Here is a 72,089-nt window from a genome sequence, read left to right as displayed (position 1 = left end):
AACAAGTGAAGGTGACGGGGACGGGAAGATCAGATCCTTTGTAGTATTTTTATTTATTTTTTTCATGTAGTAGATGAGAGTTGGTTCGGATGGCATACGGTCCAAGCTTCATTATTTTTGGAGATTTCGATTTAGACACCTTATAATTAATGGCCTTAAAGATTAAACGCCGCTCCACATTCTAATTTTGTGCGCAAATATATATTTATTGTGCCAATACTGTTTTTTGTTACTAGTATATCGATTTAGTTAGGTATGCTTGATTGGACAAAAAATTATGGGGAAATTAAAAATTCTTGGAAAATAACAAATTTTTCAGTGTTTGGCACATCAAAAACTCTAAATTTGCGCAAAAAAGATTTGCCAACACCCTGATTTTCCTTTATTAACAACAAATCATTTTCTTATCTCCTCCTCCTTGAAAAATGATTTGCTAGCACATGGCAAATCAAAGAAAATCAATATTTGTTTTATAAATAAAGTTAGACAAAATAAAAAAGCACAAAAAAAAAAATTGAAATCAAACAAAATCATAATTTTATTTATAAAATAATGATTTAAATTGTTAAAAATTAATTATATTTATCAAAAAAATTTAAAATTATCTAAATCAATCCGTTTTTGTTTCCGTAAATTTCTGATTGAATATTTTAATTTTAAATTATATGAATTTTTTTTTTATAAATAAATTTAGAGAGCTGCCATTGGCACCCCAAATTTATTGATTGCATACCAAATTAAAAAAATAAGTAAAAGTTGGGGTGCAAAGGAAACCATCTCATTATTTCCTAGATTTTATATGTTTTTTTGGTTTAGGATTTTATATGTGCCAAATCATAATTGTAAACAACTACTAAAATTGTTTGAACAAGTGTTATAATGTTGAGATAATAATTTGAGCCAAAGCTATGTACTATTTGAAGAATGTGTTTTAATCTTTAGTTGGGGTGGGGTAAATAATTTAAGAAATTGGGGTGAAATAATTAAAACATACGGTGCCAATAGTAACTTTCTAAAAAAAAATTGGGGTGTCAATAGTAGTTACTAATAATTTAAGAAATTGGGGTGTAATAATTCAAATCTTTCCCAAAAATATGGTTTCATTATTATTTTGTATAATTATCACAAAAGTTAAATTAAAATAACGATTTTTTTAATTTCTTTTTTAGGTTAGGGCTTTAACTTTTAGCCTAAAAGGCCCAGCCCAAATCGAACCCAGCCTAGCCCGGTCCATTGATAGCCGTAGGAAAAAATTTGTGGCCTCCGTGTTTGCATCAAATTAGAAGACTACATCGTTTTACACTAAGGGCATGTTTGATTGCTGAGAAATTATTAATTGGCAAATCATTTACAAGGCAAATGATTTGTCATGCAAATCCTTTTCTACTGTTTGGATACAACATGGAAAATTATTTTTGTTTTTTGACCATGTAAATACCAAGCCAGGCTTAAGAAATAAAACCTGAGTCCATGCTCGGTCCACCTAGGTCATTTGTGAATCGGGCCAGGCCAAGCCCAATTTCAACTTTTTTTTTGTCGTACCGAAAACAAACTAAATAACAATAAATTGATAAAAATAATATTTTATTATTAGATTTTTCAAACATATTTTCATCTCTCATTTCAAATTTACAATCTCTTAATTCTCAAAGAAACTACAAAGTTAAGAGGGTTATTATTAATTTATAAGAAAACTATTATATATAGTAATTTAATATAGTATTGTGGGCCGGGCCTTCATGTAAAATCCCAAAATCATCCTTATAATTAAATAGGCTTAAACTTGCTCGATAGTTAAATGGACTTAATAACTGAACCCAAATCTGGTCCATAATGAACCGGATTGATCCAAAATCTGGTCCATTAGCAACCCTAGTTTATCCTCTGTTTCTCATTAGTTCTTTGCAAAGAGTCCAACGAACAGTCGTGGTCTTGGCAATCGAACCAACCCTTATATTGTAGATGATGAAAACTAAGGGAATGAAGCCTAGGTCACTCCCATATCGGTTCTATAAAGGTCACTTGAAACACACTTGCACTGATTGGTCTGTTAGTTGAGGCTAAGAAGCCCATATAGCTATGGGGTTTGATGCCCTCAGAGTCAGGCTACCGCGGGCCTGAATTTGAATTGTATGACTGATAAGGGCCTATTGAATAAGTGTCAAAGGCCAAACTTGGGCCTAGCCCATTGACACCCAATGTTGTATATCTACTCTTTTTTTGGTTTAATTAAGACAGCCTCTATTGGCACGCCGAATTTTACTCATAACACCAATCCTTGTCAATTTTACTTGGTCTGATATTAAAAATTGTGTGTTATAAGTAAAATTTGGTGTGTCAATAGAACTTTCTATTCATGAAAATTTCCGCATTATATTATATTTTATTTTTTTAGACTGAATCATATGTTAAGGTCTTGATAGTACGTAAAATGTCCCAAGTAAGATTTGATTTTGATTCCTCAAAATGTTTTGTTTTTTGTTTGTTATCCGAGTTTTTGCCTGAAATCTAGAGGGCTGTGTGGTGTTGGATTGCCAATGTGGTAATCCATGTGGGCCCAATGATCCTTATGAAGATTATAACTCTTACTGAGTTAGTCTAGCTAACTATTTTTGTCTTTTTTTAACTAGAACTATTCTCTCTCTCTCTCTCTCTCTCTCTCTCTCTCTCTCTCTCTCTCTCTCTAAACACTTCTTACAGTGCTTAAATAGTGTTGCATGCATAAAAGAGGCAAATAAATTTATATAATAAAACACTGAGGCAGAATCAGAACGGTGATGCGACCCAATAGCATAGGAATGGTGTCTACATGGCGTGTTTGGGTAGGTGTTTAAGACACATTGGCTCCTAACCAAGCCATTTTTCAAGATGGCATGCAGTCCAATGGGTTTGTTTTTCCAATAAACACTTTCCATGTAGACATTGTATTTTACTATAGGAATGGGACACCGTTCTGGATCCCAACTCTATGGGGTTCCACTCTATTTTCACAAGAATTATATCATGTATGGAAAGTATCTCGAGGTATATTTTTATCATTTTATACTTTTTCTTTTCTTTTCCTTCCACCCCTAATTTTATTGTCTTCCCTCTTTTACCTCTTTTCAAGAATGTAGGGGTGTCAACGGATAGGTATCCGATCGGATAGTGGTGTATCCGAATCCGAATCCGAAATTTTTTAGTGATATCCGAATTCGAATTCGAATCCGATCGGATATCACTAACTAATATCCGAATTCGTATCCGAATAAATTATCGGATATCCGATTCGAAAACTATCCGAAACTTTTTTTACCATTCGAAAATTATTCGAAAAATATCCCGATGGTTGAGGTCGTAAGGAAGAGGTGAGGCGATGAGGGGCTTCGCCGCTGCCTGAGATCGTGACTGCGAGGGGTTGAGGTTGTGACTTCGCCGTTGCCGCGATGAAGAGGAAGATGAGCCGTTGCCTGAGATCGTTGAAAACGACGACAGATCTGTAGATCTGTGCTTTGCCGCTGCCTGAGATCGTGAAGGCGAGGGTTTGAGGTCTTGAGGCCATGCCGCGATGAAGAGGAAGATGAGCCGCTGCCTGAATCGTTGAAGACGACGACAGTTCGTTGAAGACGACGACGGATCTGTAGATCTGAGCTTCGCCGCTGCCTGAGTTCGTGACTGCGAGGGTTGAGGTCGTGAGGCGACGCCGCGATGAAGAGGAAGAGTTCAGCCGCTGCCTGAGATGGTTGAAGACGACGACGGATGATTGAAGACGACTGGTTCTTCGTTTTAGCCATTAAAATGGTTGAGAGACAGAAGATAAGTTTAAAAAATAAAGTTTTGTTATATAACACGAATACACAATAACATATATAACATAAATAAAAGTTTTGTTATAAAACATAAATACATAATACATATACTATATCGGAGCGGATATTATCGAATCGGATATCGCGATATCCGAATTCGTATCCGAAACTCATTCGAATTTTAAAATGATATCCGAATCCGAATCCGATATCCGAAAATTTCGGATAATATCCGATTTTTCGAATTCGAATTCGAATTCGAATTCGGATTTCGGCTATCCATTGACACCCCTACAAGAATGTCCTTCAAATTTACAGTCTTTTGTTCTCTTACCAACTTTATTGTTTTCTATTTTTCATCTCTTTACTCTTAAATCCTAAAGAGGATACCCTTCAATAAAACCCACCAAATCTTTTATTTTAGTAATATATAAGAAAGAAAAAAATTTTAAAAATGTGACAATTTTTTTTTGTTTTGGGTGTGGGTGGGTGGGTTGTGGGGGGGGGGGGGGGGGGCGAAATTATTCAGGCAAAGAGTCAGCTCAATTTAATTTGAATATATTTTTTTTTTATTTTTTTTTTTGTTCAAAATCAAAATAGCTTTGGAGATTATAGAAATTATGTTTTTGAATTTTTTTTGAAATTTGCGTCAATTTCTTCTTCATTTTTCCCTTGTCATGGGTATCTCCACCCTTCGTGTGAGACTAAATATCCCACGGTCACACCCACCCATCAATTTCAATATCCCTACCATTCCTATAACATTCTTGATATTTGAAGATTGAAGAAGGTAGAATCTCGAGGTTGAAGGGTGGGGCATGATTATTCTACAAATTATTTATTAATTCGTTTATTCTGATTTAATCGACTGATCTCCTATTTAAAGAATTTTGTGATTGTGATCATGAATATAGAGTGATAGACCATGACTGTGAAGTGCTTTAAATTTGGATTTTTTTTTTTCCTTTATTGGGATCACGAAAAAAGCAAGCCAAATTGTAGAACGTAAACCGGACTCTTGTCCTCCTCTTTTGCTTTGCGTTCAAACTGCCGACAACGGTTTAAAGAAGCGTTAACAACTATTGCTGACTGTCGGCCTCCAACACTTCAACGCCCAACCAAGACATCTTTAAAGTCATATAACCCTTATTTCAAGATTTTTCAGAAAAACTGTAAATGGACCACACAATATGATCATAGATAGATTTTTTTTAAAAAAAGCAATTTTAAGAATGAATAGCTCCTAGTGAACAAATGATATTCTTAATATGGCACTACAAGATTCTCCAATTCAATTTCTAACTCTCCAAAAGAATTTAGAATCCGAGAGCCAACTTCAAGAATCAATTATGTAGTAAATCTCACTTTCTATTTTTTTGTTGTATTTTTTGTTAAGCAAGTGAAGGATTAGTGGTTAATGGGAGTGAAGATTTGTTCACCAGGATTTGAACCTAGGTCATGGGATTAATTCTCAAATATCATAAAATCATAAAAAAATGAATTGAATTAGCATATGATCCCTGAAATCTCGTGATTCATAAAAGTAATTAATCATATAAATCTTGGGAACTTTATAAATAAAGAGAGCTAGAGAGATCAAATAAAGCTAGATGTAGGTTTATTCGAAATATATATATAGATATTTCTTTTCGAAATCCGCTTGGTCCCGCTCCAATAAATATTTAGAAATCAAGTTAGATTAAAATTTTGGCAAAATCTAGATTTTGATCAACCAAATTTGATACGTATCTTCTAGATGGCATGTCCTACTTTTAGGTTTTTTTAGGGTTTCTTGAGTGCAGGAGTGGATTTACAATGGTGGCATTGGCCCCACAAGAATTTTCAAAGCCTATGGAATAATAAGTCAATGCAACAGATTTTAGTGGTGGATAAAAAAAAATTGGCACTATTGCCCCTACCAAAAAAACAAAAATTTCCACTCTTAGTTGTCCTCAGAAAAAATTTTCTACTCTTGGTTGCCCCCCTTCATTAGCAAAATCTTGGCTCCGCCCTGCATGAGTGTGTCACTTGGTAATTTGACCATATGATATATCTTATTTACATTACGCAATTTGACAATATGTCTCGAATTTCATTCTTTTGCCACTCACTTTACTTGTCAAACATGGTAAATGATTGTTATATAAGTTGACCACTTCGAATGCAATAGAAAAATTGTACCTATCAGTTTGTTGCATCCTCGTCATGAAAGGCAACCATTAACTATATGAGTCTTGTGTCTTGTCTCTAGGACTTGGATTGTGTATGCTTCGAGGCATTAGTGTGAGTGTGAAGATTACACCACCCAATTCCATCAACTATTCTTAGATTTGTGTCACTTATTACAATTCTAATATTTCAAATGTACAACATGGCCATGGTGCTTGTAATGTACACTAGGCCAAAGTATAATGGGGTAAGAGCAAATCAAATGGTAATATTATATCAGTTTCTCTAAATTTCATATTTTGAAATAATAAAGTGAACAAATATTATATTTGGCACAGTCCTTTCCAATGTTTTACCTCAAAAAGTGTCATTGATATCTTTGGATGGCAATTTGATAAAACAAAACAAAACAAAAATCCCAAAAGACATTTTTGCAAATGTTGAGATATTCAAAATTTATGCCAAATATATTAATGATTTTATCGTACTTCATTTTTTAGAGAGAATTTGGCACATGCTTTGAAGAAGAATTTGGAAACTTGTGCAAAATTTTTAAGTTATCACCCCTTTTTGAGACATTATTGGAGATGCTATAAGGGGATGGTTTGGGGAAGATGGGGGGCAACATGGGAGCATACCAATTGCAATTCTCTAATTTCACTTTTACCTTGAAATCGATCGTAATGTTATCACACTCCAACTCACTATAACAAATGACATGATCATTAAAAGATCTAAAGTGCTTAAAAACATCGTATAAATAGGTAAACCAAGGCCTGATGCAACATATAATGGTACCAAAATCTTTGAAACATAAAAATCTTGATTTGAAACAAGTGCCAATTAGCTTAATTGGTGAAGTCTTTGGGTGATGATGTCGGATAGTTGGATTCAAATCTTGCCAACATTGAGTTACTAAACTCTTTAAAAAAGTCTTATTGATTTTTTTTTCTTTCTAAAATCTTGAATTAAAAGATAAAATAATGATATTATTTTTTATTACCTTCACTATTGGAGTAAATTCTACAAGAATCCTCTTATTAAGAAAATAAATATATGATATAGCTCAAGATATTGAAAGTCAATTTCCCTCACATGGCATGTTTTTAAGTGGGGCCCTTTGAATTAGAACATCAAAGTAGACCGCAATGTTAATGATTTAAAAATTACAAGTACCCCCCAAGATTATTTTAATCTCTAATGATCCTCACCGATTTGTCGTGTATCATTAGCCCGTAACTTGTGCCTTAATAATCTAAAGAAACACATTTTCTTTATTAAGTTTGTCAGGAAAGCTTCCTAATCGCACCACCACGTGGCATCCAATAACATGATCGGATGCAACATATGGATGTAGATCACGAAATAAATTTGTTTTTTTTTAATCATGAAATCTAGGATGCTGTGGAATTGGGTTGGCGATGTGGTAATCCAAGTGGGCCCAAGGATCCTTAATAAGATTTGAAATTTTACTATCTTAGTCATGGTAGCCTGATTTCTTTTAAAAGTGTAATTAGGTGCAAACGCAGACAGCAAAGTGGAGCTGTCACTCTAAACTTCAATATTTTCGTAAATAAAATAAAAACAAGGGGTTTCCTTGTCATCCAAATCATCCTCTATATAAACCCCCTTATATTCCTCAAAGCTCTCACACATCTCCAGATCTCCTCCAATCCTCCAACCAAACCTAACCTATGGCACGTGCCACTATTTCCTTCCTACTTCTCCTCTCTGTCCTCATCATGGCGAACACGGCCATGTCCGCACGTACCGGTTCACCAAACTTCATCAAAGCCTCATGTACTGCCACTCGCTATCCTGCGCTATGTGTCCAATCTCTCTCGATTTTCGCTAGCTCCATTCAACAGAGTCCGCGTCAATTGGCTCACACCGCTTTGGCAGTGAGTCTATCAAGGGCCCGATCCGTTACAGCTTTTGTTTCCAAGATGGCCAAAGTAAAGGGAATCAAGAGTCGAGAATACCAAGCCGTTAAGGATTGTGTGGACAACATGAGTGATACCGTGGACCGGTTGAGCCGGTCGGCTCGGGAGTTAGGGAACATGGGTCGGACCGGTGGGCAGGGTTTTATGTGGCACATGAGTAACGTGCAGACATGGGTGAGTGCTGCACTTACGGATGAGAACACTTGTGTGGATGGATTTGCTGGACACGCCATGGATGGAAACGTGAAGAATGCCATCAGGGGTAGAGTTATAAATGTTGCTCAGGTCACGAGCAACGCACTTGCGTTAGTTAATCGGTTCGCCGCGAAGCATTAAGCCTAGGTTTAAAGAATTAGAGTTCGTGGATCTAACTATCTAAGCTTGTTCTTGTTTGGCTTTTTAATTTTGAACTTAATGTTTAAAGGTTTAAGCTTATGTGTAAATGTTATTAAAGTTTTTTTTTTTTTTTTTTTTTTTGGGGAATATAGTTTGTGTAATAAATACTAAAGCATAAAGCAATTTTGTTGTTTGTTTATTGAGGCTTATATTTATTTTTATTTTATTTGTTGTTTTGTTAGAAAAAAAAATGGGGCAAGTACCTCTTTAGATCTAGGATTTTGTTAGGCCACACGTTAAAGTGCAAATAAATACACTTTTTAAAAGGAAAATGCTGAAATGAAAAAAAAACAAAACAAAAAATTACTGCAATTCTCACAAATCTGACGTGCGATGTGCACATAAGCATAAATGTGTTTTCCCGAAATACGAGTAAAAATCATATACGGTCACAAATCTCATGTATGCATGTGAACGTTAGAATTGTGAGAATCACAGTAAATTCTGTGTCACCCCAGTACGACTCTTTTTAAAAATTGAAATTGAAGGGAATTTTGATAAAATGAAATTTTTTTATGGGTATTTTTGATATAAAATTTAATTTTCAAAATGTATTTATTGCACTTTAACATGTGCCCATAACCAATAGGGCACGTGTTAACGAGACTCTTAAATCTAAATCATTGGATGATTCTCAGAAATTATCCAATTAGAATCCCAAGGCCCCTCAACAAAATGTTCTTAATTCAAATTGGATTGGCTCCACTGGCCAAAAAGATTGTAGTGCATCAAACTATTGTATGTCGGTGCAAGAGTGAAAAATGAAAAATTGTAGGATTGCTATGAAGAAGGAATGGTCTTTGCAAAAAGTCATATAATCGTTTTGGAATCAATATTTTATTGGGTTTATAAGGGTGTTTGGGAGTAAAGTAGTGTTAAAGTGACCTCAAGATTAACCTCAATTCACACTTTGTTGATGTGGAAGTGTTTTTTCACTTGTACTTAAATGAAAAGCATCAATGCATTTGTACACACTTCCTTCACATCAGCAAAGTGTGAATTAAAGTCATTGCACCGTTATTTTTGCAGAGTTGTAGTTTAAGGAAGGTAATTAGTTTTTTTTCCCCCCGAATTTGTGGATGTCATTTCAACCCCTTTCATTTTTAACCAATCTTTTTCTCAATTATTAAAAGTAACAATGTTTTAAAAGGTCAGCTCCAAGAATCACAAAACAACTTATCCTCCCAAAGTTGTGCATTTGGGAGAAGTGATAGGGCTTGGGACTATGATCATCTAGAGTTGAAAAATATCATTTTAATTACCAAAATGTAAACAATAACGAATTCAAAGTGATTATTCCATTGGTTTAAAGTGACTACTTTAAAATCACCGAATTCGTTATGGTTCTAATTTTTTTTTACTAAAACTGTGATTATTCATGTTTTGATAATTAAAATGAACAATTAAGTGGAATCGAAAATAACTCATTTTCAACTCACAGGAAGGTATTTCACCATAAAATTAATTCTAACTACTTTTAAAGATCCAAAGAGACATGTTTAATGGAATTCGGGATCCATGTTAAAATGTGGAGATGACAAGTTTTATATCAACTAACTTAATATAATCATGATCTTTTATCTAGATCTGGATCCAATAATTTATTGTAAAGTAAAGAAACACTACACAAATGAAGTTGTTTATGAGTCTACACTACAGTGGTGAAATAATTAAACTATTATAATTTTCTTAATATTATGTGAAACCCTAGAATTGTTTGAAAGAGCAACTATTAAAATCTAGGATGATTTTGATGTTTTATATGATAATGCTCTCATAATGGATCTCTAAATACGATTTGTCACATTGGACTAAAAACCAAATCCGTCATCATTCAACATTCATTAAATTATTAATCTGAGGGGGTCGTTCAATGGTAATTTTGAATTCAATAACTGGTGAGAATCCATTGGCTGTGTTTACGATACACAGTACGAGTACTATTTCCTTGAAGACACCTACGAGGGTGTTCCTTGACTTATTTAGCGCGTGTGATATGCAGGCATTACACGTGTCTGTGGGAGGGTCCCATATGCCTTGGTTCTACTCGGGCTCATCTAATCCCCCTAGTCGGCCGTAAGTCTAGACCACCCGTTATTTGAAAAAAAAAAATATAACAAAACAAAACAAAACATTCTTTAAATTATTGAAGTTGGTTGAATTTACTAATACAAACAAAAAATATAATAAAAATTAAATCTACATCTTTATTTTTTATGAAGTTACAAAATTACCTTTATGATGCTTATAAAACATATGTATACTTAGAAAAAATAAAGTTCTACTCAAGCTTTTGTGGCGTCCGGCAATTCTGGCGCAATTTACGTGACACTTTGTAGTTGTAAGAAAAGTCAAAAACAAGTTTGATGTCAAGCTGCTTCAGAAAAAAAATTATACAAAGCATCAAGAGATGAACATATAATTAAAGAAATAAAAATGTATTTTTATTAAAACTTATTAATACAAATTTTAATTTTCATGTATTAGAAAGAAAAAAATATATTTTACAATAACATAGGATTTCCTAACACTCCTTTGAAATGAGATTAATCCTTAAACTCAAACATTCTAATATCCTGACACAAGATGTTTCCCAACTTACAACAAGGCAAGTGATGATGTTAGTCAATTTTCAAATAAGTAAGGTCCTGTCCATTTAAGCTGCATGAGTTTGTTAGTTTTTTTTTTTTTTTTTTTTTTTTTTTTTTTTTTTTTTTTTAAGTAAAAAAAAAATCAGATAAATAATATTCATTTGGTTTTTTTTTTCACTCACATGAATTTCAATTGAAGTCCAAAAGTATCTCATAAAAAAAGTCACTTAAAAGGAACTTCTTCAAATGATATTTGCGGGAAGTCAAAAATGTAAAACAGTTCAAGTATAATTATCAAAATATCATTTATCTTTAACCAAATTTTCAATCAAACTTAATCTTAAAAATGAAATAAGATTATCAAAGTACCCTTCATCTTTATCAAAATATTCTTTATTTTTCAAAATACCTTTCATTTTTACCAAAATAATCTTCATCTTTAATCAAAATTTTCAACCAAACTTAACTTTAAAAAGTAAAAGGGAATTATCAAAATTCCCTTTATCTTTACGAAAATACCCTTCATCTTCAATCAAATTTTCACCAAAACTTAACTTTAAAAAATAAAATAGAATTATCAAAATATCATTCATCTTTATTACCAAGATAAAAAATAATTCATCATCACTATTTTATTACAAAAACACATTTCATCTTTATGTGGATGTTGGATTGTTTATTATGCATGTATCTTCTTTATCATATATTCATTTTTAAGAGGAGATGTTGTTAAAATTTCGATAGAATTATAAAATTTATAAATATATTTAAATTAAATTTAAAAAATATATATATAGGGAAATGTTCGACACCAAACATTTTTCAAACACATGGGTTAGAAGTTTTGGAATGACTGGTTTTTGGTGAGGATGATCTCTACGGTGAGAAGATCATCATTACCAAAAATCAACCCATTCCAAAACTTCTAATCCCATAAAAAATGATTTACAAAAAATGGACGATCCACGATTTTTCAACTTGTAAACATGGGGCTATAAGTTTTGGAATGGGTTGAATTTTTGTGAGGATGATCTCCTCATCGTAGAGATCATCCTCACCAAAAATCAGTCCATTCCAAAACTTCTAACCCATGTAGGCCAAAAATGGTTGGCCAAAATGTTTGGTACTGAACGGGACCCATATATATGTATATAAAGGTATTCTACTCATTTTTAGTATATTTTAGGTGCATTATCAACATTAAGAGTATTCTAATGATTTTATCAAAATTAAGCAGTAAAATCTGTCAAACGAACATTAATTTTTAGTTTATGTACTTTTGTAACGAACAAGCTTATGTTGAATGTGATTTTTCAGGTTCTGAACTTCTATTTCATCTAAAAATCATCTTTTGGAGTTGGAACTAGAGCTAGAGTTGATTTTTGTAAAGAACATGTCCTAACTGTAAGGAATAAATATATTTTGCAAATTTTGTCGATTGCATTAAGGGTTAAAATAATCATAAAATTTATGATTAATAAATTTTTCATTTTAAATTTATATACACTAAAGAGATCAAAGGTAGATTTAGTAGGTCAAATTTAGTTCCGTATGGCTTTTTCAACGAAGGACATAAAAAGTCGTTATTCTAATAAGACAACAAAGAAAATTTCTTTTTTAATAATAAAATAAAGTATTTCTTATTAAATTTATTTTCTTGACTCCGTTGGAATTTGGATCCTCTCTTACCGACCACGCTCTTCCTCACATCTCAGCCTAATATTTTCTAAATCCCTGTATAATTAATCCTGGCCTTTGACTTAATGAGTTGTAAATCTCGATGATTTGTGATTGATAGAAAAGAAAAAGAAAAAGTAAAACTAAAAAAGTAGTGAGAACTGAGAAGATTGATAGACACAACACGATAAAAGCCGTGTGACGAGTGACGACCACGTCGACCACGTGAACGTACTTTAGAATATTAAAATTAAAATCTATCTACCTATCTATCTATCTAATCTAATAGTAAAAGAGGAAAAAAAGTAAATGGTAGGGCCCATGCTATGTCAGATGTCACGTGGAGACAGAAGACTCTTCTAATGGGCGAAGAGTGGAGACACACCAGAATAGGGACCACAAACAACATCATCCCAAATCTAAACCACATCCATGGTATATATTTTTTTTTCTTTCTTTTATTTTATTAAAGTGTCTTTAGCCTGCAACTCGTAGTCATCTCTCATTGTGGGCCATAAGGGCTATTAAGAAGGTTGATTGATCTGACTAGGGTCAATTCGGACTGACTTGGACAAGTATGGGGTCCGAATCAGATCTCCATTAGACTAGAATTCATCTGATTAGATATGCCTGCTTAGTACTTTCGAATACGACAAAATTTTGATAAGTGAAAATTTTTAATTCTATTCAATTTTTTATCTAAAATTGGATAAATGAAAATTATGACATATGCCTCATATGTGTATTATCTAAACTCATTTCAAAATTTTAAAAATCGAAAATTCAGTAATATTGTCATTATTTTTTCAAAGATAAAGGAGATATTTATCATCTAAAAAGGTGGATTCCTCTAAAATTTTGAAGTATGACTGTTTTAACTTGTATTACACATCACAATTTACAAGTTTTCACTTTGTAACATACAATAACCTATTATAGAATTATTTTTTTTCGCCTAAGTTTTAAAAAAATTTGTAAAAAAAAATGTGTATTATTCTTTTTTAACTTAAAATTTGTGAATTATTTAAAATAATTCAATTATCTGGAGAATAATACTTTCATGGAAAAAAATAAAAAATTAGTGAATTTTTAAACTGGATTAGGTATGATCTTGATGAAATCCAAATCTTACATTTAAAAATTCTGGAGAGCAAAAATAGTTTACAGTCATTCGACCTAATTTGAGCAACTCCAAATGTAAAGAACTATTTTAGGATAGACAACATGATGCTTATTGTAAAGAGTAATGCTGAAGTGACCTTAAGATTAGACCTCACATCGCACACCCTGACGTGAAAGTATATGGGAGCCATAGATGCTTTTTCTTGAGATACGTGTGGAAAAGCATCTATAGTTCTAATCCTCTTTCATGTCAAGATGTGCGATTTGAGGTCCAATCTTGAGGTCACTCCAACACGATTCTATTAATTGTAAATGAGATGACTGTAGTATGTAAGTCACAACAGTAGTGCCAGTGGCGTGCATAAACCATCAATCATGTAACCATTCATTAAGACATGCATGTGCCTTGAAGAGTTAGGACTTAGGAGATGAGCTATATGTAGTAACTTGCAGATGCCATAATATGCGTAAGAGCAATGAGCACGAGAAATGACACTAAGCAGACATAATGCAATGATATAAGGAGATATGATAAGGTAATTAACAAAGCAATGTAATATAGGTGCAAACTAGCTTAATTAATTGGTAAAGTCTTTGGAAGATAATATCATGACCTGTGTTCTCGATTCAAGTCCTATCAACATTGAATTATCGATCTCATTAAAAACAAGTTTATCGAAAGAAAGAAAGAAAAAAAAGACAAAACAACTAGGCTGACAAAAAATTTATAATTATAGCATGAACAATAGAAGAAAGTGCACAATTTTCCATTAAAAAAAAACGTAAAAGTCTACCAGATTGATGACTAAAGTATTGAACTACATGCAAAGAAGGAATCCAGGTCAAGTAGCAAGATTGATCGTCCAAGGATTTTAAATTCCCACGTAGACTAAGTTAACTGGTCTGTTTTAGTTGATCCGATCAATTGACCACCCTAGCCTATGTGTAAGTTGGGATAAGGAAATTAGTATTGAGGCACCTTCCTGATTAAATAGTAGAGCAGACGATAGCGAAGCAAGCCTTTGTTTTAGTCTGCATGAACCCTTTTGAGGTCAAAATTTGGGTTTTATGGTCCAATGACAATAGAAAGACATTGAAAACCCAAAAAACCTTTTCAAAGTACCACATTGATTTGAATACTCTCCCATACATTTAGAAGTTGGGTTATATTATATTGAATTTGTTGTGTATGAGATGTTTTGTATTCTGTTACACTATGAGATGTTTTGTTCAATCTGGTTTTTCTTTTTGGGTGGGGGTGGGGTGTTTCTATTTTGAGGAGATAAATGTGTTTTAGTAACTCCCGATTTCAGAAATAGATATCTCTAGAACTGTAAAACTTGAGAAAAAAATATGTTATGTTCCGTGGACGTAGTTGGCACACTATCTAATCACATAAATCCTTATGTTTATTTGTTTTTTTTTTTTTTCGTCTTTAGGGTTTCAATTTTTCACACAATCAAGATCCATGACAATGTCCCATCCCTATAGAATAGGAACAGTGTGTACATGACAAGCATTTGTAGGTGTTTAAAATACATTGGGCTCCTAAACAAGTTGTGCATGTAACTCTATGTGTTTTAAATCCAACCAAAATGTGCATGTAAGCACCAGTGGTTGCTATAGAAACCAAACACCATTCTAGATCATGACTTTATTACATTTAGGTTGTTTAGATAAGAAGTGCCCTTAGTTAAGTTGGTAAAGGTTTTTCTCGTTAGAATTTTTTCACGCTTGACCGATACGTGCATTGTATTAAATGATGAACAACATTCCTTATTGACCAGTACCATCGACCCCAAATCGTAGCAGTTTGGTTGAATGTGCTATTGAATTATGTGGGCATTGTGACTACTAAGACAATAATGCGAAGAAAGCAAGTGGGGGCACAGATACACCAACATGACCTTTTGGGTAAATTTTAAAAAACTCCCTAGAGCAAAAATCAACCCATTTTCATAATCTTAAACACCCAATATACACTCATCATATCAAATTGATTTTGGTTAAGGAGACTTTCATGAGACCCATTGTTTGGAAGGTCTAGAATGTCCATATCTTGTACTTCAAAGGCAGGGGCGGAGCCAAGAAGGGAACAGGAGTATTGCCCCCCTCAAATTTTTTTGTAATTAAAATACCCCCAATACTTGGTGATCGTCTTTTAAGAATCCCCTGTGTTTTCGAACTTAAGACACCCCCCTCCTTTAAACTTTTTTCCCCCTACCCTCAAGTTTTTTGGTAATTTAGAAATTCCTCCAAAATTTTGTGAATATTTGAAATACCTTACCCATGGTTGTAACTTGATGACATGCCCATTTTGACCTTGTCCCTATTTATTTTTTGATTAAATACCCCTCTATTCCGATTGGTAAATATTTAAGAAATGAGTAATGATAAAATGACTCTCCCACGTAGCATACTCAATTGACTCATTTAATCATTACTCTTAAGATATTCTTGTCTTTTCAAACTGATAGCATGCACACTATGACCTTTTTTTTAACCTTAACAAGAAAAAGATCTAAATACCCTAAGGGTATGTTTGATTGCATGGAAAGTTACTTTCCATGGAATTTGAAATCCATGGAAAATTAGTTGTGGAAAATAGGTAGGGTTGGAAAATCAAATTCCATTGTTTGATTTCGCATGGATAAAATCATGGCAAAATATAAGAAAAAAGAAAAAGAGGAGAAGGAGGAAGAAGATGATAGGAGGGGGAGAGGAAGAAGAAGATGACGAGGAAGAGGGAGGGGGGAGGATGTGGCGACGAAGGTGGCGGCCATGACGACGGCGACGGTGGCGGCCACGACGGCGACGAGTACGGTGGTGGCACCGTCGCCGGCGGCCACGACGGCGACAGCGGCGGTGGCGGCCACGACGGCGATGGTGGCGGCGACGACGGCAACGACGGTGGCGGCGGTGACGATGGCGACGAAGGTAAGTGAGGAAGATGGGAGGGAGAACGTGGTGGTAGTGGTGGCGGATGAGGTGAGGGATGGAGAAGAATGAGAAGAAGAAAGATAGTAGGTGGTCGGAGACGGAGCCGATGGCGACGGCGATAGTGATGACGGCGATGACGACGATGACGAGGTTAGTATAATGGTGATGGTGATGGTGGTGGTGGTGGTGGTAGTGGTGGTGATTGTGGTGGTGGTGGTAGTGGTGGTGGTGGTGGTGGTAGGGAAGAATTGGTGATGGAAAATATGTGTGGATTTCATTTTCCCACCCATATGGGTGGGAAAGTGAAATCCATGATTTAGTGGACTTTTTGAATGGGGTGGAAAATGAATTCCATTTCCATGTGCAATCAAACACTTGAAAAATATCATTTTCCATGGAAATTGATTTTCCACCCTATTTTCCATGTGCAATCAAACATACCCTAAATTTCAATGTGTAACAAAAAAAAAAAAAAAAAAAAAAAAAAATTCTATTCAAAATCTCATAATCCTCTAATTCAAATATCCAATCTTATGCTTTAGATTTAAAAGTTAAAGTAGATTAATTGTAAGGTAAAAGTTTGTATCTAAGAGGTTCAATATGACTTATTTGAGAAGAGAAATCGAATATTTTTTGACTTTAAATAAAGTCGGAGGGTAATAAAGTCATTTTTGCATTATTTTATAGGAGAAGGCCCTCTTCAAGTGATCATCTAGGTATTTTGGTGAATACTAGAGTTATCTTATGTTTTGAACCTAAAGACATCATCTCTTGACTTGGGTCTTTTTTCATAGATTAATCAAAAATACCTTAAATGCCCTTTTCTTCAATATCTAACCAAAAATCTTTGTTTTTCTTAAAACCAGGCATCTTTTAAGCTCTTCAACTTTACTATTAACTAAAGAGTCATGATTAATGCAAACGGTTGACGTCGAAAGGGCACAGAACTATAGATCATTTTCATTGGGATGCACAGGAAAAAGATGTGTGATTATGTGCCCTTGCCACATCAGCTGAATATCAAGATGGCATGCATACATCATTATTCCTAATTAAATCCATTTTTGGTTTATAGCTTTTTGATGCAACAAAAGAAATAGAAATAAAAAAAAAAAAAAACTCAATTTATTATATTTTTTTATTAAATAAAATGTTCTTCTCTATTTTACTTTTCATATAACTTTTTAAAAGACATTATAGACAATAAAACACAATCTAGCATGAATATACTGTTTTTCACCAAATAATACCGCACAGACTTCGAACCCAAATTTAGATTTCGATAGTGGTACAATCACAATTCTTATAGAAGTGATTCCATGGAATAGAAGCACTTCAGTTGAAAGCAGAGTTTCCAAGGACGAGTCCTAAAGTGAGTTGACTCGGGTGGCATTGAGGCTATTAACAAGAACTAAAGCATTGCTTGTGAGCTGAGCAACACTCACAACATTCTTCCTGATCACATTCCTGACCTCCACATTCACAGATTCTTCATCTAACCCATCCATACACGTGTCATCATCGGTTAAGGCGGCACTAACCCATGTCTTTATGTTGCTCATTTTGTAATCTAAATCAGTTCCATTGAGATTCTTCACTTCCCTTAGAGACTGTCTAAGCTCATCAATTGAGTCACTAATGATCTCCACACAGTCCTTCACTGCAGCTGTCTCAGAAGGCTTCATGCCATGTTTTCGAGACAACTTTGATACGATCGATGTAATGGATTGGGCACGTTTGAGGCTTACAGAGAGGGCGGTGTAAGCGAGCTTTTTGTAGCTGGTTTTGATTTTGGTGGAGTAGGAGGAGAGTGAGTTGAGACAGACGTTTGGGTAGGTAGTTGTATTGCAGCAAGTCTTGATGAATTGGGTGTTGGTGGTGTTGTAGTTAATTGTTGTGAGAGCCGAAGAGTAGGTCTTCATGTTTGTGCTCAAGAGGATAAAACCCATAAGGGTAACAAGAATACTAATTCTCAAACCTTCCATATCTCTCTCTCTCTCTCTCAAACGGGTTCAGATTATGTTGTTGTGATGGTTCTACATAGAGAATTCTTCTTTTATAGGTAAAATCAGGTTATAATTTGTAGCTATAAAATCATTGTTTTAAAAACCGGACAAAATCGGTGGTCCAACCGGATGTAATTAATAAAAAAATAGTTGTGATACTACCGCACGTGGGATACTCATCGACAACTTGACGTGATAAGTTTAAGAATCATAGATCTGTGCCTGCTTGGATACACGGTTCCCTCGATATGCACTTTTTATGGGGAAGTGAGGCCATGTATCCCGAGAAGTGCAGATCTATGATTCCTGAACTTGTCACGTTAAGATAGTCGATTGAGCTTGTCACGTGGGATGGTTAAATTAAAGTGATTCATTTAAAAAAAAAAAAAAAAACAATGTCTTAAGATTTGAACCAATGATTAGACCGAATACTTATCAAATTGGTTGGAGCTTAGTTCAATTTGATTGGAACAATATATGTTTATTAGAAACTTGAAAGTGCGTATATATTTTCTTTGAAGTATGTTTTTTTTTATATTTATAAAAGGATAATATGCGCACAAAAAAATCAGTTCAATATTAGTTGAATTAACAAGGTCCATCAAACCCAACCCAATCATAGGTTTTGGTATAGAATTTACCCCTTTTACACATTGTGTATGAAAATAAACTCTTCTATAATTAAAAAATCCTGATCCTAAAATCAAGATGTCCAATTTTCAAGACAAAACATGAATCCGTAAGATTAGTCAAATGTTTATAAGACAATTTTGATAGTTGAATCACAATGTGTAAAAAATCCTTTGATGGCTTTGGGCTGTTAAATTTCATAAGATTTGATGAACCAAGAGGTCAAATTGGTGTCGAATTATTTATTATCAAAAATTTTCTTTCGACAAGTCGACACTGTCAAATTAATGAACGATGAGAGAAATTCAACAGCTTTAAACTGTCAAATTTGGGAACATGAAGAATTTCGACAGTCCTAGACCGTCAAAATTCAATTTATAAATTTGTGGGTGTTGGCCAGTCAATTTTTTATGCCGAATTTTCCAATTTTCACATAGTGAATTTTGGGTTTTAATGGTCAAGATTGCGTATTTACAAATGAGTTTTTTTTCGTGAGTCTATGGATCTCAATCCTTTAAAAAAGTATAAAGGGTCGATTAAATGACCCTTCAAAACGTGTTCGTTTCTAATTTAATTTAATTTTTCACTCTTCCATCTTTACATCATCATTTCAATATAATATATTCATATAAAAAAATTGATGTTCTAAAAATAGAATACTAAAAAGATAAATTAAATTAGTAATGAATGCATTTTAAAAAATCTTAAAACACTCCAATAGATGATAAAATATGAGAAAGTAGATTCAAAAGATTTGATTTTATTCAACGAAGGTCGATTACAGTCCTTATTAAAAAAGATATTCAAGTTTAAGATTGTAAAAGTCTGAGAGGAAGTACCAAGTGAACTCGAATAGAGACCATTAAAGCAAATATAAACTCCCCTCGTTTTGGACAAAGTTAAAAAGATAAAAATAATTTATTTAAATTTTCAATAAATATAAAAAAAATCAGGATCTCCTGACTCAAAAATTTTGTACTCAACTCACATGATATGGGCACATAATCATAAATCTTTTTCTTCATGATATACAGGGAAAAGATCAATAGTTTTGTGCCCCTTCCACAGAAATCGAGTAGAGAGCGAAAATGTTTGAGTCAAAAAATCATTAGCAATATGTATAGGTCCAACCAAACATTCCAGTTCTTTAAAATATTTCAATAGGGTGACAGGCCATATGTAAGCATGATGATGTGCTTGCATCATCTTTGAAAAACACTTGAAGTACAACTTATAAATCTTCACATTTCTACGCAAGATCACACCTTTTATGGTTCCATGAATGATGGGGAGGTTAGGAAACTAGACATACACATGGGATACATAGGTGGGCCATGTGCACGTTAAGAGTCAAAAATCAAGAATAAAAATATAAATTTAGATGGGACACGTGTTATACTGTGATGAACTACATATTTTAAGAGGTTTGATTTCTTGATATTGGTTCTAATGAATTGATGGCATGTTCTTTGCGTATTTCATTTAAAAAAACAAAGTTGCTTAAAATGTTTAATATGTGGCACGAAAAACGCAAGAGTTTGTGCTAATTAAGGACTAAGGACACCATAACGTGATTTATTCAGCTCTTGTGATAGGATCCTCATGGAGATATGGTGTACCTCACATGGACAACCTTTGACCTTGCACTCATCAAACAATCTAAATCGTCTGATCAAAGTCGAAGATTTGATTATTATTTAGGGAATTCAAATAAGGGTACGTAGGAAAATGGCCAGTCAGAATCTGAGAACGAAAACTTAGTAATTGACTAGTTCACAAAGAAGATCATATCCATCGTTTCAAAGTTGAAAATGTGAATTCTCAAGTCTTTCTACCGGATAATCTTTGGGATTATCAGATAAAAGGAATGTCATAATCTAAAGAACGTGCATTCTGATAATTAGATAAAGCATAAAAATCACTATCAAATACCGACATCTTCCCACTACGTGCCTAAGAGCCTATGTGCTAAGATTTTAAAATTGAAGTGGCGTATGTAGATCGAAACATGATTTAATTATAAATATTTTAAAAAAAAACTATTAATTTATTACGAAGATAAATATACACAATTTTATTCTTATATGCCTTTTTAATTCATCAAAATTTTGATTGGCTCAATCGATGAAATGCAATTGAAAAGAGTAAAGAGCAAGGTCTTGTTAGGGCACACGTTAAAATGCAAGAAATACATTTTGAAAATTGAATTTTCTATCAAAACACCCTCAAATTCCTATTTCAAACATGTATTTAATGCAACTTAACATGTGCTTTTTGGGCAAATGTTGAAAAAACCCAAGAACAATAATTGAAACACCTCATTGAAGAGGGACTAATGTGCTTAATTGGAGTTGAAAGAAAATTTGTATTCACATGCCATGTTGGTTTCGGCCCATAGAAATTGAGCAACTTTTAATGTTTTGGGCACACAAACAAATAATTTGCATTTTGTGCTAATTCCTTGACTATAGAGTAAATCGAAATCATTGATTATGCCTTGTTATTAAATAATTCATATATTTGAATTGTAGAAGCGGAATTAGTTCTCTAATTTACCTGTCCCCGGACAAGGACATGTAAGGATGTGATGTAGCTTTTATGTCTTCCACCGTTTAATAACAACCATCGCAAGTTACGGCATATGTTTTGCACCTCACTTTAACTACCATAATGACTTTTGACTTAAAGTGAAGTTTGACTTGTTTCTCATTTGTAATAACAAACTGATCATTTTCAAATCATGGTTTTAAAATTCGTCTGAGACCGAGATGACTCATCCAATTCATCTCGGTATTATCCACCAACAAGACGGATTGACAAGTCTTTTTCAAATTTGACGTGTCTCTTGAAAAACAGTCTATTGTGCTATTTTTTAGCAAAATAATTCGAATAAATCAAAAAATTCGCCTGAAACGTCTCAGTCTTGTTCATGGGATAGACAAGATGTCAAAACGAATTTTAAAATCATGGCTATGATTGATAGATGCTAAATTCTAAATATAAAATGAAAATCGATTGACGTGATCGAGATTTTCAAAAATATCTAATGGATCATCTTGGATATCGAACAAGTCAATGTGATGAGGAGATACATTGATTATCTCATTCACTAGTGAGTCATGTCAATCTTAGATAAGTTTCAAATTAAAGATTTCTATTCATCCATTTTCTTTTAGAATTATTCTCTCAAGTCTCTCCCTCTCTTCCATATATCCATAGCCTATCTTTTTCTAAGATCCAAGTACTTTAGTCCCATAACTTTCTTTTCTCATTATGACTTAATCTTGATCATCAAAGCCATATCTTAAGATTTTGGGTTTAATCTTCCTTTTTAATTTAATGTTGTCTAACATTGTTTTGTTAATATTCATTCTTATTATCTCAAATTCTCAATTCAACTTTTCTTTTCTTCTTTTACTTGATTAAAATCTTTAATTTATATCATAATTTTAAAAATTATCCCAGACTGAAATGATTTGGTATTACTCATGAATGAGATGAGACACTATGCTTTAAAAAAATAAAAATAAAAAACTCAATTCAAGTGAACAAGACAAGTTGGGAAATCCAAAATTTACACACTCTACGTTTGCCACCATAGAAGGAATTACTTAGAGATAACGTTATCTATATTGTGATGTTTGGCCAATAGATTGGAGTTTTTTTTTTTTCTCCTCCTCTTGAAGTGTACGTTTGGATGTCTAGAAATCACCATTGAAGCTCATTTTCCCATGTGAATCTACCATGTGAGCCAAATGTCGATTCTGTCATTGGGCCCTATGAGTGTGCAGTTAGCCACACGGCATCTTCTAGATCTCCTCCTTATCACTTTTTTTTTTTTCTGAACTGGACAGTAATGTAATCTTTGTTTCTCCTCAATGACCACACATTTGATTAGAACATGCTTGGTACATAGTTTTAAAACTGGACTCAATCGACAACGAATTGAGCCAAGTCAACAATTCATGATTCAAATTGGATGAGTCAAATTAAGTATTAAATTTATTTGAGTGCTGATTTTCTAACTCAATCTGACAGAATAACTCAAAAACTCACTGACGTGGCATGTATAAGAACCATAAATTTTTCCCTCGAGATACACAATTGCACATCCCCATAAATATGTGCAATTGTGTATCCTGAGGGACAAAAATATATGATTTTGCACATGCCACATCAATGAATTTTTGAGTTATTCTGTCAGAGAGTCGAGTAAGAAAATCATTACACAATTTATAAATACTTAAAGAGTTGGGATAAGTAGACACATGGAAAGGGAGTCCATATGTTCACTCACAATCCTGACCGTGTGTATATGAAATCCAAGGGTTAGGAATAAAAAATATGTATCCTGAGGACATAACATCATTATGTGAAAATTGAAAAAAATTAACGGGCAAAGGCCCAAAGATTTAGAAACTGAATTTCAACAGTCTAGGACCATCAAAATTCTTGATGTTCCCATATTGATGGCTTAGAGTTATCGAATTTCTCCTATCCTTTATTAATTTGACAGTTTCGGCCAATGAAAAACAAAAATTTGATAATGAAAAATTTGATGTCAATTCAAACTCTTAGTCCAATGAATTTTATGAAATTTGTCAGCCCAGGACTGTCAAATTTGGGCTGTTTCACTTTGTGCATGAATCTCGAGAATAAATCTCGACAATTAAATTTAATATTTACATGATTGAGATTGTGTGTAAACGTATGAATTCACTTTCATAAGACTACATATGACAATATTGTATTTAGTATTTCAAACTAAATAATAATATTTTTTTGTAACACACAAAAGTTGGTGAGATGGCCAAGACCGTATACCCTTCAGATCAAGGGGATTATACGTGCCTCGAGGATATAATTTTTATTGTCAAGAATAATAATAATTTTTATTTTTTGCTTTGTACAAAATATTAAACACGATTGCACGGGTGAGTTAGTTGTGTTGAGTTTGGAGGGCGAGTCACCTCGAAAGCCAACCGATTTGCTTAGTAAGAAAAAGGCCTAATTTAGTTGACCAGTTAATAATAGGGAGAAAACAATCTAGACAACTTGCAAAATCACACATTAAAGTTTAAAACAACCAAATAATATAAAAATATATACAATAAGAGATCATTTAATAACAATACAGTGAGAAATCAAACCGTACTAAATAAATATATCTACAGTAGAGATGGATATAAGAACAATCAGGGTAATCTGGTTTGGGTGGCAAGACTGTTAATTAAAGCCAAAGCATTGCTAGTTAACTGAGCAACAAACACAATATTACTTCTAATTATGTTCTTGATGTTCCCATTTATCCCATTTTCTTCAAATCCTTCCATGCACGTATCCTCATTAGTAAGCGCGGCGCTCACCCATGTTTTAATATTGCTTATTTGTAGCTCATATTCGGCCCCTCCTACTCTTCCGAGATGTGCCATCTCACCCAAAGATTCTTGAAGCTCATCCACAGAGTCAGCCATTGTCTCAATACAATCCGATACAGCCGAAGCTTCTCTTGGTTTCAATTGATTACTTTTCGACAACACCGATATAATGGATGAAGTGGCCTTAGCACGCGAAAGGGTCACAGAGAGTGAGGCATTAACTAGAAGTTTTGGGCTATTTTTTATGATGGTTGCATAGGTAGAGAGAGATACAATGCATAGTTTTGGATATAGAGTCACCACACATGAAGATTTAATGAAGTTTGTGTTGGTTTCTTGTAGGGGATTGAGCCTTGTTGTTTGAATGCCTGAGATGAAGAAGAAGAGGATGAGAAGGGGTATGAACTTATAGCAAGAAGATGGATTACTACAGCTAAAAAGTTCCATCTCTCTAAGAAGAGTTTGGAGAAATGAATGGTGAGGGAAGGGAGACCTTACCCTTTTATAAGGTAAAGTGTCCTACCATTTTGGAATTTGAATGATTTAGACATACCCCTCTAGGTATTGGTGAATATTTGAGATACCCTTTTGTTTTCAAGCTGATGGCATAACCCTTGACCTTGTTCTACATTGAAAGACTAATAAAAAATATGGCTCAAATTAACACTCTCACCTTCAACTTTTAAGATATATTAACATTCAAACATCAATAAAAAGACAGGATTTTTGGGAAGCAATAGATAATGAATTTTGGATAGAAAATCAAGGGTTTCTATATGAGCTTGAATATGTTAAAATTAATGAAAAACACTTTGGTGACTAACTTAGCAATTGGTCACCAAACATGATTGGTGAGCATGCCCCATGGATGTAGAATGTAAGTAAAATTTGTAGAATTCTAAAATGAATTTCTTCTTCTTACTTTTTTTTAATTAAAAAATCACCATTGAATTAAATTTAAGAGTTCAATTCCCATCCATTCAAAGTCTATCATCAAACCCAACAAAAAATAATGAATTTCTTTTTTAAATCAAACTTAGGCCAATAAATCTACATATCTAAGGTGTTATTTAGGCAAACATATATGACAGCACATGTAAAATGTAATGTAAGAGTAGGGCACGACTATATATATGTTAGTCATACCAATCAAACCAGCCTACTACACAAAACTAATAAATCCCAAGAGCTTGAATATAACAGAATTTTGGGATGATATTTGTGAAGATTGAAGATGTCGACGCTTAAATAATTTCCTACTTATCCTCCAGTGTAGACTGAGGTCAAGGGGGCATCTATCATCGGTTTGAAAACACGAGGGTATCTAAGTCAAATTTTTTTTTCAAGTGTGGGTCAGTTCACTCTTATTTTTGAAAAATGAGAAAAAAGAAAGTTTAGTATTAAAGAAAAAGTGTTCTATGTCCCTTCTATACAAGTGATAAAAAAAATATTCCTTCCTCATTGCACTTTGATACCAAAAGCCGTATCAAAAATTTGATACATACCTTACCAAATTACACAACGTGGCAAATTCTTATTTGGCTCACTAATCCTTAGCCACGTATCAACCCCTTGACGAAAAACACTATGATCAAAGGCTAAAAATCACTAATCAGACTGATTTCGGACAGCAAATTTCTAGCAAAGTGGTGAGAACATTTACATTTTTGATGATGGACGTAAATCCAATGAGATAAGATAGAACCTCTTCTCACTTTTTCTTTTTCTAGTTTCATTCAAGGTATCAGGTTTTTCTTTTTTTCTTATATATTATTAAGGATCAAATTCCATGTTTTGAGGATCCACTGGACCCTAATTTTATGGAAGATTATATTTTATATGGAAAATTTATCATTTGCCTTCTAAGATAAGGCCTCGCTTGTTTGGAGAATGTTTTTAAAAACACTTTCGTGACTAAGTTAGTCAAGCAAGTTTCCTGACCACACCTAATTGATTGGATGCCACGGTGATATAGACCACAAAATTTAAATAAATAAATAAAATTATTTTTCATTGTTGAATATTAATTTTCAATTTGGGAGTTGAATGATGTCCATTCTCAAATTATATATTAGATTATGCAAAAAATTAAATAAATAAAATTTTTTTTTTTTTTTTTTGTTCTGTTAAACTTGAATCTAAGTTCTACCATGAAATCTAGAAAGGAATCCATGTCGTCCCAACAACCCTTAGTAAGAGATAGTCAGGCTAACTTTATTGTTTTCCAAGATTAGGTAAGTGTAACTTAAGTTTTACATTAGAGTCGTGCCAAGGTACTTCGTTTTTCACAGCGTTTCACACTAGGGACACACATTAACATAGATGATTTTCACTTGTATCTCGAGGAAACACATCCATGGCCACCACCAATGCAGTGTGAAATACAGTGAAAAACAAAGTCGCTCTAGGATTTTTCTTTACATTATTATGATTATAAACTTTAGAGATGTCCCTCATTCCAAGTATACAAATTCTTGGCATGGGGAATTTGACTCTTTTATTACTATTATGGATGAATAATGATGAAGGCACACGGTTTTGGTACATGGTTGGATATGCGGCTGACATAGCAAGGGCTTACCGCACTTCTCTTTTCTATGTATCCTAATGAAAAAGATCTATGGTTTTGTGCCCTTACCACGTCAGCCATGTACCAAAATCGCATGCATTCCTCACGACTTTCATAATTTTGATACGTCCCTTATTCCAAGTGCGGATTACATAGGCAAGGAGAATTTGAGTTTTACATCCCAATTATGGACTCCAAAGTGTCTCCACCCCAAGTACGGGTTCTATAGCGGATTGCTGCCCTTGTTCTAAGTGAGGACTTGCGGTTATTGTGGGTGTCACTTTAAACACAAACTTCGAAATGTCAAACTATCTTAACAATCTCTAGAGTTTGTGCCCTACTTTCAAATTCTTATTTCTCGAGTATTTTCAAAGACATTTTATGGGATCCAATCTCTTGGAGCTCACTTGAGTGCTCCACAAATAAATCTTCGCATCAAACCTTGCTCGGCCATCTTCACCTGCAAACGGGATAAAGGATCATTTCTCTCAATTGCTTAATTCCAACCACATAATATTTATGTGGTATGTTGGATCGATACCTCAAACTACACAACATCTTACACCCCATAAAAGGAAACTAAATCCAAACTCGGCCCTAGCTCATCTGGTTTGGATTCAGGTTTTGCTAATGCACGTCCAATAGGGACTAAGGATTAAATTAGTTCGAGTTCTTTAGGGAGTGAGCCGATCCCCTGTAGAATTTTTTTTTTTTCCGTGCAGCACTAATTATTTCTCATTTCACAGTTGAAGGAGTACCACATTGGAAATAAAAATAATACTTCAGGCCTTTAAAATTCATGATCGATATCATATTGAAACCTTAAAAAAAGAAATTGACTTGAAAATTGATGATCACTAAAGGGTTAATAGTGTATTGTTGACAAAATGCTCTCAAAACCATGTCAAAACTCAAAAATACTATGTAAGGGATTACAGGACAAAAGTGCTACAAAGGAATTCATGTGGAGTTGAGGATGCCATGACCCACTATTCACGTGGAGTTTAGGATGCCATGATTGTGTGCGGTACCCATAAGGCATCTGACACGTTTGTTTTTTTTTGGACATACTAACCCTTTATCGTGTCGGCTAAATCTCAAGGGGTCTACACAGCTGTATCTTTCCTTTTTTTTCTCTCTTCATATTTCCTATGTTTTGAAGTCTTATCCAGATAAACTATCATTGATTGAATATTAAGTTGACTGGGTACCTAATCGTTCAAGCAAATCTCATAGTATTCCTCCATTTTACGTTATTGAAAATGAGTTTATATTTACATGCTCATAGATCTTCCTTGTTTTGTAAGATCATTCAACTTAAATATTTCATTTAATTGAGATTGTAATCAATTTTTGTTGAACATGTCCAAATCATCTCAAGGCGATATTAGTTCTTGAGTTGAGTTGATGAAATACTCATGAATTACTTGTTAAATTTAATGTGTACTTTTGCTAAATAATAAATATAATTTTAAATCTTTAAAAAAAATATATTTTTTAATGTATTTAATTAATTTATTATATATTTATTTGATTCACTTGAATTGACTCACTTGTCATTAAGTTGAATATATAGATCTTAATTTCTTTGAACATGTGGTAGGGCTTACGGAAATTGTCTTTACCTATGGTGCAATGGATTAGTCAAGATTTTAGCCACTCTGTATCAATAAGATTCCAATCTTTCGCTTTCTATACCCCATACAAGCCTCCATCTCTCTCGTGTTATTTTCAGTTTTTAATATAATTTGGATCTACTCCAACCATTTGAGACATGAAATAATTTAGATTGATGTGTTGTAATTTTAGTAATAATTTGGATCGACTATAATGCAATGCGATAAACATCTTGTAAGCTGGTTTACACATGCCTATCGAAGTAACAAATGTATGACGTAGGTGAAGTATAAATATTTTCGTACACGGCAATGATTTTCTAAAACCAATTAAGGATTAGCAGATGGCGATCTAACAATCTCTAGACCCCTATAACAATATCAAACTACACCATGAGGTACACAACAATATCAACCCTTGTGAAGTTTACCATTTTCGAACAATAGTGTTGTATCTATCAAAGAAATTTCGATGTCAAAGTTACATTCATAGTCGAATAAACTTACCCCCATTTTCTAGTTACGTCTCACCTTTTAAGGGTAATTGACCCGTTATTATCATTTTTTGGATAAATAATATTAATCACCATAATCAACATTTTCATGAATTACGTGTTCAATTACAGGTATATTCTAGTTTTTTTTGTTTATGAATCTTGTTCACATATTGTTGTATATTATGGTTTTGTGTTCTGGTTATATGTTCTTGAAACAAGTAATAGAAAAACAGATTGTAGAAGATGAAGATTGGAAAGAATTTATTGATTTTTATGTAACTTGGGCATGGAGGAGCCGTTGTCCTTAAAACTAATTCCTCACCCTTTTGAATTGAATCTACACAGTAATTAATCTCAAGCGTTTGGTTTCCAAGATTCAATAGTCATTATTTTTGTTAACCGTGCACTCGAAAGTGGCAAATCTACAACGAACTTGATCAGAGCAGTTTTCTTGTACAAATAACATGAACAAATAAAAGAAGACAATAACACAGTTCAAAGAAAGCAATATGATTATAGAATAGGGATAGAGAAAGATATCAGAACTCATTTTTTGTGTATTTTAACACTAGAGTACAATCCCATTTTATAGACAGTATATCCAACGGTTTTAAAAATAATAATGGAGGTAGACGTTTGGGTCCTAATTGGCTAGTTTCTAAATAACCACATGCTCTAAATACATTAATGCTTCTCAATGAAACTTTGAATAAATGGATCCTCAAATAAGACCCAAACTCGAGCTTAACCCGGCACACATGTGTGTGTTATTGTGTGCGTGACATGCGCACGTCTGTGCATTAAGCTTTTTTGATGGATTTGCCCCAAACACGATAGACTGCAGTCCCACAGTGCCTTGAGTCCCCCATGTGGTCATGAGACCTACTATTCTATTTATTTGATGTGGGACTAAAATTTTGAAGAATTATCTCAACAACTCTCTGATTGATGCTATGTAGATTGAACAAATATTAGAATAAAACTTGAGTAAGTAGGATTCGTTTCACAGGGACAATTGTGATTCAAATGTTCATTCGTATTGAAATCAAAATAGATTTTTAAAACAGATTAGAAAATTGCTGCTAAGAAATAAAATAAAATTGAAATGAGAGCAAGAATAGAAATTGAAAACAATGTAAAAGGGGTTTAAAAAGATCAAATTAACCTTTGCAAGTCATCCTATTACTAAATAATTCACATTTTTAACTCAATCCACGTAACAAATCATTGTTCGTGGATTGAAAGATAAATTGATTAATCACTTAAATATAATTAGAAAAATAACAATTATTAATCATAAACTTAGAGGAAATTATCCAACTTATATTTCAAATTCATCACAAAGCATGATTAAGCTTGAACTCATTTAAGCAATAATCATTAAAATTAGAATTAGAGATACAAAGTGGATGATCACACCTTAAGAGCCTTCACAAGAATACATTTAAAGTAGAAATGATGGAATTAAAACAATAATATAAAGATGAAACTCGCTATGACGTCATTGACATCTTTAAGGAGAGTCTAGTCGATCATCACGAGGAACAAATTACAACAATAGTAAAACAAGAAAAACATGGTAAAGAAGAGAATGAGAAACGTCTATATTACAATTTGATTCCTTCTTAATGATCTTTCAATGGAGTTATAAGAAAATTTAAAGAACAAATATGAAAAAAAACACTCTTGAAATCTCACTTCTACAAGAATTCTTTTTTTCAAAAGAAAAATTACAAAAAAATTAGGAAGAAGAATAAGAACAAAAGACCCCTTTCTCTAGAGATTGAGGCTCTATTTATAGAGAAAAAAAGTGTGTAGAAGAGTCCAAAAGTAGCTTCCACTTTTCTTTGTATAAGAGGACAAAAGAGCAGAATATGAGTTAAGGATTAGAACATTCCAAAGTGGACTCAAATACTTTTGCTTTGAGATTTAGACTCCAAAATGCTGATTTTCTGCACAAGAAACACAAATAATCAAATTTATGAAATTATTTATGTATAATTAAGCCTAATTATCATCTAATAACATGCAATACGATATTTCGAGATTTATCATGATTATTACCTTAATATGGAGAAATATGGATAAAAATTAAGATAAATGTCCGAGAAACATGCATATAATTCAGTGTTTCGAGACACTCATCACTCTCAAAATAACAAAGCAAAAAAAATCTTTAATTTTCAATTTATACCCAAAAGAAAAAATCTATTTAACTTTAGATTTCACTAAATAATGAAATCTTTACACAACTATTACTCAAGAGATCTAGAGTTCAATTCTTACCCCCAACAAACACAATAATTAAAACTATGAATCCTACAAGACATGATCCTTGTCATCCTTTTTTGGAAGGATCTATCCCTTCCACTAATTAAAAGCACATGTCCTATAATTAATAATAATCTCACTTAGTAGGTTGGGCCATTTTGTACTCCACTTGTTAACCATTCCATTAACAATCTCTACACACTTGATCCGACAACACTAGTGCAATCCTGCTTCTTACATAATATATATCTTAAATACTTACTTTTTATTTCTTACCCATAGTTTGTTCTCGCACTCGTGGGGTCTAATAGATAATATTTTGGACCATTCGAGTACATTGAGATATTCTCAACATGAGGATCATCCTCATCGAAGAAGGATCAATACATTCTAACATTGCTACCTCTATTTTAAGAACTGTGATAATATGATGCTCCCTTTTGACTTAACGCCCCCATCACAGAACCGTAGATCATTTGCCTTGGGATACACAAGAAAAAGATTTATGATTTTGTATATCCCAAGGCAAATGATCTATGGTTCTGTGATGTGGGCATAAGCGGCGTCATATTATCAAGACTCATATGTTAATAATCTTAAATTCATGATTTAAATGAAAATTCTAAGTTCTTTAAATTTAAGTAAAATTTTAGTGAAATATGTGAGAATAAATTGAAATTTATGAAGATGGTCCTCAAAACATGAATGATTTATTGTACGGATTCTTTAAATTACCGTGCATGTGACCCCACAAAAATAACTCTAACAATATATTAACTTCAGTTATAACTTTGGATTAAAATGTGCTTTGTAGTTTAGGATGAACTCCATCAAAAATAACTGTAAGAGATGTTCTTTGAATCTTCACAAATATCTGTCATACACATCCACATTTAATTCCTAAAAGACAAATTAGTATCTGCCAGAGGCGTGTTGCTCTTTACTTGGTGCCTCAACTTATTCCCCTCTTAATATGATGGCTAAGATACTAACAAGTTCGATGTCTCCAGCAGTCACTCTTTTCTTTCAATTTGTTATAGAAGGAGAAATTACTTAAAAGGGACTCTGACGGAGAGATTCTTTTCTGAATAGTTCATATGTTTTGGGCGGTTTCTTAATAATCTATTTGGTAAATTTTTCTTTTCTTAATAACCCATTGACCTCATCTTATGTTTATAATATCTTTGAAATGCCTAAATTACTCTTTGTTATTTTCTTCACTTAATTAGATTTTTCAATGGTGATTTTGATCATTTCTAACAATCTGTGATCATGAATGATGACCGGAGATGATATTCTTTTAATTTTGAACATTTAAATATATTTTTTATTAATTTATTTCGATGTTTCATTAAAAAAAAAAATGAATAACAAAGTTAAGATTCTAAATTTCTTATGATTACATCGTAATTTTTTATTTGCAATTATGGTATATGCATTTTGGATATTTCGAGAAGATTTACCAAGTGTCGATGTCAAAAAACGAAGAATAAGAATAATAATAATAATAATAATGAAAAATTATGATTCACATTACAATGTCAAGTTTATCACTTTTTATTGTCTAGTTCAACTTTTTTATTGTTGAACTCACTACTTAATGTCAAGTTCACCCCTTTTTATTGTCTAGTTCAACATTTTAAAAGAAAAAATTCGTCGAACTTGATAATAATTAAAGTTTGAACTAGACAATAAAAAGTGATGAACTCAACATTGTACATGTGATTGGGATTTTTATTTTCTTTAATTTTTTTTCCTATTTGATACTGGGTAAATCTCCTAGAAATACTAAAAATACACAAATCCTAGTTGCAAATCAAAAATTACAATATAATTATAAATAAAAAAATTATAATCCCATTCTTCATTTTTTTTAATATAAATTATTGAAATAAATTAAAAAAAAATACGTCTAAATATTCAAAATTAATAGAATATCATTCTCCATTTATCATTTATGATCAAAGATCGTAAAAAAAAATGATCGCAATTGCGTTGAAAAATCTAACTAAGTGAAGAAGATGAGAAAATGATAGTTTGGATATTTCAAAGGCATTATACACATGAGATGAGGTCTAGGGACTGTGAAGAAAAGAAAATTTTACTAAATGAATTATGAAGAGACTGGCCAACACTTAGGGACTATTTAAAAAATATTCCTCTGCCAAGGTTCTTTAAGTAAATTTCCTCTTATAAAATCCGGGATTCATGCACGAGTCATGCCGGAGTGACCTCAATATTGTACCTCAGATCGCACATCTTAACATGAAAGTGTGTAGGAACCATACATGCTTAACGAGTCAAAAAGCATCTATAGTTCCACACACTTTCATGTCAAGATATGTGATGTGAGGTACGATAAACATCACTTCATCATTAGTCTTAATGTATATATATGTTCAAGTGATACAGGTTAAACAATAGGTCCACACACAATAAAGATGAGTTAATCCATAATTGACGTCATGGGCCCATTAAAACAATTGATCAAGAAATACTCGAAAAAGATAGCTCAATCCATAACTGCTGTCATGAGCCGATTAAAACAATTGATCAAGAAATACTCGATAGAGATAGCTCAATCCATAACTGCTGTCATGAGCCCATTAAAACAATGATCAAGAAATACATCCATAAACATTTTTCTTCTCTGGAAGTTCAGCTAGAACTTACAAAAATCTTTGGAGAGCAAGTGTTATACAGTTGGGATCATGTGGTTTTCGTATGAGTCATTCCATCATTATATACAACTTTAGGGAATTCAAAATGTTATTACAAATTGCCTTCCCAAATGAGTCGTGATTTTCTGATGCCCCCTCTGACATATGCCCCCTAACGTTGGCATGAGTTAGAATTATAGATTTTTTCCCTTGAGATACAAAACTGTACATCTCCATAAATATGTGCAGTTGTGTATCCCAAGAAAAAGAATTTATGATTTTAGCACATGTCACGTAGGGAGTGTATGAAGGCGTGTGTCAAAATGGGGCATCAGAAAATCATTATTCTAGAATTATCTTTGATTTTTTTTTAAAGTAGCCAAAATGATAAATGTCCCATGGAACTCCATTTATGTTACAAAAATACAAGCTTCATGATCTGTGAAGTAAAGAACATCAAATGTAAGGGTGAGATGAGAAGATATTCCTAGGGATTCACTAGGAAATAATCCCCAGGAAGTCAACATCAATCTATAATGCTCTAACCAGTAATTTTCCTCTCATCTCAGCCGTCCATTTTGATGCTCAAGTTGGACCCTCTTTAAAGGTTAGAACAGTCCTTTTTATTATACATAGTAGATACACTGGATCAACTCGTTTACATTTTAGACCAACTAACATGAGATATTTACATACTTTTGGATAAATGCTCCTATTCACCTTCCTTGCTAATTAATGTGGCGCACCACAAATCATGGAACTCTTGTCTATAAATGGGTCCCTTTTCTTCCCTCATTCATCACCCTTTACACAAGACGCATAGTGAGACAGACATGGAAGGTTCATCTTTTCCCTCAACTCTTACAGCTCTCTTCATTCTACTTCTCTTCACTTCAGACATTCACCTATGTTCAGCTACAACACCCATCATCCCTAGAAAAAAAAACACTGAGTTCATTAGGGCTTCATGTGGCACAACGTTGTACCCGCGATTGTGCCTTAAATCCCTCTCAAGCTATGCAAGCTCAATTCAAAAAAGCCCAAGACTACTAGCCCAAACCGCCCTCTCCGTGACCCTTTCACATTCTCGCTCCATTTCGATCATGATGTCGAAGCTCTTAAGAAGCCGAGGAATGAAGCCTAGGGAAATAGGGGCGATGCGTGATTGCATTGAGAACATTAGTGACTCTATCGACGAGCTCAGGAATTCTATACAAGAGATGGATCATCTTAGAAAGCCCATTTTGGGGCTACAAATGAATGATATACAAACATGGGTGAGTGCAGCCTTGACAGATGAGGATACTTGTATGGATGGGTTCGCGTCGAAAGCCATGAATGGGAAGGTCAAGACCATGGTCCGAAGGCGTGTAGTGAAGGTTGCGCGGTTAACAAGTAATGCTTTGTCCTTGATCAATACCTTTGCTTCCATCGAGAACACCTTTCCCTGAATCCATCTTTGTTTCTATTGCTAGTTAAGATTGTACTAGTGAAGTTGCATCTTCTCTTTTTTTTTTTTTTTAGATGTAAGGATTTCATCATATATGTATACTATACTGGAGTTTTAAATCAATGTTTTAAGGGCCGATCAGATCTGATGATTAAATCGAAAACTTGTCCGATTGGTATAATTAAGGTCCACCCAATTATGCCAAGGCGTTCCTCGGATTCTCAATTATAAAAAACTTTAACTTTGGATATAGTAAAATGGAGGAACATAATTTATTTAGCCAACACCAAATATTTGAGATAAGGCATTATAGTTGTTGTACCAAAAAAAGGGTTGATTGTGATGTATCATATTATATTACATCATAGATCTAGTATGATTGCGATTCAATTTTGCTAATCAATTTGTATTTATTAAAGAATTTTAAATTATATTTATTACTTTAAAAAACAGTCACCTCTTTTATTATATAGTATCTTTATTACTTTAAAAATAATTGTTTTTTTTATTTTAAAAAAGTAATATTGTGCTATTATATTAAGATCTGATTGTTAAAGAATCTTCTCTATGGACCTAATATTGTTTTATATCCCAGAATATTATCTTCGAATTTTTTTTTTCCAAAAATTTTAATTTAAAATCTGTCTATAAAAACCTATGGTTCATATGGTTCCACTATCCACCTACCCCATTAAAATCTATGGCTCTTTCAAATGACCCCAATTTATTTTAACCGAACTGATTTTTTTTTTTTTTTTTATCAAGGATTTGTAAATCTGCCGAAGAAAGTTTGATTTGATTCAAATAGATGGGTTAATCGAATGAACCATCAGTTTTATGGGATTAATGGTTATACTGTTGAACCCAAGTAACAGATCTAAAAAACGAAGTTCGGAAAACTTTCAAGATAGAGAAGTTTTAAAAATTAAATGTGATTTTAATTAGAACGAAATTCTAATAGTTCAAAATTTAATGTTAATTTTTTATGAAGATAGGGCCAAAAGGGAAAGGAAATTTTGTACAAAAGGATTATCTAACTAGATGACTTAATTGGAAGCCTATTGAAAAGATTATGAAAAATCTATTTACTCTTTTGTAATTAAATAGAAAAATAAGAGAATTATCAAATGTTTCGCTTAAATATTTAAAATTCTTTTAGACATACGAACCAATTCAAGAAAATTGATTCCATTGTTTGATTGCACCTTTGAAAATTGGGGTCGGGTTTGGAAAACATCTCTACTCCCAAGATGAAAAATCACTTTGGGCGGGAAATGAATTTCAAGAAAAAGCATATTGTACATCTTACAATTGCACTTTTAGAGAAAATCATTTTTTCCACTTATTTCCATGAGCACGCGCAATAGCAGACCTACGCAGACATAATTTTGAGAGAGAAAGGCCATCGTTCTCACTCTTATCTCCATGGATGGTGGTCCCAAGAGGGGTCACAATACCCCCCCATGTTACAGGAGTTGGGGCACAATGACATTAGCGGTTTTATTAGGTGTCGGGACGGCCTTATCTTTCTCTCAATATTAGATGGTCATCTCTATTTGCACCAAAGTGATCCATCATTCCTTCTTGATTTTGTAATTAATTAGTTTTGTCGTTTGGATTATATTAGTCTTTATGAGAAGTCTGACTTTAAATAAGACATGGATATGCTTTGAAATGTCAATTTTGAGGGCCAAAACCAGATTTAATCCAAATCAAGGTTAATTGTTGACTGGTTTGGTCCAAGATTGAATTAAATTAATTATGTGTTTTGTTGTTTATCGAAAAAAGAAAAGTTTCCACCAATCTTTTTGTTTTCTCCTTAATTGGTTTTATTTAAAATTGTTTCTGAAAATCAAGAGTTCAGATCACTATGGACCTTGAATGGCTTGATTTTTGGATTATTTATTTATTTTTGTTATATGAAACATTTGATAGGATTAGCCTAAAATATTTACCAAGGTAATTTAAGGTATAACTCATCATAAATATCTCATAAAGAAAATTATCTACTTATCGAACTCTTTTAGACAATATTTTTGTTCTAAGTACTTCTAGCTCCTGCATCCAAACAGGTCCTAAGTGTCCATCGTCATTAAACGCTTCACAGATATGCCATCATTAAAAATATTTATAAAAAATTAATAATAAGGTTGTTGTTCTGTTGAAAATTAAAGAAAGATGTATATGTTCTTCGTTCTACTCCATCCATCAGTGAGAAGAAGAAGATAGAGATGAAAACATTTAGAATTAACTTCATCAAAAGACAGAATAGAGGAATAAGAAAGAAAGTGAGAAGAAGAAGATAGAGACGAAAACATTTAGAATGAAGAAGATAAGAAAGAAAGTGAGAAGAAGAAGATAGAGACGAAAACATTTAGAATTAACTTCATCAAAAGACAGAATAGAGGAATAAGAAAGAAAAATGTTTAGGGACTGTTGACGTCAAACGCCCTAAATCAAGTAAGAGACGAACAGGGTATTTGTTGTGTGAAAGCGTAACAAGAGTAAAGATAAAGACAAAACGAACACACAAGATATACGTAGTTCAACAAATTGTCTACGGCCACATAAAAGAGGTATAAAAATCCCTCTATCAGCGATAATGATTACAAATTCTTTGTCCACACCCGCAAGGAGCTTCAAAGAGCAAAAACATTAAGAAAATCCTACTCAAAAATACAATATATATACCCAAAAATTCGTCCAACACTTGTGTTGGCTCAGTTGAGTAGCCTGACGGGCCAAGGCCCAGAGCAAGAGGAAAAGGTCTCTTTTGAAACTGCCTTTGCCTCTTGAAGTCCAAGCCCAATAAAATACTAGGCATCTCACAATGGTATTTCCATGATTTACTCCATTCTTGCATAAGGAGCCATTCTTTTTAATTTATAAATTGTAAATAGGGGTATTTTGATCATTTAAGAATAAATAGTATTGTGGATCTAAGTCCAATAAAAGAGCATATCTGAGCAAATAATATTTTGAGAAATTGAACTAAATTTTATGCTAGAAAATGCAAATGCAAGGCATATTTGGGCTCTGTCCAATAAAAGAGCATATAGTGAAGGTGTACGTTATATATCCAAGCTTGAGATATAATGTTATTTATATATATATATATTATCATAATTGATCTAAACTAATCCAATAATTATCAAACGGATTCTAAGCAGATCTGGCTCATATAGAACCCAAATCCTAAGTTCTCTGATTGAAAAAGATCGGATTCTGGGTCTGATTCGATCCATTAACAGGGCTTTTTTGGATGTCATAGCCCAATCCAGAGAAAATGAGTGGTGGATGTTGCTGATATGAAATTCGCATGTGTTCACACGAGTGACTTAGGCCCATGTCTCTATTTAATTTGGACAGCCCAGTAAGTACATTGGACAGAATATTGGGCCCACCTTTCCCTCTTATATGAGGATGTAAAAGAACCATGGATGTTTCAGTATGTACAATTTGCATGTCTTTTCACGTATGAGGTAGGCCCACATCCGTATTCAATTTGGATACATTTGGGAGAAGATTGGGCCCACCTTCCCCTCTTATGTGAGGATGTAAAAGAACCATACGTGGTAGCTTTACAGCCGATGCACTACTAACGACCCAAAACTCAAGGTGGATTGTATTGACACTCTGACCAAGAAAAAGACCACAATTACAGAACTACCACTGACATTTTGGGGTTTGAAGAATATCTGAGTTTGAGAACTGTTTTTCCCTAAATTGGGACCTTATCCCTTGTTATTTTGTCAAACATTTGACACTGTGATGAACTTCCTACCTTAACAAACATGAGGTCCACCACTAGCCAAAAATCAACTCATGGATATTTTTAATTTCCTTGTTTTCCAGTTCAATGATTTAGTGGTTAAAACTTACCCATCAAGTTGATTTATGGGTATTATTTTTTATAACTTTATTCGCTCAGGAGTATCCCCGCCTGTGGTGAGACTAATCTACCTAGAGGTGCACGCACCATCCCATCCTATCATGTGTTATGATGGGTAAGTAACCCCATTTTGTCGAGGGGCAAATAGAGATTCAAAGTTACAATCTGGAGAGCACACTCAATCGCTTCTTACCATCTCAACTGACCCTCAATGGGTTATGGGTATTATTAGTCTAGGAGTATCCCCACCTTTTGGTGAGACTAATCTACATGGGGCCGCACACACCATCCCATCCTGTCATGTGTTTCGACGGGTAAGTAGCCACATTTTTGTGGAGGGGTAAATAGAGATTCGAAATCATGACCTAAGGTGCACACCCAATGGCTTCTAACCATCTCAGTTTACCTCGAGTGGGTTATGGGCATTATTAGTCCACTAAGAAGTTAAAAAATGTTTATGGTTTGGCCCAAAAGTTTGCCAAATGACAATTACGTTATGATAATTATGATAATTATTCTCAATCCTATCTAAAGTCATTCTTCTAGTAATTCAAGTTTCTTCAAATCCAGTTCTATAATCTCAATTCATATGTTTTTTTAGGTCTAAGTAATAGACTAGAGTTTTTTCTTTTAATCGTCATCTCGCTCTTAGCATGAACAACAATCTCAATTGACATTTTCTTAGTTCCTCTTAGTAAATGCCCTTATACGTCAATCACGGTCTGTACGCGATTGACGTGGCAAATGCACGGAATCATAGGTCTTTTTCATCGAGATACACAGGATAAGATCTACAGTTCTATGCGCTTGCCACATCAACCACACATAGTCTGTGCATGTGTTAGCGCGTCATTTTATACCATCAGTCTTCCACATATTCATGTATTTTTAAGATTCTTGAACTAGATGGACCCCAAATTCAAGTATTTTCTCTTAAAGTTGCAATAACTCTCCCCAAATCATAGTTTTCCAAGATTGTTACAAATTCTTTCTTCACAGATTATTTATTTTATGATAATCAGTTAACCCTTCTTTGCAACGATTGACTGCAAATAAAAAAAAAACAAATAATTATTGTTCAATTACGTTGGATATAAAATATTTAATACCATTAAAATATTTCTTTAACTAAATGATTAAAAAACCCTTCATTTCCAATTTGATCATGAAGATTTTTATTTGTATATTATACCCATAAAAATCATGATACTCCTTGCTTCTTTCTTTTACTAGTTATTTTATTTTTTCACCACCATGCTATAAAATAATGTAAAAGAGACCAACAAGATTACTTATCATCGGGTATCATGTAGCTTAGTTGGTAAAGTTTTAGAGTAATGATACCACATACTTGTGTTCAAATCCCGTTAGAATCAAATTACGGAACTCATTAAAAAACAAGTTTACCAATTAAAAAAAATGCTTATCAAATGTAGGTGAATGATAGTATATAGGGGGTTGAATTCCCACCAACACCAAGTTACTACATCCATTAAAAATATACTAATTAAAAATAAATATTATTATTATTATTCAAGCCCCCTCAAACCATTCACAAGAATTAATCCCTACTTACCTGGTATGTGTGGTTTGTGGGGGTATTGCACGTGTTTTGGGTGAGATATGATGCTCTAAGGGATCAGTTGTCTCATCCCTGCCAGTCAGGCTTATAATACAAAACCCTTATCATAAAAAATTAAAATCAAAAAATTATTATTATTATATTTTATAAGAAAAGGAGGAATAAAAAAATAAAAAAAGAACGAAGTTACTTGTAAGTTTGAAAACATAGGGGAATCTCAAATATTCTCCAAAACATGGGGGTAATTTCTAAATCACCCATCTCTTTGGGGGCCAAGATGGATGTATTTTATCTTCATTTTCCAAATGAGCGAAAGCTAGGAGTGAGCAAAGCGAAGCCCCTCGTAGTTTCCATTATCCCTAAACACCAAACCACAAACACACAGCAAAAATGGCGACAGAGTCGATGAGAATATCGGCTTCAGGTTCATATTTCTGCAACTTTCATGGCTCTTCGTCACCAAGACCTCGTTCTCTCCCACCTAATCGTTTCCTTGGTCTTAATAACCTACGTCGCTCCTCTTCTATATCTGAATTGTTTGGTAATGTTCGCATCAGCTCGAAATCTTCGAAGGTCTCTGTTTTTCAGGAACAGAGGAGACGTATCTCAGTTGTTTGCATGGCTGGGGAAGGTTTGTTTTTTTTTTGCTTTCTTATTACTTGTTTCATTTCTTGGGCTTTTGAGTAATTTTGGAGGATACCCATTAATGAATTTTTTGTTGAATTTGAGCTTTATAATGGGTTTTAGAGTAATTTGGGAGGTGTCCATTAATGAATTTTAAGTTGAATTTGAGATTTCTAATGGATTTAGTATAGAGATTTTCGTTGGTTTATGTGAAAGCTTTATCTTCTTCTAATGTTTGAAGCCATTTGGAATCTTTTTGTAGATTATTTCTTTTACTTTCTCAAATAGTTCTTTTATATTGTACTTTATGGAATGATGCTTTGGATAAAATTATAGACAATTTGATTAATTTCTCAGATTGTGGTGCTTTATAGAATATGGTCAACAAATTCGTGCAAAACACAGACACACGCACACACACAGTAACTTACACTGCGTTTGGATAGAGCTTCTTGACGACTTCTGCTCTTGCGGGGAGCTAGCAAACGTTTGGATAGATTTTTGCTTTGACGTGGAGAGATTTTTTGCTCTTGCGGGAAGAGGTTTTTTGCTCTTTGTGGAGAAGCTTCAAAGACCTGCTCTTCCGCGGAGAGGTTTTTTGCTCTTGCGGGGAGTGATTGAGCTTTTGCTCTTGCACGGAGAGGTGTATCCACACAGGCCCTTAGTGATTTAATTTTCTTTGATAAGTATAAATGCATTAGAAAATTAAATTGGTCGAGGTGACCAACGAGAAATTCAAAGGTACATATCCACAAACCCAACACAAAGCACAACTACTAATACGAAAGACAATTAACCCACTCCCACCTAACTGAGCAATCTTCAAAAATCACACCTTTAAACTCATAAAAGAGTTTATAGCAATAAAGCAAACAGGCAAGATATAATAGTATCTTGCACCGAATGCTCCTTGCCCTCAAACACTGCAAATAAAGCAAAACCCAAAACTATCCAACACTCTAAAAAAGACCTTGAGGTATTGAGAAAGCACCCAAAACCCACAAACAAAGCCAAAAAGAGAGCCGAAATCCCCCATTCAACCCTACAATGTAGAAGAAACCCCATCCTCCTTAAAGAGAAAGAAAACATTAGGCAAGCAAAAACCCCTTAAAATCACACCTTTAAACTCATAAAAGAGTTTATACCAATAGAACAAAATACCCAGGCAAGATATAATTGTACCTTGCACCTAATGCTCCTTACCCTCAAACATCGCAAAGGGGTTAAGCTCCCCAAAATCCACTTTGAAGAGGAATAAAGCAAACCTCAAAACTATCCAACATTCAAACAAGGACCTCAAGGTATTGGGAAAGCACCCAAAACCCACGAACAAAGCCAAAAAAATTAGCCGAAATCTCCCATGCAACCCTACAATATAGAAGAATATGTTTCCCCGGCCTCCTTATAGAGAAAGAAAATATTAGGCAAGCAAAACCCCTTTAAAATCACACCTTTAAACTCATAAAAGAGTTTATACCAATAAAACAAAATACCCAGGCAAGATATAATAGTCTCTTGCACTGAACGATCCTTACCTTCAAACACCGCAAAGGGGTTAAGCTCCACGAAATCCACTTCGAAGAGGGATAAAGAAAAACCCAAAACTATCCAACACTCAAACAAGGACCTCGAGGTATTGGGAAAGCACCCAAAACCCCTGAACAAAACCAAAAAAAATGAGTTCAAATCTCTCATACAACCCTACAATGAAGAAGAATATGGTTCCCAACCTCAAGGTATTGGGAAAGCACCGAAAAACCCACGAACAAAGCCAAAAAAATGAGCCGAAATCTCCCATGCAACCCTACAATGTAGAAGAATATGGTTCCCCATCCTCCTTAAAGAGAAAGAAAACATAAGGCAAGCAAAAAACCCTTCTGATGATTTTGGGAGAATTGAGAACCATGTGTCTCGAACCAATTAGTGAACCAGGTAATTATGGTTTAAAACATAGGATGGATGCTTAGGAGCATATACTTTCAGTGTAATTGGCATTGCAACTGGTTACCCAACAGATCTGAAACGTTTTTGTCTGGGATTAGGTCCATCCTTCTGGTCTCCAATTGGGTCTGAGGGTCATGATATGCGAGTTTTCTACTCATCGTCCAGACCCTGAGTTTTAAAGGCCCCAATAGACCTAATTGACTTGGCCAGGCTATGTTGGTCCATCTTTCAGAATTGACTAATAATCAAGTTGGTTCTGGATGTATTGGCACACAACCCGAACCAGTCCTCTACTTATACGTAGTCGTTACTAATATTCACTTTAACCTTTTGTACCCTGAGAAATTGGAGAGTTTACTATTTAACCCATTGGAGAGTAGTGGGGGCACATGACTAGAATCTCCCTAGTAGTTTCTCTAGTCACTTTGCTGAAAGAAGGAGGGCGGTTACAGGACCCCCCAAGTTGGACTTTCTTCTATCTTACTTTGAAACTGATGTTTGAGGTTGTGGTTTCCAGTCCTGCTTTCCCTTACTAAGAATAAAGCTATATATAGAGGGTTGGGATCCATAGACTCGTGAACGTGAACTCATATGTTTGCACACAATCCCAACTGTGTAAATACTAAATCCAACTGTTGGCATTTATTTTTGAGATTCGCGTCATTTTCCTGGGATATTTTTTTTTATCCTGGCCCTTGGATTTCACATCTACACGGTCAGGATTGTGAGTGAACATATGAGTTCCCTTTCTATGTGTCTACCGATTCCAGCCCATATATATATTGCGAATAATGTAAAATTAAAGAGTCATGCTGGAGTGACCTCAAGCTGGAACCTCACATGAAACTCCTTGATATGAAAGTGGATATGAACCATAGATGCTTTTTCACTTGTATCTCGATGAAAATCATCTATGGTTCCCATACACTTTCACATCAAGAAGTGTGATATGAGGTTCCAGCCTGAGGTCACTTCAGCATTATTCAAAATTAAAATAGATTTTGAACTATGTAGATGATCATGTAGTACATGGTGTAATGTCCTGTGTTGCACCACATAATATGGGATATTGATTTCTGTATATCCTATACATATAAGAATATAGGATGTGCATATCACTAGTTTATATTTTCAATTACAAACTCTACTACAAAAGTGCTCATTGTATCTATAAGTTTGTATAAAATTATTTAAATATTGAAGGGATGTTATACTGAGTGCAGTGAAACATGCTTAGTGAGATCAATAACCATGGAATATATGCCTTTTTATGGCAACCAAATTCATTTTGGCCTAGAATGTAAAAGTTTAAGGTCAGAAATGTGCATATTTTAAAAGAAGTTGGATATGCATGCTAACCTTAGTTAGTGTCTATGTAAAATTGAAGACTTAAACTGCACACTGTTTATTATTGAAGAATGAAGACTTATATCAATTATTACAAAACATTTGACACAATTGAGATGTATTTATCCTTTGTTTCTTTACAGAGGGAAAGCGTGTGGTACCTTTAAAGGATTATCGTAATATTGGAATTATGGCTCACATAGATGCAGGAAAGACTACTACAACTGAACGAATTCTCTACTATACTGGAAGAAACTATAAGATAGGTGAAGTACATGAGGGAACGGCTACAATGGACTGGATGGAGCAGGAACAAGAACGGGGGATCACTATAACATCCGCTGCAACTACAACTTTTTGGGACAACCATCGGATTAACATCATCGATACTCCTGGCCATGTTGACTTCACACTTGAGGTGGAGCGTGCTCTCAGGGTCTTGGATGGTGCTATATGCTTGTTTGACAGTGTTGCCGGTGTCGAACCACAGTCCGAAACAGTATGGAGACAAGCCGATCGATATGGTGTCCCTAGAATTTGCTTTGTTAATAAAATGGATCGACTTGGTGCAAACTTCTTCCGAACAAGAGACATGATTGTCACAAACTTAGGAGCTAAACCCCTTGTGCTTCAAATACCAGTTGGAGCAGAAGATACTTTTCAAGGAGTTATCGATCTTGTGAAAATGAAAGCCATTCTCTGGTCAGGAGAGGAATTAGGTGCAAAATTTGTATACGATGATATTCCAGATGATCTTAAGGAGTTGGCTCAAGAGTACAGAACTCAAATGATAGAAACGATAATCGACTTAGATGACGTGGCTATGGAAAGTTACTTAGAAGGAGTTGAACCCGACGAGCAAACTATTAAGAAATTGGTTAGAAAGGGAACCATTTCGATCAGTTTTGTGCCAGTTTTGTGTGGCTCGGCATTTAAGAACAAGGGTGTTCAACCACTACTTGATGCAGTTGTAGATTATTTGCCTTCACCGCTTGAAGTTCCTCCAATGAGCGGGACTGACCCCGAGAATCCCGAAGTGACAATGGAAAGAGCCCCAAGTGATGATGAACCGTTTGCAGGACTTGCTTTCAAGATCATGAGTGACTCATTTGTGGGTTCCCTTACATTTGTTAGAGTATATGCAGGGAAACTTAGTGCCGGGTCTTACGTGCTCAATGCAAACAAAGGGAAGAAAGAGAGAATTGGGAGACTTTTAGAAATGCATGCTAATAGTAGAGAGGACGTTAAGGTAGCTTTAACGGGTGATATTGTTGCTCTAGCGGGTCTGAAAGATACAATCACGGGTGAAACACTATGTGACCCTGAGAAGCCTATTGTGCTTGAGCGGATGGACTTTCCTGATCCTGTTATTAAGGTTGCAATTGAACCCAAGACTAAAGCTGATGTCGATAAGATGGCGATTGGACTGATCAAGCTTGCTCAAGAAGACCCATCTTTCCACTTCTCTAGGGATGAAGAAGTCAACCAGACTGTTATTGAAGGAATGGGAGAGTTGCATCTTGAGATCATCGTCGATCGACTTAAGAGGGAATTCAAGGTTCTGTTTTTCCTAATAATTTTTCAATTTTTTACCTTGTTCAGTAATTGGGATTTAATACAAGAGCTTCTATTGCCACACCAAATTTTACCAACAGCGCCTCAAGATGTGTGCTAATTCTTGGTGATTTACATATGAATTGGGGTGGCGTTAGCAAAAGTTGATGTATCAATAGAATCCCCCCTTTTATACTTGCCTGTCTTATATACCTGTGACATTTTATCTTCCAAGATTTCTGAAACGTTTGTATATATGATGATTTCTTGTGGAAAACTAGACATTCTACAAAATGAGTTCTTTCTAATTTAATGTTTTCCTAAAAAAAGTCTCCTGAGATTTTTTGCAAGGTTTCAGTTAGTATAATTTAATGAATACAAGTTCAATTTTGGGAACTTCTATTTCCACACTAACTTTTACTAAGAGCACCCCAAGATGTGTGCTTATTCTTTGATTGTATCATATGAATTGGTGTGCTATTAGTAAAAGTTGGTGTGGCAATAGTATCTCTCTAAAAAATTTCTTTGTTGTACTATACTTTCCTCTACAAATTTTATCATTATTTTGTAGATGTCCCTCAAGAAAATTCCCAAGAACAAGTTCTATGACTGAAAGAGCCACTTTGATTTTCAGAGTATTCTTTCTTGTCTGATCCAGATAAGATGTCAAAAATAACCACTAATCCAAAATTGTATTACAACTTGGCTTTTTCTTGACACAGGTCGAAGCTAATGTGGGAGCACCCCAAGTGAACTACCGTGAAAGCATATCTAAAATCTCAGAAGTGAAGTATATCCACAAGAAACAGTCTGGTGGACAAGGGCAGTTTGCGGACATCACAGTAAGATTCGAGCCCATGGATCCGGGGAGTGGGTATGAATTCAAGAGTGCAATAAAAGGAGGTGCAGTGCCGAGAGAATATATCCCGGGAGTGATGAAAGGTTTGGAAGAATGCATGAGCAATGGTGTCCTAGCCGGCTATCCTGTTGTTGATGTTCGAGCTGTATTGGTTGATGGATCTTACCATGATGTTGACTCAAGCGTGTTGGCATTCCAGTTGGCTGCACGTGGAGCTTTCCGTGAAGGAATGAGGAAAGCTGGTCCGAGGATGCTTGAACCCATTATGAAAGTTGAAGTTGTCACGCCTGAAGAGCACTTGGGCGATGTCATTGGTGACCTCAACTCAAGGAGAGGTCAGATCAACAGCTTTGGCGACAAGCCCGGTGGCCTCAAGGTATGTAAATGTAAAAAAAGAAAAACTAGTTAGTTATAGGAGGATGACATCAATCAACCCAAACTTCATGATGGTGTAGATGGTTTTAATTCAGGAAACCACCGCATTTATCTTTTATGACCATAGATGTTGATTGTACCATCAATCTTAAGATAGGGTTGGCAATCTTAACACAACCTGCGAACACAACTCGAAAACAACACAAAATTAGTAGGTTAGGGTCAAATCTAATTGGGTTTGGGTCATAATAATGCCGACCCTTCTAACAAAATTAATTTAACAGGTTGTGTCTAAGTCAGGGATGTCAACCCACTCAACATCTTTTGACACATTTAATTATTGTGTCATTAATGTTTCGTTTTTAAATCATGAAATATAGGAGGTATCTTAAAGATCAATAATTATTTAAGGGTTCTGTAAATTACCCATTCTTATTAGAATTTCGTACAATTTTTTCATAATATTTTTTTTCCTTCAGATTTTATAAAATATGGAGGGTGTTTTAAGATATTTGTCAAATAATTAATAGTTAAGCATTTTGTTTGGGAAAAAGAAAACACTTTCCTTACTTAGTAAGGAAGTTTCCTGACTGCATTATCTTGTGGCATCCAAAAACATGATCCAATTCCACAGGGATGTAAAGGACAAAATTCAAAGAACTTAGGAAACTTTTTTGTGGTGGAAATATAACTTATTTTTTCCACTTAAGATTAGAATTTAACTGAACAAGTTACGTGGGTTAGGTTACTTATTGGTTAGGTTATTTAATAAATGTCTTGGGTTCAGATTTAAGTGTTCAACACAATTATTAAATGTGGTGGGTTTGAGTTGGGTAAAATTTCAAACTACCCTTACCTCAACACGACAACGACCAGACCCATTGTCAGCCCTAATCGTAGAGCTCCAACTTTCTATTTATGTAATTTCTTTGTGGGTAATGCAGGTTGTCGATTCCCTGGTACCTTTGGCAGAGATGTTTCAATACGTGAGCACACTCCGAGGGATGACTAAAGGGCGTGCATCCTACACAATGCAATTGGCGCAATTCGACGTCGTACCTCAACACATTCAGAACCAGCTCTCTACAAAAGACCAACCAGTTGCTGCTTAAGTTACTTAAATTCACAGTTGGGCTGCATCATCTGTATAGGGTAACATCAATTTTTGTTGCCATCTTGGCATTAAAGATCCAATGTACACTTGCTTTGTTTGTACCCCCCATTTCATATATTGGAAATGCAAACTACAATTTTAAGTGACAGATGAACTTATCATTCTTATTATTGCGAGATGAATCAATTTTTTTACTTAACCCATTTGATTCAGGTCAGTTTCCTAAATGAAAGATGTACAATATTGTTTGCCGTCTTGGACGAATCCTAGTTAGATTCTACTCTCTCCATGGACTTGTGATTTCATCAACAGTGGGCCTAGCTTGGTTAAATGCACAACTGGGGCTACACATCATTAATGAATTTGTAAACAATCTTTTAGGTTTTGTTACAATAATATCAATGTAGAATAATAAAAAAGCCATCCCTGCTGTTGCCATTACATGACCCCCCCCCCCCCCCCCCCCCCCCAAAAAAAAAAAAATTTAATAATAATAATAAAATAAAATAAACAAAAGGGTATTTTAGAAATACGCCATGTTAAATTGGTGATATTAGGCTTACCCCCTTGCAATATGATTAGGTTTACTATCCTTGACTGTAAGTCAATGTTGCATTTTCGTGATGATTTAATTGTGAAATTTTGAAATTTTTTTTTTTTTTTTCAAAATGCTCTTCAAATACTTAAATTACTAAATCAAAATTTGGATAAAAAAATTCACTATTAAATCATCAAGAAAAAACAACATTGACTTATATTGACTTGGGTCATGTAAATGTAAATAATACCCTCTAGTAAAATATTCCAAACCAGAGCACATTAGATTAAAGCAAGATTAGATCTTCGCCTAGATCAAAAGTTAGCACGATCAATTGGTGGTAAACTAAAGATGAATTTAATTTTTTGTCAAGATGATTTTTACTAGTGAAATTTCAAACTATTATTTTATAACTTTTTTTCGTTAAAAAAATATATATATAGTGAAAGCATTTATTACAATGTGAAAAAGCCCAAATTTGATGGCCCTAGGCCGTCAAATTTCATAAAATTCAACGGACAAAAAGGTCAAATTTTTCATTGTCAAACTTTATCTTTCTGATGGGTAAAAACTGTCAAATTAATGAAGGATAGGAGAAATTCGATAACTCTAAGCAGTCAAATCTGGGAATATCTAGAATTTCGATAGTACTAGACCATCAAAATTCAGTTTCCAAAATTCTTAGGCCTTGGCCCGTCAATTTTTTCTGTCAAATTTTCCTATTTTCACGTTGTGTATATTGTTCTATCAAACATCAAATGGTGTAGGCTTTGTCAAAGTCTTCAAAATTTCTTTCAAATTCATTGTTTGATCACATTTTTACATTTTATATATTCTTCATCTCTAGAAAGATTTATCTCATCTCTTTCATCTTTGTCTTTCTATTTCTTTCCTCTTCTACTTTTCCTCCATTAACAATCTTCAAAATTATATCTTCTAGGAACCATTTAAAATAGAGTTTAAAATATTTTGTTCCGTATAACGAATGAAAGCAAAAGCTCTAAGATGAGTTCTTCATTTCGATTTCAATTTCTACTTCCTTGTCCAAAAACCAAGAGAAGAACTATGGTTTTCCCATTTTTTAGCAATGCAAATCATTTTCATGGTGTAACCATAAATTTGATTTTAGATTTTTTTTTTTTTTTTTTCAAATGATTTGCACTGTGCCAAACAAGGCCTATAAATAAAGAAAATTGTAGGCTGGCCCATAAATAGGCCCGATTAAGACCAGGCCAGTTATGGACCTGCCCCATTGACAGCCCTGCTTGCTAGAAACCTCACCAAGTATCAACCTTAAATCCTTATCAATCTCGTAAATCCATACCAAAAATATAAAATGAAAAGATGATTATGGATTTTATTTATTTATCAAAAAGGATAGAACAAAGTCTGATAGAAATTAATCCTATTGATTAGATATGAAGAAAGCCAACACACCTACAAGAGGCGCATTTATGTATGTTGTAGGCTCGGATAGTCTAAATAGTCCTCGAGAATCAGGATATGTATCATTGATAAAAGGTCCTCCGACTAAAGCCCCGATCAACAAGTTAGGATTGGGTTTGTCGCTTTCGAAGTATGGGGTTCCACCTTTGCACTCGATGTGTTGAGGGTGTTGATCAATCGATGGTAGAGAAGAGCCTCGATGATGTATCTTCTGTGGAAATTTCTTACCATATCCCACCATGTATGACATTTGCAATGGATTGGTTCCTAAGATATAGTCCACCTAAATCAATTACAATGAATGTAAGTTAATTAATTATTGTAAAAAAAAATACATAAGAAGTAATGTAATAAGGTATGAATTAGTTTATTTTACTTGGCCTTTGACAAGGCTTTGAAGCCTACTTGAATTGGCTACTTTATTACCACATCTAACTACTTGATTGATGCTATTCAAATAACGAGCGTAAACAAGGAGGAGAAATGAAATTGCCGTCGGATGTTGCATATTGCTTCCTCCTGGTTTGAATAGAAGCCCACCTGACATCCAATCAAACAGATACCATCGTAAAAATTGTAAATAAGATGGCATTGTAACAACATGACATTACTAGTTTTCGATTAGAAATAACCTGGCGAGTATTCGACAAGTCTATTTGGAGATTCGGGGAGTACAGTACAAACAAATTTATCAGCGTTCAAACGGAATAAACTTGTACCCGAAGCCTCATCCAACGGTAGAAATTTCTAGTTATAAAAATTTTAAAATTTTAAAATTAGTGAAGAAAATATCAACATCTGTTCATGGTGAAGAACATGATTGTTTCTTAGAATATCGAAAGCTTACATCGGAAAGAAGAACATTGATACCAGCATGCTTGTTGTCCCAACCAAATTCACCAACAGTACCACCTATAAAAGGATCTCTCGAATCCAGTTTGTTTATGTTAAACTTGATATAAGTCCAGTAGTTTTTAAGGTTGGAAGCCTTGTATAACCATGCAGCAGCCCAGATCAATTCATCCTACAACCCATACCGACATTTAAGCATAATTAGACATAAAATTAGAGATTTTATTTTTAAGCATTGAAACCATCTATTTAATTTGATGACATATATCATATCAAAGTACCAATATATGCATCTTTGCATAATTGAAGTAATACAACTAGTAAAGATTAAATCTCTAAATTCTAACTAATGATAAAGTATAATAAGATATAGAGCGACGTTAATTCACACATACAGACAGATGGATATTGTTTGTTCGATACCTCATAACCGCTCCAGTCACAATAGAAAGGGCAAACCCAACTCCCAAGGCTATCGTTATAAGATCCCCTGTAAGTAATTGCAAAATGAAAAACCTGATCCACAAATGCGTTAGCAACTTTTAATACCATGTATTTTCTATTAAAATCTTTAAGAAATATTTTTTGTTTTTTCTTCTAGTGAAAAGAAAAAATAAAGGATTCTATTATCATTGTATTGTATGATAATATTTTTGTAAATAACTTTTGAGACTTTATAATATTTTAAAAAATGTCATCACATAATAATGGTAATGGAACCTTTTTTTTTTTCTATCATAAGATAATAGAGTTACTTTAAAAGGTTTTTATAAAAGGATCTTTCAAATCATAAATAATTATAAAAATGTAAGTTATTTATGAAATAATATCACGTGATCAAAATAAAATTATTGTTTTTTTTTTTTTTTCTACTAAAAAATAAAAAGAGAACTACTTTTAAAGGATTTTATAAAAAGACTGTTCTAATCTCTAATAGATGAGGTGGGGAATATAGATTTCTAGAGAATCCCTCAGAATTAGGGTTGTCAATGGATCGAATCAGACTCAAAATTCGACTTGTTCTGATCTGATAACTTTGAGCCTGGATCAATAATTTAGATTCCAATAAGGTTCCAATCAAATATCTTATTGGATCAGATCCAGATTGACCATGTCCCAATCCGATAAAATATTAGAAATCATATAAATTATATTATATATTTAATTAAATATATAAAATTCATTTAGATTTTGTACATTAAATTGAGTTTAGCCTCATCTGGATCTCATCCAATTGTTATTGGATTGGATTTGGATCTTAATATTGAGATCTGATAAGAACCCGATCCGATACTTCTAGGATCAATTTTGAACCGGATCCATTCCTTATTAGATCAATACCAATTCAACCCTGATCTAATCCAAACCCGATCCATTGACAGCTCTACTAGGGATATCCTCCCATTTCAATCATACTTTTCCTGCTTTACTCCAAACATTGTTTGAGGCTAGCATTTTTAAATTACGTATTAAAGGTTGTTTACAATTACATTCAATGCTTGCATTAGACATTAGCATCCCCAATCCTAGATAATTACAATAAGAAGAAAAAAGAAGAATGTTTTTGTGTTTTGTTTTTTAATAACGGGTCAATATCCCTATAGACAAGGGATAGGGCCCGTATTTGGGCTTTGCTCAATCCATAGACTATGTTCTTGTCCTAGGACTAGTCTTGGATACGGGCAAAACCCGCACATCACATAAATTAGGTAAGTGAGGATCACCCTCGTGGATGGCCCTTAAGGAATTAATTATTTTTTTGAAAGATATTTTGAAAATGAGTTTACCTTCATAGCTCTGTGGAGAAGGTCATGCGAGTAAACTGGGTCGGAGGCTTTAAAAATAATAGAAGATGCAGCAAGTGCGGCAGCTATCTCGGCAGCGACCTCAGATCCAGGTTTGTGTATGTTAATAGAGTAGGCAGTTCGATCGGTATCCATGTCTTCAGGCCTCTCCCAACAATTATGGTCAAGGTAAGGGTTCCCCACTTGAACGTAAATCACGTTTGGTATTGACGTCGATTTCATGAAGAAGTCCGCCCCCCATCGAACAGCTTCCTTAGCATGTTCTAGTTCATATCCCATGAACTCGCCGAACTCCAACACACTCCATGCCAGCATTGTCGTTGAGAATGCCATCGGAAAATTATATTTCACGTTATCGCCCGCATCGTAGTACCCTCCTACTAGATCCACCTGATCAAGAATTGAAAATTAAATCCATAATCATAGTTTTTATAATAAAAATGCGACAGTGATGATAAACTTATCAATTTCATAGACCATATGAGTAGAATTGACTCGACAATCACGAGTCAGTCTATCTGAGTCTGAGTCATTAATATATTTTGTAAAATAAAAGGAAAATTTCATTATATGATGAAGAAAAGAAGTGAGAGTGAGAATAAATTACTCCAACGTCATGACCATCTTGAAGTCCAGAATCTTTCCTCCATTTCATTCTCTGTGTAGAGGGTAACTTTCCTGATCGTTGACCTTCGAAGAATAAAATGCTTTTTGTAAATGCGTCCGCATAATCATGCTTTCTTTCTTCTCCTCCAACCTCACTCACCACATACAACAACACTACTACTACTACTGACCAACTCCAACACCAACCCATCTCTCTCTCTCTCTCTCTCTCTCTCTCTCTCTCTCTCTCTCTTACATATATATAGAGTATAACAGATAGAATCTTTCTTACTTGGATATGATTATCATCAAGTGTATTTAATTATTTAAATTGGAAAATAGTACCATCAAACCATGTTTGAGGCTGAGTGTCAAACATGCGGCTGAGATGGGAAGATATTCTTAGGGATTCTCTACTAAATGAATCCCAATAAACTAGTATTAATGGTCTAGGGAACTTTTGTATTTCTTTCCATCTTGGTAGTGAGTTTGACTGTCGGCGTCAAACTTGTGTTGAGGTTAGAGAAGTTAAATAAAAGATTTGCTGTGTCCAAATGAGGATGTTATGATGTAAAATCAATAAAATGTTTCGTATACAAGGGAGTAAAATTGGGAAAACCTTGGTGAAGCCGTTAATTACTTGGGTTTTACATTTTTAGGTAACACGTGGCATATTTCTGTTGATCTAACAGCTTAAACACAATCACTTGGCTACAGCAAATCCCTAAGAAGAGGGCTGTTTCTGTACTCCACTTTGTTTGCTTCCACGTGGCATAATCTTTTCTGTCTATCGTCATTGATGTGAGGGCCTCTTGGCTAGCCTATGAGACACTGAAAATATTACTGATTAGTGGTTTCTAGTCGTTGGATTTAATAATTTTACCTGTATCATGGCCCAATTGTAGAAGCCCATAATGATATTAACTGATTAAGTCCACAATCAAGGTTATTTTATTGTGGATTATCAGAGTTGGATTACAATCCAACTCCCGGGAGTACACATTCATAACCCACTGGAGGGAATTGTGGTCTGCAGGCTTTTTAGTTTTAGTGTACACCTCACTAAAAGTTTCTACTTTGGAATCCTTTAACCGTCTTCAATTGGATTAAGGAAAGCTAATTAATGACTTAAACAGACTTAATTAATACATTAAATAATTTTGGAATTTTCTAAACATTTGAGGTAAGGAAAGTTAATTAATGCCTTAAATAGACTTTAATTAACACATTGAATAATTTTGGAATTTTCTAAACATTTGAGGTCCTCTATCAGACGTCGGATTGAGATGAGGAAAAAATTACAAATTACTTCTTAGGGATCAGATAGATATCCATTTCGTTCGAATCCCGAAGAGTACTCTCCAATGTCAACCGTTTATCCATTGCAAACTCTCAAAAAGAATAAGAATTAATAATGCTGAAGTGACCTCAAGATTGTACCTCATATCGCAACATCTTGAAGTGAAAGTGTGTAGGAACCATAGATGCTTTCATTGAGATACGAGTCAAAAAGTATCTATGGCTCCTACACACTTTAACGTCATGATGTGAGACATGAGGTACAAACTTGAGGTCACTCCAGCACGACTCCTCTAAAAAATGGGTTGATGCCGATGTTCAATGATTGATTATACAATGTATCGAAAATTGAATCGAATTTTTTTTGTCAATTTTGGATAATATTTTAGGGACCCAATAGTGGATTTGTTTTACTTGTAATTTTTTTAATGACAATATGTAGTCTAATTAAAAATAAGTCGATAAGATAATTAAAATTAAATGTATCGATTATAAACAAAGACTCCAAATCCTAATGTTCTAAGGTTTTCTTTTCCAAAGTTTGATTTGATTCTAGAATTCATTAATTGTTGGTATCAATTCTATCAAGTGAGGAATTCTATGTTATTTGTTGTTTCCATTAAAAAAAAGAGTCGTGCTGGGGTGACACAAAGGTGACAAAATGATGTGGTGTACCGTAGATGTTTTTCCGTGAGATACGAGTAAAAAGCATCTCCGGTTATTTGCGCGCCACCACATCATTTTTGTTACCTTGTGTCTCCATTTGTGTCATTCCAGCATTTTCCTTAAAAAAAATAATTGCCTATTATATCTATAGCCGATAGAAAACAGGTATTTGTAGGATTAAATTTTAAAATTAATAAAAATATCTATTTTTTAATTTAACTCAATGGAGTTTCAAACTTGACTCAATACATTTTCAGTTGTCTCAACCGAGTTGGCAAGTTAATTAATTCGATGATTCACCGAGGTGACCAGATGAACTGGTTCTTTCGAGCTTTGGGATCAAATCACCTCAAAATAGCACAAAATTGAACCATTAATAATCTTATAATTTGAATAAATTATATGATAAATGTACAAATAATTCTCTTCCTTTGATATCATACTGGATGGGCTTTGAAGTAAGCTAAAAGGCCCACAAGCGGTGCGTTTATGTACGTGGTGGGCTCTGATTGGACAAACAGCGATCGAGAATCAGCGTAGGAATCATTGATATCAGGTCCACCAACAACGGCCCCGATCAATAAGTTAGGATTGGAATCGTTGCTTTCGAAGTATGGGGTCCCACCTTTACAATCAATATGATTAGGATGTTGATCAATGGATGGTAGAGAAGATGCTCTGTGATGTATCCTCTGTGGAAACTTATTTCCATAGCCCACCATATATGACATGTTCAATGGGTTGCTTCCTAATATATAGTCCACCTACATCATTTCAATATGTTAATTTCCAGCTAACACAACAAAAGAGTGCTGATTTTCTAACCAAAAAGTCTTCACTCGGTCAATTCTCGTCTGATGTGGCATGGACACGGAATCATGGATCTTTTTCCTTGGGATACACATCTGCACATTTTTATGAGGATGTTCATTTGTATATCCCAAAGAAAACGATCTATGATTCCATGTTTGTGCCACGTCAGCCAAGTATTGACCCAGTGAAGACTTTCTAGATAGAAAATCATTGTTCTTTCTAGCTAACAAAACAAAATGATCCTGTCAGATGTAGTTAGTATGACTAATGCTGGAGTAACACACGGGAGGACACAAATGACATGGTGGCACGCACATAACCATACATGCTTTCTACTAGTATCTCGCGGAAAAGCATCTATAATTATGTGCACGTCACCACGTCATTTGTGTCCCCCTGTCACCCCAGTACAACTCAATTAGTAATTGAGTCGTGCTGGCGTGACCTCAAGATTGTACCTCATATCACACATCTTAAGGTGAAAGTGTGTGGGAACCATAAATACTTTTTGACTCATATCTCGATGAAAAACACCTGTGGTTCCCACACTTTCACGTCACTATGTGCAATATGAGGCACAATCTTGAGGTCACTTGAGCATTATTCTTAATTAATTAGTCAAGTAGTCTGATTCTCCATTGATATGAAACTTGTTGGGTATTATATGAATTGATTAATGCTGAAGTGACCATAGGTTGGAACCTCATATCGCATTTATTGACGTGAAAGTGTATGAGAGCCATAGATGCTTTTCATCGAGATATAAGTGGAAAAGCATCTCTGCTTCTTATCCACTTTCACGTCAAGAGGTGTGATATGAGGTTCCAGCTTGAGGTCACTCTAGCACGACTCATATGAATTTGGTCTTATAAACGTTTGGCTATTAATTTTCAAATTCCTACAAACAAAAAAAATACTATTTCTTTTCAAAATGAGTACAATCTAGCTGAATTTAATTAAGTTTTAACCTGCTTTTCAACTTGAAATAAATGCGAAACTCTAAATAAATCTTCTTCTTTTTCTTTTGGTAATTTTAGAAATAAAAATGTGGTCTTGCAAATCTGAGGTTCACAAATGTTATAAAATGTAAAATCACAAATGTCATTATGCAGCACATACTTATTTTGGTAAAAATAAATAAATACCAACATGAATATATGACCCTTTTGATAGCTATTTTGGGAGTATAAAATAGTACTCCATCTCGAACAATCGAATAGAACCAAGGCTGCGAATCTCAATGCAGGTATTATCAATTGCAAATCTATAATGATTAAATTGGCACGTATTCCAAGATTCTACTAGATCTACTATTATACCATATGACATGATCTTATTTGGATAAACATGAATATAAGAGTTATAAATTTCAATAAATAATAATGGATTTTTTTCCTTTTTTTGAAGGGATGAGGATTCTTTTTCCAAAGAGATTTTTTTATCTATTTAAAGGGAGATATGCATTGTAAAGAGAGCTACAACATAGAAGTTTAGGGATTATCGTGCATCTGAAAAATGGATGTAAGAGATTTTTCTCTGGATTATAATGAAATGGCTTCCAAGGAGTTTGGGTATGTATGTAGTTATTGGATTCCACGCCAAACCTCAAAAACAAATTATTGTATCCTCTCTTTCCTATATTTTTTTTGTTTTTTATGTGATTTAATGATTATTGATGGAAAAATTCAAAAAATTGCCTCCACAATATCCAAGTACACTTTATATATAATTCCCTAGAGTTGATATAAAGCTCTTTCCAAACTTTATTTTCAAATTATAAGAGCACCCTTTTGGTGACCATAAATTACTTATAAAGGATAATTATGCTTTTCGATAGTATTGAACACAAAATTAGTCTTAAAAATAAATGATTTTGTGAAGAAAGAATTTGTATAGAAATTGAAAAAGAAGGGTTTAAATAAGAGTTTTCTCAAATTTAGGGAGAACTTGCCCATAAAAAATATGATATAGAAAAGACAACTATGTACCATTTGCATACATACATATATACATGCATACATACATACATACATACATACCTGGCCTTTTGCAACTTGTATAAGCCTAGATGGAGTGGCAACAACATCATCGCCACAATGGATGACTTCTTTAGAATGGCTAAGATAGCGAGCATATACAAGGAGGAGAAAACAAAGAGCTGTTGGGTGCTGCATATTGCTTCCTCCTGGCTTAAAAAGAAGCCCACCTAATACCAATTTCAAGTAGAAGTTAATATATAATTAAAACCTTTTCGGCTTTTGATTTTCATTATTAGATTCTGATTCCATATTCTTATTTTATCGCGTTAGTATCAGATTACAATACTGATTTTAAAATCCAGAATCGTACAATGTTGGATTCTAGAAATGACCAAGAATCAGATTCTAGACTCCAAAACCATCACCGAAAAATAAAGGGCTACGTCTAAACCTTTTTAAATATATAACGAAATATAATTTGTCTTAGATTAGGAATCAACCTGGCGAGTATGAAATGCTTTTCGTGGGCGATTCAGGTAGTATGGTACACACAAACTTATCCGCATTTGTACGAAATATTGGATCAGTTTCATAGGCACCACCAAGCAATAATTGCTACAATTACGACAAGAAAACAAATTTGATTGAATAAACGATATAGAAGTATAAGGAAATGAGACGCAATTAAAGTGTAATTACTTTGCAAACGAGTATGTTAATTCCTGCATGTTTTGAATCCCATCCAAATTCGGCATAACCACCTCCTTTGTATGGTCCAATTTTTCCAATACTTCGAGTCGTATATTTTTCCAAATTGTGTACATTGTCAAGAACATAATTCCAGTAGTACCGTTCCTTGGTAGCCTTGTGTAACCATGTAGCTGCCCATATCAATTCGTCCTGCAAGATATTATTGCATGGAAATTATACTTGGTGAACTTAAGCATAGCAGCCAACTTTGAGTTCGATTCGCGGGGTTATTTTGAATTATTTCCGTTTAATTCAAATGACAATAGGAATTTTTTTTTGGATATTATGCACATAGAGAACACTGGGATTTACGTGATTTGACAATTGCTTATGTCCACGGTGGAGAGGGAGATCAATCCACCATCAAAGATATAGATTGGTTACAAGAGCTCAAATCCCTGAACTCTCTCCGTCGCCAAAAACCTCACTAAGCAACCAAAAAAATTCTCTCAAAACCTTACATGAAAGTGGGAGTGGATCCTCTGTATCTCCTTCCGACGGTTGAGGGTGTGCCACATCATCAATCTGGTTTCATCCAATCATTAATGTTTAGGAGCTCAGTGACCGTCCATTTTCAAATGCTAGATTAGAGCTCAAAAAACTGTTTTTTAATATTATTTTGAATTATGATTTTCTGACACCCCCCTCTTACACACGCCCCCTAGACATGGCATGTGCTAGAATTATAGATTATTTTCCTCTTGATACAAATCTGAACGTATTTATGGGAATGTACAGTTGTGTATCCCGAGGAAAATCTATGGTTTTAACTCATGCCATGTCAGGGAGCATGTGTTAGAGAGGGCATCAGAAAATCACGACTGTTATTTTCATTTAATCTGATCTAAACCATGAATCCAACATGTCTATGTTGTTATTTTTATTTAATTTGATGCCCAATGGACAGTAGAACAAGAGCTATTGAAAAAATGCGCTACAGAGGATCCACTCCCAGAAGTACATATAGATATCTAGAGATCTTTGGGCTAAGGCCCTTTGATTTCTTTTCTTGAAACCCAACTTAAGAACACTAGACATCTGACAACAGTCCCTCAGCTGGAGAATTTTCTAAACTTGTTAAAAGAATTCATAGAATTTTGCATGAAACAGAGGAGATTTCTTCTACCCTTAATTCGTGATAATCACATTTTTGCCGTGGCTTCAGAGGGTGTTACAAATGACGTAACACCATAATCATTTTCATCATCATCAACAACATTATAACATGATTCTTCAAAATTTTGAGATTGATTGAGCGAATCTTATTTCTTGTTTCTTCTTTCAAAATCTATCTAAATTAGTTTGATATTATCAAATATCTGTTCAAACTACCTCATATTTTTAATTAGTTTGATATAGAGGCTCTAGACCAGAATATATAAGAGTTGAAAAACTGTTGACAGTTATACACACCTCGTAACCACTGTAGTCACAATAGAAAGGGCACACCCATGGTCCAAGGCTATCGTTGTATGATCCTCGGTATCTATCTGCAAAATTGAAAACCTAAACAAAATTGTTAATTGAATGTAATTAAAAATATAATTAAAATTTGGGTAATTTAGACCTAACATGCACTCCACATTTTAGTGATTATTATTTAACATACCCATGTGTTCAAACTGATCACATGTCTCTTGACCTCAATCTTCTTTGTTTAGGCTAATAGAAAATGACTTAAATGCCATCATCACCAACCTCTAATAAAAAATCTTTAATTTTTCTTTCCAAAATCAATCATCTTCACACACACGAAAAGAAGGTAAACTTCTTCAACTTAATGATTTTATGCACTTCTTCCTTAAATTATCAATGTAAGATAGAATTTTTGGAGAAGTAAAAGATGATAGAATACTACTGGATTAAGTTGAAGAGCTCGAAAATGATGGATTTATTTGGAGAAAAATCAAGGATTTTTTTTCCTAAGAGGGATTTCATGGAATCCCAAATGATCAATTGGACAAAGCCCAATGAGGGTAATTTTGTAACTTAGGGATGCCCTCAAGACACATGGGTTCACATGATTGGACTATTTAGGATTATATGAAATCTTAAAATTGACTTTTCTGTGAGAAAAAGAAAAAATTGTTCTAATATTGAGTACAACGCAATGGACATGTCTAAATCACCCAAAAAAATTCTCAAGGAAAATAATGTTTTACCATTATAGCCCTTGTTAGAAGCTTCTCAGAGTAGAGAGGGTCAAAGCTCCTAAACACAATGGAGGAGGCTGCAAGTGCAGCTGCTATCTCAGCCGAAACCTCAGAGCCAGGGTGATCACTACTAACTGCAAATGGCGTTCTAGGCGTGTCCATGTCCTCGGGCCTCTCCCAACAATCATGGTCACCATATGGATCACCAACTTGGACAAAGACGAAGCCCGGAATGTTAGTAGCCTTGAGCAAGTAGTCTGTGGCCCATCGAATTGCATCGGACGCATGTTTCAAGTCTGGTCCCATGAGTTTGCCGAAATCTAATACGCTCCATGCCAATATTGTCGTTGAGAATGCCATTGGGAAGTTAAATTTTACATTGTCCCCAGCATCATAGTAACCTCCTACTAAATCCACCTGTTTGTTGTTATTGGTCATGATGAGTTGAAATTCTAGATTTATTAGTTTTATATCTAAAAATTTCCAAATAGGGCTTAAACTATGCAACTAGGCTTAATAGAGATCAAATTCTAGGCTTTAAGATATAGTGGGAAGGTAAATAATTAAACCTTTCTTTTAACTTGAGGTTTAAAAAAAACCTGCTTTTATGTCAACAGTCTTTTTAATGGAAAGCCTCAAAACCTTTTTTGAGGTTAATAAAGCCGAAAAATAATATTATGGCTCCATTTTAAGCAGTCTTTTTCTCATTGAAAAACACTTTCCTTTGTAAGAAAATTTCCGTGACTGCTTATCTATGTGGCATCCATACTCCATAGCCATGATCAGATGCCACGGGGACATAGATCACAAAATTTTAAGAATTTTCAACAAAAAAGAAAATTAAAAATAATAATAATAATAATTTTGCCATTCAATTTTAATTATAAATGTGGTGGTTCAGTGACTCAAAAATATATATATATATATATATATATATATATATATATATATATATATATCTATTTTTTTATCTTTTTAAATCTGAGTTTTTGAAATCAAGAGGGTTGTGATGTTGGATTGCCTATGCAGAAAATTCATGTGGGCTCGTAAACCCTTAATAAGATTTAAAATCTTATCAAGTTAGTTAGGCTAGCCTTACTTATGCACTATATCTACTGGCACTCTTGCCATATTGATTGTTTGGTTTGAAGTTTGAACTTTTGGGCGCAGTTGGTCAACAACCCAAGGTCCCATTCCCCTATTACCGTACGATTAACGACCAACAACCCTATAATTTTAAGATTCCCACGGAAATTCTGACTTAATTTTTCTTTTTCTTTTTTAAATACCTACGTGGAGAAAATGCCTCAACTACTTCCTATTGATATTTTTTTTAGGAAAACACTCTCCTTACTAATTAGTAAGATTTGAAATCTTACTAAGGGTAGTTGAAATCAAATGGATTACCAAATTTGCAATCCAACATCACCATGTAGATTTCATTGGATCATGTTTTTTAATGCTACAAGATGAATTCAACGATCCTTAGTAAGATTTCAAAACTTAAGTGAATCTTACTAAGTTAGCAAAAAAAAAATCCCCATTATTTTTATTATACATATAATCTTAAATGTCTTGGGAATCGCTAACATCCCAATGGTGATGTTGATGATTGAGAGGGTTGAGGTTAGCATTTCCATTACTCCATGATGAAGAAAAAGAAGAAATGTTTGGAGAGAAACTCACACCGATCTGATGACCATCGTGAAGAGCGGAGTCTTTACGCCATAGCATCCGCTGCGAAGATGGCAACTTTCCTGATCTCTGTCCTTCGAAGAACAAAATACTCTTTGATAATGCATCCCTGTAATTGTGCTTAATCTTGTCTCCAGCTGACACTGACACTGATGAAACCACATTACTCAAATCCACCACCATTACTGCTAAAAACACCACTAAGGACACGTAAAATCGATCCATCTCTCTCTCTCTCTCACACACACACAGTTTTGGTATGAAATTCGTCGCACACGCATCGCTCAAGGCTCTGTGTAAGATGGTAGTTATTGGTAATTTCAACGTATGACGCAGGGGGCTCTAGGGATTATTTTGTAATTTTCTCTCTTTTTTTCCATTCAAAGCCTTTCCGTTACCTTTTCGTGGAATAACGACTTACAACCCACTACTACACGGAATGGGGGAAAAGAAAAATCGTAATAATCTGACTCTCCACGTGGCACACTCAATCGATTCACCTGACATCACAAGTGTACGCCTCGGGATACAACACTGCACTTCCCCATAATATATAAATCCCGAGGTGTGTACATGTACGATTCCAGACTTGATACATCAGAAGAGTCGATTGAATGTGCCATGTGGGATAGTCAGATTATCACGACTAAGAAAAAATCGAAGTCCAAGCTACATACACCCAAAATTTTTTATTTTTTTTTCTGCTACTGACTATTTCTAAAAAGGTTCGATAATAACCTAATGAACGTTTTTCACTTGAGATTCTATGGAAGGAACTATTCGTTATGTAACTATTAATCTAAAACGATAAATTCGATAGAAACATACCAAAAAATACATATCATGCGGTAGGTATGTATCAAACAGTTTTTTACATGGGGATCTCATGTAAAAAAAATGTGTTTTGTGTGTACTTGTCGAAATAATGCTGATTAGTTCAATCCTAACTTATTGAATGTATTGGAAATTTTGAAAAAAAAACAACTTGATGCAAACTATAAAGATAAAATCATTTTGATCGATTTTTAACATGGTTCATTTGCAAAATAATTTCAAATACAAACGATGATGAAAATAAATGATAAAAACCGACTTCCATCTATCAAAATACTTAATTATATCAAATAATTATTTAAAAAAATTAAGATGTTAATGAATAATATCCTCACAAATGGATCAAAACACGATCTTTTGATGGATTACAAAAGAAAGATTGATTGGTTATGTGGATTTGATTGAACTTTAAAAAGATTTTTCGATAGGGATGTGTCGTTAGGATTTGATATGCTTTGAATCGATAGGAGGAAAAAGTTGCATTTGTTCGATGAGGGTTAAGTGAGTATGGAGTAAAACATAATAAAACTCAAAAGGGTATTTACATACTTATATAAACCGTCCCAAAAAAAGAAAAGGGGGGGGTTGCTAATCCTATACACTATACACCCAAGTGTCCGGCTAACCTTATTTCTTAGTAAGATTTCAACTCGTACTAAGGGTCGTTGACCTCACCTTGTGACAAAAAACATGATTCGATGCCATATGATTGTAGAGGACAAAATTATATAAACTTTAAAAAAAAAATTATTTTTTTATCATTGAATTCTAATTTTAAATTTGGGAGTTTCGTGGAAGTTCAATAACCATCCATTTTCAGAACCTGACCCCTCCCCCCCACACACGCACACAAAAAAATGGATCGGAGTTTTTCCATGAAATCGGACAATAGTAATTTCAACGCACCCTAGTTGGTGGCTACTCTCATTCACTATTAGCATGTATCGCGTCAATTATACTAATATGCCTTTTTTGATTGCCCCAAGAAGCAAATGAGCGTCTTTGCCTACCAACAGGAACTTCTGCGATTGACATTATTTTCACGACGATCTCATCCAGAAGACGAAGCACGAAAATACAAAGCCTTCCTTAACTTATAAAGAGTACCATGATTCTCGAGAGATAGTTTCGTCATGCAATTATTCAGACGTCGCCAAGCCAATAGGTAGTTTTCCTCTTCCTTTTCGTATTGGATTTGGTTAGGCTATCCGGATTTCTATCCGATAACCGGGAGGATTAGGCAGTTTCTAGTAGATTCGGAGCCCTTCCAGAGTCTCTCTCCACTCGAGAAGTGACCTGAATGGATGAATGAAGACCTGCACGATGCGTATGAGTCGACTGTGATTCGACCTTGGGTTGAGTTATGGTTAGCTCATATGCGGGATTTCTACTTATTGCAGATCCAAGATCCAGAGGGCATTAGCCCATGGTTGGAAAACTTTTATATCCCGACTATAGATTAGATTTCGAGCACGACCTAAGACAGTCCATCCCGGGAATACGTCTCCAAACTATAAGGGACCAATTACGGGCTTGGGAACAAGGACAACTAGGAGGACCTCTATTTATCACCTTCCATGGATGGCCAATCCTTTGAACAAGAGGGTTGTGATGTTGATTTCCAATGTGATAATCCATTTTAGCAAAACAACTTTACTATGACTTAAAAATTCTTACTAAGTTAGCAAGCAAAGCATTTTTCATACACCCAACATCAAGGATTGAAATCCTCCTCCCGAATCCCGATACGCAGCACATAATAAGCAACATTAAAATTAACATTTTTCATACACCCAACATCAAGGATTGAAATCCTCCTCCCGAATCCCGATACACAACACATAATAAGCAACATTAAAATTGACATTGATTCTCACTTTGCTGATGTGGAGGTATGCACACAGCCATATATGCTGTTCTAACTCGTTGCCGCTCGTTCACTTTATCCAAATGAAAAGCATCTATGACTCATTACATACATCCACATCAGCAATGTAAGAATCGATGTCAATTTTAATGTTACTTCCGCATTATCCATTTTTATTTCAACTCTCCCAAGACGCAGGTTTTAACGTCAATGGTTAAAATACCTTGTATTTTAGCATTTTCATTTCACATGCCCTTTTTCTGTGATCTCAATCCCGGTCCTTTTAAGGCGTTAAGACATTAAAACTACCTTTTATTCTTGCCTATCAAAAGATATTTCCACCTTTTTTATCTTTTTTTTTTTTTTTTTTTTGGAAGGAGTTAACTACCTTTTATTCTTGCCCAATAATCTTCATTGACTACTGATAAAATGACTCGCTAAAACATTCACGGTCTGTACACCGTTGACATGGGTGCATGTAACTGTTGATCTTTTTCCTTGTGTATCCCAAAGAAAAAGATCTTCAATATCATATCTCACTGAAAAACCATCTATGGTTAGAACATACCTCCACATCAGTAAGGTATTATTCTTTTCTAAATTGAAATGTGTCCATAACCGAAGATCAAATTTCCTCTCCATTTGACATTTCAATTTATAAATCTAAAAGAACCAAACTCCACATACTTGTGAAAAACAAAAAACCTTCACATCTCTGGTTTGGATCCTCACCACAAACTTACCCTCCCAAAAAAATATATATATATATATATCAGATAAAATAAAATAAGATTGGAGCACCTCTGATTTGGGTCTCCCCTACCCACACTTACCCATAACATTTCTTCTTGATTCCATGGGAGCATTATTATATGTGATAAAACACAAATCAAAATGATTATTAACCAGACAAATCAATTAAAAGGAAAACAAACTAAAGAGTATTAAAATAAAAAGGTGGCAAGTCCAATCTTTTCCAAAATGGAAGCCAAAAGTTAAATAAATCCATCTCAAATTCACAATGGTGAAATATATAATCAAAAGATACAAATAGTTCCAAGTTGTTGCAGCGCTCACAAGTTACCCTCTCCAAGGAGTCATTCTTATCTGAGCTGTACAATACCTGCACTGACCAGCTTTTGAATCTTGTGCATCACCTGAGGGTTCTTAAGGTGATGCTGTGCAGCATTTGGGTTCTCTTGGAAGTCGACCAACACCTGTTCACCACCACCACAAGTAACCCCAATCAATCACCAAAGCGCACAATAGTGGGAGAGATAAGTGAGACTCACTAAACCATACATGATTCTGAAGATAGTTACCAATCAACGTACGTACCTGTCTCATGATTGGATCAGATAAAATGTTCTGGATCTCAGGATCCTGCATAGCCTTAGCCTACAAATTGCAAAACAATAATCATTCAAAATGTATAAAAGTAATTCCCTTCCAAGAGCCTGGCCTTGACAGAATAGTTGCAACAAAACAATGGGCCAAGAATGAATCATTTGCTGACCTGTCTCTCCTTCAGCTCGTCAGGGCTAAAGTCCCCTCGGTTGCTCTTATTGATCTGTTCTACACATCTGCAAAGGACATCCGTTCAGGTAAGCTTACATGTCTTGTCTGCCATAAGAAAAATATTTTCTCTCTCCAAAAAGACAGTGCTTCCAACCACATTAAGGATACAATCCAAATACACAATAAAATCATATTTTGATCCAGTAATCACAGTACCTCCGTACACCATCCATTAATTCCTGGTTATTCGGATCGTGTTTGAGCCCCTCCTGATACGTCTCCAATGCTTTGTCATATTCCTTCATGAAGAACTGGATTGCACCTTTCCGAGTGTAACCTTTAGAAAATGTTGGATCAAGTTCGATGCACCTCTCAGCATCCTTCAACCCCTCGGGCAACGCACCCAGCTTTGTGTAGCATGCTGCTCTGTTACTGTACACCTGTGAAGCAACAACAAGAAACCTTGTGAATTCAGTAATACAAACTACTAAATCTTGGTTAGAATTTTTTGTTTCTTTGCTAAGTAAGCAGGGTAAGATATGTTTTTGTTTTATTTTCAAAACAATGACCAACAACACAGAAACAAAGATGAATTTGTTACCTTGGGGTCTTTTGGATTCCTTCTCAAGGCTTCAGTATAATGTTTCACGGCCTCCGGATAATTTTGCTTCTTGAAATAATCATTGCCTGTAGATCAAGAATAAAATTCAGTACTTACATCATTTTCATCTAATCAAAACTAAAACAAACTTGCAACTCAATTTTAAAAAAAAGAAAACCAATTGCTAAGCAACCAAACATTAGAGAGGCACATAATTATGAATTGAATTGTATAACACATGCAAGGAAATAATTACCAAGAGCAAGGGAAAAAAATTAACTCTGGACATTCCAACCATCAATAAACAGATTCATCTAATTTGTCTTCAGTTCCATTAAGTTCAAAACTACGATTCCAGGTTGTGTCAATTCACTCAATTGTATGAAGACAGTGAAGGAAGAAAAAGTATGAATTAGATTTATTTAGAACAAGAAGAAAGCTCAAGTCACCTGCTATCAACAGCACAAATTTCAGCTTCCTTATACGGCTGATTTATCTTTAAAATCCCAAATCCCATCTGAAACCAGCATACCGGTTTTCAAGTAACATTCCCAAATAATAAACATAGCAAGAAGAAGTATTTGCACATTTGATTAATTTTAGAAAATAATATGACATGAACTATTGAGTTGAAAAGCTGCATACTTAAGTGGAGTAAAAGTATCATTATCATTAAAGAGGAAGGAAATTAGGAGATTTCTCAAAGGTTGCTTTCAAATAAACCACATACAAGAAAAGCACTAGTGGACTAAATTCATCATAACAAAGATTTAAAAAAATTCACTATATCATTCTGGCAACCATGGAATGATGGAATACAAACAACAAAGAATTCACTATAATAAAATTAAGTGATTTGAACAGACGGACATCATAGATCTAAGTCCTCATAAGTAAACCTGAAATGTAGATAAGAAAGAAGAATAAGTACACATCTAATTCGTACTAGGATATCATTAAAGGTTTAGAGGACCATACCTTTCTCACGCTCTTCATCGGCTAATTGAGGATCAAAATACTCTTGTTGCTCCAGTTCTTTCTTTGCTTTCTCAGCCTCATTAAGCTTTTTCAGCGTGTCTGGGTTGCGATGCTCTGTTAGGGCTTTTTGGAAAATCTCAATAGCAGGATCATAATCCTTTGAGCACTTTGCCATCTTCACCAAAGCAGTTCCCTTCCTTGTCAAGGCCTTGGCAACCATCTTAAAGTCTGCACGAATCTCCCTCCCCCTCTCAACAGCTTGGTCACAGTCCTTGATGCATTCCTCATACTTGATACAATGATTTTAAACATATTATTATAAGCAAAAACAAGAGATTGAATAAATATTAGCGTCTGCATACCCTTAACACATAGATCGTGTGATAAATGATAATAATCAGTTTAACATAAAACATACCCACAGGTACATAGTCCATATCAGCAATTTAGTGAACTCTTCTTTCATGGAGGTTATATCGTCAAAATTCCAAGAAACATAAAACCAGGCAGACTTGCATGTTCTATCCATATTGATCTAAAGCTAAAATTGATTAAAAATATGGCTATCACCAAACAAAAAGATCCATATATAAAATGCAAACCAGCTCATGGTGGCATGATTTTCAGGCCATAATGTGTCTTTGAACTGTATAGTCTCAATTGATAGATAGCTACAACACAGATAAAGATTGTTGGTTTATAGAACATGTGTGCAATAATTTCTGTGTAGGTGCCCTTAACTTTTCAAATCATTTGCTTTAATCCTTTTTTTTTTTTTATAGTCAAAAGAGTTGTGATATTCTGACTTGAAAATTTTCACTCGGCCTGTACGCTGTCAACGTGGCAAGTGCACAGAACCATAGATCTGTTCCTTCGGTTCTGTGCACTTACCACATCAACCGCATACAGACCAAGTAAGGCGGTGTTTGTTTGCGCTATTTTTCAGTGCTTATTGCTGAAAAAAATTAAATTCAGCACTTTTGGCAAAATAGCGCGTTTGTTTACTCATGCTTATTGCTGAAAATAAGTGAAAAAAAATTCAGCACTATTTTAATGCTGAAAAAAAGTGCTGAAGCGTTAAGCACTTCGCTTTTTTCAATACGGACAAGTATGCCCTTTGTTTTTTTGAACATGGACAAGTATGCCCTTATTCTTAAAAGGATATTACCTCTTATATCCCATGGTAAGTATATAAACACCCCACAAATTAATAAACCCACACAATAGCTAAATTATTTTGTCTTATATGGGTTAAAAGTTTTGGAATGAGTTGATTTTTGGTGAGGATGATCTCTACAATGAGGAGATCATCTTCACAAAAAATCAGCACATCTTGAAACTCTAACCCTATCAAAACAAGTTCAAGAACCGTAAATTATCCCTTTTTAAAAATAAAAAAAAACTATTTTTAACAAGTTAGAAGTTTCAAAATAGACTGATTTTTGGTGAGGATGATCTCTAGACCATATAGACCATCCTCACTAAAAATTTGCTCATTCCAAAAACTTTAACCCATATAAAACAAAACAAAAAATGGTTATAATGTGGATTGTCCTTATTAATTCATAGGGTGCTTTTATAATTACACATCCTTCATTTCCATCAAAAATTATTCATCCAAAATTAAGTTCTTTTAAAGTTGATTTCAAATTTTGGTGACTTGTATGACATTATTATTTTTAATTTGAAATTTGTGGGTTTTTATAAATAGAAATTATTATTTATAAATTGAAGATTATTTGAGTATTATTTATTATTTAAAAATAAATTGTATTTTAGTTTTATAAGAAAAAATATATTTTATTGTGTTTGATAATAAATAAGCATTTGAAACATGTAAATAATGTATAATATGATTGTAAGGGCAACAAAGACAATTTATCAGTTTCAGCAATGTGTAACAAACATGATTCAGCATCTAAACAAACAACTTTTTCAGCACTTAAATTCAGCGCTTATAAGTTTCAGCGCTTAATGCTATTCAGCACTTATTTTTTTCAGTTTAACAAACAGCACCTAAGACTTCTCAAGTCAGATTATCATTAGTCTAGTCAAAATCATTTGCTTTAATCCTTGATCTCCTCAATTTTTTCATCCCCAACAAATAAATAAAACCATTAGCACAAATGTGAACAGAACACTAATTAAGATTTCCAAGAAATGAATTCTGCGGCTCATCCAAACTAAAGAAAGTTTATGAGGAACAGAGCTCATCCAAACCAAAGTTTATGAGAAGACAGAGGGACCACTAACAGAAGCTCCCACTCAGCAATTTCATCAAGAGTAACACTCCATTTTTCATTAGGTGTTGTTTCTCTAGTTTTAATTGATACAGATAGAAAAGATGCAATAACACATTGAGAAAACTAAACAAAGTTACTTCACAGGGCAAAAGAGAGAGAGTTAACATCAACTTCCCACATGTCCCTATTATCCATTACAACACTTCATTTTTTCATATAAGATAATAGCATAGTACGTGTTCCCATTAGGATGTAATTCCTATTCATGTAACAATACAATTACCAAATGAAGTAACAAACAGGTCCTCTAGAGTACAAACTCCTCGTAAGAAAGAACATGACTTAAACAGTAGACACATAGACACAGGTAAGGATGAGGAAATTATACCATGTTCTATTTTTAACCAAATTGGTTAAGAACAAATGATAAAAAAGAAAAGTAGCTAAACAGC

The 72,089-nt window shown here is 34.1% G+C and overlaps 5 protein-coding genes and 3 pseudogenes across 5 annotated transcripts in view; 3 read left to right on the top strand and 5 right to left on the bottom strand.

The window, feature by feature from the left end:
- Positions 1–7,594: 7,594 nt before the first annotated feature.
- LOC147389475 (21 kDa protein-like) lies at positions 7,595–8,366 on the top strand. The gene has a single exon (XM_086419496.1). It carries the CDS (start codon positions 7,652–7,654, stop codon positions 8,234–8,236), a length of 585 nt encoding a protein of 194 aa, XP_086275622.1. The 5' UTR covers positions 7,595–7,651; the 3' UTR covers positions 8,237–8,366.
- A 9,627-nt stretch (positions 8,367–17,993) lies between these two features.
- LOC147389474 (21 kDa protein pseudogene) lies at positions 17,994–18,548 on the bottom strand (annotated as a pseudogene).
- Positions 18,549–24,332: 5,784 nt separating this feature from the next.
- Positions 24,333–25,130, bottom strand: LOC147389473 (21 kDa protein pseudogene; annotated as a pseudogene).
- Positions 25,131–35,032: 9,902 nt separating this feature from the next.
- On the top strand, positions 35,033–35,884 carry LOC147389472 (21 kDa protein pseudogene; annotated as a pseudogene).
- Positions 35,885–41,484: 5,600 nt separating this feature from the next.
- On the top strand, positions 41,485–49,206 carry SCO1 (Translation elongation factor EFG/EF2 protein). Its single transcript, XM_086417929.1, has 4 exons — positions 41,485–41,808; positions 45,236–46,650; positions 47,369–47,881; positions 48,825–49,206. Exons 1-4 carry the CDS (start codon positions 41,568–41,570, stop codon positions 48,990–48,992), a joined length of 2,337 nt encoding a protein of 778 aa, XP_086274055.1. The 5' UTR covers positions 41,485–41,567; the 3' UTR covers positions 48,993–49,206.
- A 1,658-nt stretch (positions 49,207–50,864) lies between these two features.
- LOC147389470 (endoglucanase 4-like) lies at positions 50,865–54,490 on the bottom strand. The gene is made up of 7 exons (XM_086419590.1): positions 54,243–54,490; positions 53,618–54,025; positions 52,254–52,346; positions 51,826–52,002; positions 51,611–51,725; positions 51,355–51,518; positions 50,865–51,261 (listed from the first exon to the last, which is right to left on the bottom strand). The coding sequence occupies exons 1-7, from the start codon at positions 54,450–54,452 to the stop codon at positions 50,938–50,940; spliced, it is 1,491 nt and encodes a 496-aa protein (XP_086275716.1). The 5' UTR covers positions 54,453–54,490; the 3' UTR covers positions 50,865–50,937.
- Positions 54,491–56,635: 2,145 nt separating this feature from the next.
- Positions 56,636–63,980, bottom strand: LOC147389469 (endoglucanase 8-like). Its single transcript, XM_086417548.1, has 7 exons — positions 63,588–63,980; positions 61,911–62,318; positions 61,162–61,254; positions 59,698–59,898; positions 59,499–59,613; positions 59,059–59,225; positions 56,636–56,970 (listed from the first exon to the last, which is right to left on the bottom strand). Exons 1-7 carry the CDS (start codon positions 63,819–63,821, stop codon positions 56,644–56,646), a joined length of 1,545 nt encoding a protein of 514 aa, XP_086273674.1. The 5' UTR covers positions 63,822–63,980; the 3' UTR covers positions 56,636–56,643.
- A 3,235-nt stretch (positions 63,981–67,215) lies between these two features.
- Positions 67,216–72,089, bottom strand: part of LOC147389468 (hsp70-Hsp90 organizing protein 3-like) — a 10,990-nt gene continuing 6,116 nt past the window's right edge. The window contains exons 2-7 of the mRNA XM_086417547.1: positions 69,395–69,683; positions 68,417–68,502; positions 68,032–68,255; positions 67,814–67,880; positions 67,636–67,695; positions 67,216–67,514 (exon numbers count right to left, since the gene is read on the bottom strand). Coding sequence (XP_086273673.1) covers positions 67,401–67,514; positions 67,636–67,695; positions 67,814–67,880; positions 68,032–68,255; positions 68,417–68,502; positions 69,395–69,683 — 840 coding nt within the window. The 3' untranslated portion in view covers positions 67,216–67,400. The remainder of the gene's footprint in view (positions 67,515–67,635; positions 67,696–67,813; positions 67,881–68,031; positions 68,256–68,416; positions 68,503–69,394; positions 69,684–72,089) is intronic.

Source organism: Akebia trifoliata, chromosome 12 (assembly GCF_017979445.1).
Source record: "Akebia trifoliata isolate Shusen 1 chromosome 12, ASM1797944v1, whole genome shotgun sequence".
Lineage (NCBI taxonomy): Eukaryota > Viridiplantae > Streptophyta > Magnoliopsida > Ranunculales > Lardizabalaceae > Akebia > Akebia trifoliata.
Note: the sequence above shows the minus strand (reverse complement) of the source record. Positions and strands in the feature narration are given on the sequence as shown.

Coding starts and splice junctions, on each gene's coding strand:
- LOC147389475 (XM_086419496.1), top strand. CDS start 7,652: ATGGCACGTGCCACTATTTCCTTCCTACTTCTCCTCTCTGTCCTCATC.
- SCO1 (XM_086417929.1), top strand. CDS start 41,568: ATGGCGACAGAGTCGATGAGAATATCGGCTTCAGGTTCATATTTCTGC. Junction 41,809..45,235: donor TGTTTGCATGGCTGGGGAAG/GTTTGTTTTTTT, acceptor GTTTCTTTACAG/AGGGAAAGCGTGTGGTACCT. Junction 46,651..47,368: donor GACTTAAGAGGGAATTCAAG/GTTCTGTTTTTC, acceptor TTCTTGACACAG/GTCGAAGCTAATGTGGGAGC.
- LOC147389470 (XM_086419590.1), bottom strand. CDS start 54,452: ATGGGTTGGTGTTGGAGTTGGTCAGTAGTAGTAGTAGTGTTGTTGTAT. Junction 54,026..54,242: donor AAGATGGTCATGACGTTGGA/GTAATTTATTCT, acceptor ATTCTTGATCAG/GTGGATCTAGTAGGAGGGTA. Junction 52,347..53,617: donor TTCTCCACAGAGCTATGAAG/GTAAACTCATTT, acceptor TTTGTGGATCAG/GTTTTTCATTTTGCAATTAC.
- LOC147389469 (XM_086417548.1), bottom strand. CDS start 63,821: ATGGATCGATTTTACGTGTCCTTAGTGGTGTTTTTAGCAGTAATGGTG. Junction 59,899..61,161: donor GTGACTACAGTGGTTACGAG/GTGTGTATAACT, acceptor AATATCTTGCAG/GACGAATTGATATGGGCAGC. Junction 59,226..59,498: donor AAGCATTTCATACTCGCCAG/GTTGATTCCTAA, acceptor AATTGGTATTAG/GTGGGCTTCTTTTTAAGCCA.